Below are 60,764 nucleotides of genomic sequence, written 5' to 3'. Positions count from 1 at the left end.
AACTGGGGATACGATGAGTCAAAATTTCCCATCTCCAGGATCCCGAGGGGTTCCCATCCTAGAAGAAGGAAGCAACGCCCATGGTTTGAGGGATCCCTTGGACAGAAAAAGAAAGAAGGAGGAAGGCTAATATACTGTTTACGAAGATCTTGGAGAAACTTACAGACATGAAAAGGAAGACAAAAATCCTACCAAAGGAAAAACTAGAAGAGGTGAACTTGGGGGCTGATGCAAGGAACCCAGGGCCCATCCTAATCAGCAGTCAGTACAGAAAAAAGAGCAACTGGTGGAGCTATTGAAAAAATATGAAGATTTATTGGCATGAACTCCTTCAAATTAAATAAGGCACATCCAAAGGATAAATTTCCTTTGCCTAACATCGATCTCCTCATAGATCCAACTAAGGCAACAACAATATCAACCATGAAGAGGCATACCACGATCAGGGAACTCAAGAGCTTCTTAGAAAGAGTTTCTTACATTAGGAAGTTCACACCAAGACCAACCTTGGTCATTAGTGGACTATCCAAACTGTTGAAAAAGGAGAATGTTTTTATATGGGGAGTTGAGCAACCAAATGTCTTTCATAAAACTTCAACAGATCATGAGTCATTTTCCTACTATATGGGTACTAGTCCATGGCAAAATCACTATTGTTGTACCTGGGATCTTGATCCCAAGCATACAAAGCATTGAAGGACACTGAAATGAGGTATCCCAACATAGAAAGGGCGTGTATGGCAGTCATGCATCTCAACAACTGAATCATTACTTTTCATCCCACCAAATCCTATTGGTGACAAGCTCTCATCCAATAAAAGCCCTCCCCAATCAACTCCTGCAATCTTGAAGAGTAGCCCGGTGGTTAATATTAATTTCCCAATACAACATAGGTCTGAAGGATCCCCAGAGCTATCAAGAGCTAAGCTGCAACAAACTCACTAACCCAGTTCCCCGAAGATGAGAAATACCTATTAAATGAGAAGATCTCTGAAAAAGTAGTAGCGGCAGAAATCCTTGTAAAGAAACAGACTATGAGGTTTGTGAAGACAGCCTTCAACGAGCATGCCTAGAGGAAGCCATCCTCTTCCAGGATCCCCATAAGAAGATCCCCCACTTGAAGAAAACACCATGACAGAATCATCTTGGTGGAGCTCCTGGCCATCAGTCCACCAGTGAGAGCAATCTTAGATGACTCATAAAAGAAGATTATTTCCATAAAGGATTTGTTCACAGCTAAGAGAGGACATTTTAGAAGATCCTCGGAGAAGAAACAAATCCTCAACCCTTTAAAGAAAAGAAAAGAAATCAGTTCAGTGAGCCCAATTGAAAACGAGGGGCTATGAAGGAACTTTTTCTGAAGATCGAAAAATTCAATGGTCATGAACAAATTTTCCAAGTGGCATGGCCTAGGACTTGGGAAAAGGCAAATTTTCCATGTACCTAGCCCAGAACTTGAGCAGAACAGAATTTTTTCCAAGTAGCATGGCCTAGGACTTGGGAAAGGAAAAATTTTCCATGTACCTAGCCCAGGACTTGAGCAAAATAGAAATTTTCTAAGTGGCATGGCCTAGGACTTGGGAAAAGGCAAATTTTCCATGTACCTAACCCAGGACTTGAGCAAAACAGAAACTTTCCAAGTGGCATGGCCTAGGACTTGGGAAAAGGAAAAATTTCCATGTACCTAGCCCAGGACTTGAGCAAAACAGAATTTTTCCAAGTGGCATGGCCTAGGACTTGGGAAAGGAAAAATTTTCCATGTACCTAGCCCAGGACTTGACCAAAACAGATTTTTCCAAGCAACATGGCCTAGGACTTGGTAATAGCAAATTTTCCATGTACCTGGCCCAAGACTTGGCCTAGAACAATTTTTCTAAATACATGGCCCAGAAATTAGCCGAGAGCAAAAGTTTCCAAGTACGACCAAGAAAATGGTCAAAAGCAAAAGTTTATGGGTACAAGCTGTAGCACATACCAGTAATAGGTAAAAGTGCAGATTGTAAGCATATCCCAGTCATGGCTACAACTTGTAGCACGTACTAGCACTGAGTACAAATTGTAGTACATACCAGTAATAGGTACAAGCCGTAGCATGTCCTAGCAAAGGATGCAAATTGTAAGCAAAGCCCAACGAGGGGTACAAAGAGAAAGAGCCTTGATTGGGTATGAAAACCCAAAAGTGGGTGTGTAAAGTGCACAAGATTGACCTCCTTGAAAGGAATTGGTTCAAGGGAGCCTAGAGAAGCAAGGAAGGTGTAACTTCAAAAAAAAAAAAAAAAAAAAAAAAAATTTCTAAGAGTACATCACTCGAAGCCGCACAAGCATGGATACTTTTGCAAGTCTCTATACAAAGAGATTAGTCAATGACATTACAAACCAGCTAGCGACATTTCCCTCCTCCAACAAGGTGCAAACTCACCAAAGGCTTGGAGGTATTTCGACTCAACAAAAGAAAGTTCATCCCATGAAGGAAGTGTAGCAATTCCTTTGGAGTTTCCCTCAAGAATTATTTGATCTACACATTGGTTCTACAAACCAGAAAAGTGTCCAAAAACAATTTATTTTCTCGCGCGTGGGCTACAGGTAACCCACGAGCTCGGGGGGCTAATGTTGAAGGCTAAAATTTCACATTCCATGAAAAGTAAAGAAGGCCCAATTCAAGCAGCAAGAAGAATCAACATTAAGGCCCTATTTATGTTCAGATTTCCAGCAAAAAGATCATTAAAAAGTCCAGCAAAATTCAGTGAAAGAACTGGGCCGGGATACCCAGAGGCTGCCAGAGGGCCGGGATACCCAGAGGCTGCCATACGCCCGGGATCCTCAGGTAATGCAGGACAGCTACTGTAGGATTGAGACAACTCAAGAAAGGTACCACGAAATACAAGAAATGAAGAACAGAGATGTCCTTCTCAAGTACCCAATGGTGCAACAAAGAATCAGAAAGTATAAAGCAAACATTCATGAACAAAGGAGCTGTACCACAAGGAACCAAGAATGAGAAAATCATTCGTAGAAGCAATTGGAAGAGAACTTTCAACCCAGCAGTAAAAGATTCCAACTATTTGGGAATAATGACAGCAAGAAAATACAACCGCAGCTGAGTCTGAAAAGTGAGAAATCTTGAAGGAAGAGAGATTGAAGGCTAGGACGCCCCGGAATGGAAAGTCAGCAAGTGACTTTTAGAGAAACAGTATTAAAAGATGAAAACCATGAGAAAAAAGGGAAGAGACCAGCTCCTAAGAAAATGACACAGCACGAGCTCTGAAGGGCAAAAGAGAGAAATCACTAGTACCTCAGAACCCTAGAAAACACGCTATAAAAGGAAGAGAAAACCCATGTTGAAAGGGGAGAGGATTTTCAGTAGGAAGAATATCATAACAGAGTCATTAGAACTTTGTAAAATTTAAGAAAAACAGAGGAATGTCTCCCGGTATCCCAGAAACAGCCACTATAGCACATACTTGGATTCAAAAGGATTCAAACTTTGCAAGTCTTAGAGGCTTGGATAGCCATCGAAGTCTGTAATTTTTGAGCTTATTTGAACCTTGTATCATGTCTTAGTGAGCACATTTGTAATCCACAATCAAGAAAAATAATGAAATATCTCATATTGATTTGAGAATTTCTAACAATTACTTTGCATATTTATTTATCATATTATCTTCCTTTACTGCTTTTTGCTGCTCAATACATATATATTCTTGCTTGTAAAGCTGAGTCCCTGCCCAAGCAAAGCCACTCAGACTTGAGTTCCAAATCCCACAAGTCTTGTGCAAAAGCACTAAGTCTGTGAGAATTGGGGCCAGGATCCTCGTGGCTGAATCATTCTCATAAAATTCATTTACATATATGTATATGTATTGATATATATATATATATATATATATATATATATATCATAATCTAAGAAACTAACAATTATTTGAAGATATGTGCCTTGTATAGTTGTTCTTGTGTAGGACCTATAGAGGTAAAAGGAAAGGACAAAACTCCATTGCATAACAAGCGTGGAGAAAGATTGTATAGTGCAGAGAACTAGAGATTCTGGGTTCTTACAGGCCTAATACACCCCGGGATCCCACGACAGTACGTCCCGGGATCCCACGACAGACGCCCGGGGAGGAACTGCATTTTTACCTTGAGGAGATTTATGTGACTTGCGCACAACTTGGTTCGTAATCAGCCCCCATTTAGCTGCGGTGAACCAAGCCCAGTCCACCAAAACACAACTATTTGGCCCAGGATCCTTGGGCCTGTGTGCTAAAGAAAAAAGCACTCTCACACTAGGTAAAAAAAAAAAAAAGGTATATATATATATAATACCCTTTACACATGACCCAGGATCCACCTCACAGATGATTCCAAATACCCCACAGATAGTTTCAAGCGCATAGGTCTAGGATCACAGGCAAAAGTAAAATGCCCAAGATACCTAGCCTAGCACTTGGCAAAAGGGGGACCTGTCAAGTTCATGAACTGGGACCATATCTAAAATATATATATATAAAAGGAAAGGATACCCAGTGTACCCAGTTCAGTACCTGCACAACAAAGTAACCACCGGGTACCTGGTCTAGGACCTACAGTGAAGCTTATAGGAACCATGGTCCAGGACTCAGGAAAGAAAAGAGAAAAGCCGTATATCAAAGAAGAAAAGCAATGTATTAAAGAGAAAAGCAAATCCACATGCTATTGAAAGAAATTAGAAGCAGTCTTGAAACACAAATACAGAGCTATGCAAAAAAAAAAAAAAAAAAAGAGAGAGTAGTGTTAAAAAAAATATATATATATAGAAACTTATACAACCCCAAATTGTTTATACGGATCTAAAATGGGAGAAGAAAAAGCTAAGAAATGAGGCCGGCCAACAGGGAGCCATCTGGAGGAATAACAGGCACAGTTGAAGAAGAAAGAATTCTCTGCTTTTTGACCTTCAAATCTTGCAAAGCTTTGTGAGCACGAGCCAAAATTTCCTCAACAACAACAATCTCAGCATCTATGCTCCTGGAGGTTTGCCTCTAAAACAGTGTGAGAGTGCCCTTTTTTTTTTGACACTCAGGCCCAAGGATCCCGGGCCTAATAAGAGGTTTGGTGAACCGGGCCTTGACTCACCGCAGCTAACAAGCTGTTTAAGAATCAAGTGATGCACAGGGGATGCTTCCTACAATACAAGTAAAATGACAAGCAAGGATATTCGTATGGAGAGGCATGCCAAAACAACAAGATAAATTCAACAGGATCAATAAAGAGGTACAAAATAATGTTAAGGGGATCCTGGGATTAATGAGACATATTTCATTAATATGTTCTTTGTTAAGTTACAGAAAGCTCACTAGGACGTGATACAAGGTTCAATCAAGCTCAAAAATTACAGTCTTGAATGGCTATTTCAGCCTTCAAAACTTGCAAAGTTTGATTCTCTTTGAATCCGAGTATGTGCAATAGTGGCTTTTACAGGATACCGGGAAGCAATATTCATTTTTCCCTTAGTGTTTTCTTTCTTTTCACCACAACTTTACTAATAGTTCTTTTCTCTAAAAAATCTCTTCTTTTTCTCTCTTTTTTCGCTGCCCCTTTTCTTCGTAACCTACCCCTTCCTTTTATAATGAAGTTTTGGCCTTCCCAGGGAACCATTGGTTCCCCTGTTTTGCCTTCTTGTGAACAGAGCCTGTTCTGTGCCTATCACTCGATAAATCCCATTTCCCGTTTTTCTCATTCTTTCCTTCTTTCAGCTCTGATTCTTTTGAAAGTCCCTGGTTGGCTACCTTCTTCGGGATGTGCTGAGGTATGCCCTTCTCGGCCTCACCGTCTGGCAGTTCCACTTTTCCCTTTTTTTTCCCATCTGGGCGGAATCCTATTCTGCCAACTTGAAAGCCGCTTGTTACCATTCTCTTTTTTGTGTTTCTCTGTTCTGGTTCCCCGAGACTCTGTCTGCTTGTGCCATGAGAGGTCGCTGGGTTTTTTTGGCGCTTGTGTTCTTTTGCTTTGTTTCTTATTTTCTTTTTCTGTCCTTTTCTTTCGAGCTGTCCTAGTCTTTCTTTTGACTGTGTGCTTGGAAGGATCCGTGCCTCTTGATGGTTGCTGAGGATCCTGACTACTTAACCTCTTGCCGTGGGTTTCTTTTTCTTCTCGATGCTTCTTCGTCTGGGCTTCAAGCCTCCTGGACCTGCTTCTTTGGACTTAGCTTGTTCTTTTCCTTTTGGGCCTGGCTCACTCTTTTTGGGCCTCCCTTACTATGATCCCTTTTAGACCTCAACATTTAGCCCCCCGAGCTCGTGGGTTGCCTGAAGCCCACGCGTGAGTAATTCAGGTTTTCTAAGATTTTCGTAGGATCCCCTTTTTTTTTCTTAACTTCTCCTAGGTTCGCTTCTTTCTTACTTAGGATCCCGAAGCCTCTTTCTGTTGCTTTTGGTCACCTTAGTTCTTTTTTTGTGTTGTGTTCCCTTATTTTTTGCAGTTTCCTCTTTGCACAGGACGTGGTAGTTGAGTATTTGAAGTAAAATTCCTCTACCCACTTTTCTCGTTTCCCGTTACTTTTCATTAATAACCGCTGATTAATTCCTTCTTCAAAATTAAATTTTTGGCAACTGGCGCGTCTTTCCATACACTGTCTTCTCCAACTGCTCTTTGCACCTTTATTGTAGCCGTTTCACCTTATCATTTTGCTTCTCTGAGTCTTTCATTCTTGTGTCTCTCTTTTTTCTTTTCTTCTCTGTTATTCCCGTCTTCCCCTTTTGCGTTCTTTCAATTTCTTCTTTTCTCATTATTCGTGTTGTTCCAATGGCTTCTTCTTCTTCCCGAAAAAGGAGAGAGCGTACCCCCAGTCCTTCTGAGGGCGAAGGTTCTTCTAGTTCCGCTCTGAGTGATTCTCGCGAGGTTACTGAAGTCCGGCCTTCCCTTTACAGGATCCCTGGTATTCTCCCAGTCCGTTTTTTCCTCATGTATCTCATGGCGAGGCTCCTCCGTCTCCTCATGCCTGGATGTTTTCTGGCCAAGCGGGTTTTACCGGTTCCGCCCAGGTTCCAGACCCTAGAGAGATTTTTGACCTTCAGATTAGACAAGGAATTCGAGAGGCGGTGCCTATCTTCTTTGATTTTGTCCCAGGAAAAATCTAAGGCTGGCCCTTCTGGGTAGACAAGGAGCTGTCTGATGCGGAGTTTGTGGGTTGCCTGGAGCGCGTCGGTATCCTAAAGGCAATGGCTATTTCCAGAAATCTTGAGGGTTTCAGAGACGCCGAAGGGCTCAGGCATCTGGTACGTCGTTGGTGCCCTTCCCTTCATACTTTTTTCTTTTCTGTTGGTGAATTGACGATTACCATGGAGGACGTGGTTAACAACTTCCTTCTCCCGGTGTTTGGTGATGAGAGTCCCTTTGATATCAACCTTTCTGAAGAGGATCTTGTGGTGGAAGATAAACTGTTTGGCCATTTTGGTGGTCGTGCTGCCTCTCCTGGTGGTAAGCCGGCTAGGATAGGGAGATGGGTGATGACCCTTTCTCGTGAGAAGAATAAGGAAGTGAGGTGGGCTGGTTTTTTGGCATTTTGGCTTAGCAAGTTCTTGTTCAGCGAGTTTCCTGGGTACGGGGTTAAGTCTTCCTTTTTTCCACTAGCGATCAAGTTGGCTCGAGGTACCCAATATCCTTTAGCCCCTCTGTTTTTGGGTCATGTGTATTCTCAATTGGACCAGCTTCATGGAGATGAGACCGAGGGTGATTCTTGTTATGTGATTACCTCGTCTCTTCATTGTGCTATCCTTCAGATTTTTATGTGGGACCGTTCTGCAGCTACTTTAGCCAAGTGCAGGAATTTGAAATTCGTGAAGGATAAATTCCAAGGATCCCCTGACATAGTGAAGGGTCTTTGTGGCAATTTGACTGATGCTTTTCCCATTATTTTTCGTTAGATTAGCTTGAAAGGTGGTGGCCTCAATCTTGTGGAGTTATTTGATCAAGCAGGGAACTTACATTGGAGATCTCCTCGTGAGTTTGGCCCTGGCTTTGCGTGTGATTCTGTGTTGTCTTCTTTTTTATCTTCTACAAGTAATACTTTTGACTTGCGCCGTGGTGATGAGGGCAGTCTGGCTTATCTTGCCTGCACTAGCCCCTCTTGGCTTCCTGTGCCCTCTTTGAGTGGCCCAAAATATACCCATTATTCAGCACACCGGGTGCTCCGGCAGTTTGGTTTTGACCAAGACATTCCTCCAGTTTTTAAGGACGTAGTGCCGTCCCTTCCTTCTTTGGATCCTTTCTTGAGGCTGTAGGCCTTTTCTTATTGGTCACGGAGGAGCCCCCAATTTGCAGTACCTAACTCCTAGAGAGGAGTTTTTGCTTCTAGTGGTTATACTAGTTATTGGAGAAGAATACAGAAGTCTTTCATTGACTATGTTGGCTCTGGTTTAGTTCGGGAAACCCCGAATCTTGGTATTGCTTCTGCTCCGACATTCAATAGGCGTTTATCCCTTCCTACTGTTGGAATTGTTTCTACTGCCGTAAGCAGTAAGGTTGGGTTCGCAGAGTGGCATGCCTCCAGGGGAGGTTGGGTGACTTATGCGCAAGATTTTCCTGAGACTTGGTTGGGTTGCAGTCTCATTATTGGCACTTCCTCTGGAGTACCTATTAAGAAAGGTGCAATGGAGACAATAGGTGCTGCTACCGCTTCGGGTAAAGGCAAGGATGTCAAGCCAGGAAAAATGAAAACAGTTGATGTTGAGGAAAGTACAGAGGGCGTGAAGGTTGGTCCTAAGATGAAAAGAAGAAAAACTGGGAAATCTCAAACACCTTTGGTATCCCTAGAAGGCAAGGATGTCGGGCAACCTTTGGCTTCAAGGACCCAGAAGAAGACCAAGGTAGAGTCTTCTTTTTCCCAGGTTCCTGTGACTGCTTCAGTCCATGGTTCTTTAGGATCCTCTGATTTTGTATCCCAGCCCCCATTAGGACCCTCTGGGCGTACTCGTAGTAAGCAAAAGACTTCCAGAGAATCTGTAGAGAGAGAGAGAAGGGCAAGACTTCTTTCCTTCTTCACTCTTTTTCACTTGTTCATATTATTGCAATATTTTCCTCTTTGCTGACGAGTGGTGGTTTCCTTTGTAGTCTAAACGCAAGTCTGATTACAAGAAGGGCAAAAGCCAATCTTCTGGTGACGACGTGGTATGTGTTTTCTTTGTTCATGTTTTCTCCCTTTTGCTCTGGCACTGTGTTGTTAGCATTACCCCGTTGTTTTCACTTAGCATTGCTTCTCCCTCTTTTTTTTTTTTAGGTGGAGGTGTCTCCTCCTATGATCGGCAAAATTCCGGAAGAAGCTGTTACTGCCCTTTCTGTTGCATTTCCTATTGTGGGGGAGGAGCCCCCTAGTGGTGGCCTGGCTGAGGAGACCGGGCAACCGATGCAAGGTTTCTAGGATTCTCAGGATCCCGAAGCCTCTAGGATCCCTGCATCTCAAAGTCCCCGTCTTGAGCGCACTCCTAGTCCTACCAGAACTGTGTTTCCTCAAACATTGTCAAATAAAGGGACTTTGGGAAACACTCCTTTATCCAAACAAACAGGTGAGTCATGTTTCCCTTAAAATAGCGTTTCATCTCTATTTTTCTTTTCTCGTTTTTTTTTTTTTTTTGAGTTCCTTCTTTTCTTTCTCCTTTTAGGTCAAGCCAGTGTGAGGTCTGCTCCCAGTGTTGCCTCTTCCTTGGAATCAGAAAGCTCAGAAGGTGAGTGCGAGCTGCTTCCACTGTGTTTCCTTTTTCTTTCTTTCTTTCCCTACCCTCTTTTCTTTTCCTTCTTCCATGGCAAAGCCCCCTGCATCTCTTCCTTCCTTTAGCCGTTTTGCCACTGGTTCTTCACCCTTTCTTCAACTTGCTTTATGTTCTTTCCCAGAATCCTCGGGGAAATCAGGGAATCAGGAAGAAGAGGCTCTACCTCAAGAAGCCGGTACTAGTTTGTTCTTCCTTTTTTTTTCTTCTCTTTTTTTTTTAAGACTAAATCTGTTCTTCCTTTTTTTTTTTTTTTTTTTTTTTTTTATGAATATTGATACAGGCTTTAAAGATTCTGAGCCTGTTATCCCTGAAGGAATTGTGAGATCCGTTCGAATTGCTGATCTTCAGTCAAAGCAAAAGGCTGCAAGTCCTCCAGTCTCTGCAGGTGGTGACACAGCGATGGGGGACGCCTTGGGAGTGGCTGCCTCAGATCTTGATTCAAGGCTTTCCTCCTTCCTAGCTCGCTTTGACCTCTTGGAGTTTAACAGCCTTCCTGCGAGCCACTTCTATTCTTTTGGGCCTTCTTATGGCAGCTTCCTGCGTTTTTCTGTTCCTGCTGAAGGCCTGCCGCTGTTAGAGAGTCTGCTCAAGAGTCACGGGGATTTCACCAGTGGCTTCAGGGGAGGCATTTTTCTGGGTAATATTTTGATGGAGTTGTTATGCGCTGTGCTGGTTTCCCTGAGGAATTCTTCTGTGGACTCTTTGTCTGAAGAAAGGCTTCTGGAGTGGAGAGGGGTGGTCCAAGACCTTCTGGAGGCCAAGTTCAATTTATCTTTTTTGTTGGATCACTTGCGCCTGTTGGCTCATATGTTGTTTCAGAGGCAATCCTCCAAGAGCATAGACGTTGAGATAGCTGCTGCTGAGGAAACTTTGGCTCATGCTCACAAGGTTTTACAAGATTTGAAGGTCAAGCGGCAGAGAATTCTTTCTGCTTCAACTGTGCCTGTCATTCCTCCGGATGGCTCCTTGTTGGCCGGCCTCATTCCTTAGCTTACTTTAGATTTATATAAACAAATTTGGGGTTGTATAAGTTTTTTTTTTTGAACATTGCTCTCCTTTTTTTTTTTTTGCTTGTGTTTCAAAACTGCTTCTAATTTCTTAGTATGTGAATCTGCCTTTCTCTTTGATATATTGCCTTCTTTTTTTTTTTTTGATATACGACCTTTCTCTTTTCTTTCCTGAGTCCTGGACCATGGTTCCTACAGGCTTTACTATAAGTTCTGGTCCAGGTACCCGGTGGTCTATTGTGCAAGTACTGAACTGGGTACACTGGTATCTTTTCCCTTATATATATATACTTTTTTTTTTGAGATACGGTCCCAGTTCATGAACTTTGACAGGTTCCCCTCTTTTGCCAAGTGCTAGGCTAGGTATCTTGGGTATTTTACTTTTGCCTGTGATCCTAGACCTATGCACTTGGAACTGTCTGTGGGGTATCTGAAATCATTTGTGAGGTGAATCCTGGGCCATATGTAAAAGGCTATTACGTACCTTTTTTTTTTTTTTTTTGACTCAGGTATCCTTCCTTAAATCTATCCAAACTTGGACTTTGCAGTGTTAAAAGAAAGACTTAAATATTGAAGAAAAATGAACTTCATTAAAATATGGTCATCTTTTAAGGAACAAAGAAAATCATTTAGTATAGTATTGACCACAAAGTGTCAATCTATCATAGGTTCCTGAACAAAATCATTTAGACCAGAATTCATGATAAAAGCTGAAGGAAATAAAAAAAGATAAAAATAAAAACACTTAGCAGGTTGTGAAGTTGGTAAAAGGATCTTGATGTGTTGGGATCCCTTCGTCCTTATGCATAGTATTGTTTTAGCCATTTCCCGTTTATGGGTTCTGTCAGGACTGTCCCATCTTCCTTGGTAAGGTAATAATACCCGCTCTCATGGGCTGCACTAATGATGTAGGGTCCTTCCCACCTTGGGGTGAACTTGGAGGGCCCTGGTAGGTTCCTCCTTACGTGGTTCGCCATCCTTAGTACCAATTGCCCTTCAGTGAACATTCTTGGGCGTACTACTTGTGCATATGCTCTAGTCATTCTTTGCTGGTACCTCTAGCTTCTTTTCTTGGCCAGCTCTCTTTCTTCTTCTACCCCTTCCAGATCTGCCAGCCTCCTTTCATTGTTTGTGTTCTCACTCTCTTCTTGGCTTTCTTCCAGAACTACCCTTGGTGTAGGAATGACTAACTCCACGGGGCTGATAGCTTCTGTTCCATAGACTAGGGAAAATGGGGAGAATCCTGTGGCTGTCTTTACAGAGCTCCTACATGCCTAGAGTACATCTGCCAGATGATCACTCCATTTTCCTCCATACTCATGTTTCATCTTCTTAAGGATCTTCAACATTACCCTATTGGTAGCTTCAGCTTGGCCGTTTCCTTGTGGGTAGTATGGGGTAGACCTCCCATGCTTGATGTGATATGCTTCAGTTAACCCTTTCATGTCTTTATTTATGAATGGGGTTCCATTGTCACTGATCAATCTTCTGGGGATCCCGAACCTTGTAATGATGTGGTTTCGAATGAAATTTGCTACGGCTACTCCAGTGGCTTTTTTCAAAGGGATGGCCTCTACCCATTTTGTAAAGTACTCGGTGGCTGCCAGGATCCATATGTAACCGTTGGATGGAGGGTTTATAGGCCCTATGAGATCAAGCCCCCAAGTGTGAAAAGGCCATGGTGTCGTCATATCCTGTAGAACATTTGGGTGAGTGTGAATTGCATCTCCCAGGACTTGGCAGGCATGGCATGTTTTGACTAGCTCCTCAGAGTCCCTTTTCATCGTTGGCCAGTAATATCCCAACAACAGTAATTGCTTATACAACCTTCTTTTCCCCGAGTGACTTCCACAATCTCCAGAATGAACTTCCCTGACTACTTCTCTAGCTTCCTTTGGCCCCAGGCACCTTAGGGGATCCCCACTGTATCCATTTTTGAATAAGATGTCGTCTTGCAGGAAATATCTGTCCGCTAGTTTCTTGAGCTTGTGGGCTAGTGTTCTGTCAGTTGGCAGGATCCCCTGAGCCAGGTATCCTATGAAAGAAACCCGCCAATCTTCTGCAATAAACACAGCGTAGCTTTCTTCTTTATCTATTGCCAACCGACACTCCTGACATTTCTCCTGTATAATTGCTGCCTCCTTGTCCATATTTGGCTAGTAATACCCCATGCGTTGCATCCTCCTATATAGGCTGACCTTTTCTGCAACTCCACAAGCTTGGGTATGTAATTCTTCTAGCTTCAACTTTCCTTCCTTCTCGGTGATACATCTGGACAATATTCCACATGGCAGTCTTCTATACAATTCCCCTTCTATCTGAATGTAATCCATTAGTTTTTTGATGTTCCCTCTGGGCCCTGCCTCTTTCATCTTTTCTTTGACTTCGCTCCTCCAATCCCACTGTTTGGACTCTCCGGGGTACATCCCTTGGAGGATCCTTACAATAGAATGTTCCTGCCTTCCTATTTTTATTAGCGTGTCTCTCCCATTAAATGGTATTTGGGATCCCATAGTGGCGAAAGCATCCGCAAACCTGTTTTCACTTCTTTGAGTGTACTCTATGCTAAAGGTCTGAAATTCCAGCTCCAGCCTTTGTGCCCAAGTTCTGTAGGCTGCTAAGCTTTGTTCCCGTAACGCGAAGTCACCTTTCACTTAGGAGACTACAAGATTGGAATCTCCCAACACTCTCATATGTTTCACTCCTATGCTGAGTGCTATAGTTAGCCCGGTTAAGTATGCCTCATATTCAGCTGCATTATTAGAACACGAGAAACCAAGCTTGAAAGACAAGGGTATGATGTCCCCATTTTCACAACTTAATACAATTCCTACCCCATTTGAAGTTGCTGTAGCCGACCCGTCAAACCTCATGGTCCATTTCTTTCCTGGGATCTCTGTTACTGCTACCTCGCCAGGGATTTCTTCGCTCAGCGGGCCTTCCTTCTTTCTTGGGAACTGAGCTAGCAAATCTGCTATGGCCTGGCTTTTGACAGTCTTGGGAGTTCTGATGCCTATGTCATATTGAGAGAGCAAGACTAGCCATTGTGCTATTCTTCCCGTGAGAAGGGGCTGGTGCAGAAGTGCTTTTATGGGGTAGGACTTGGTCACCAAGAGGATTTGGTGAGCTGAGAAGTACCTCTTTAGCCTTTGGGACGCGTAGATGATTACTAGACAGGCTTTCTCTATTCTGGGGTACCTGGTCTCGGTATCCTTGAGTGTTCTGCTTACATAGTAAATAGGCTGCTCATTCCCCTGGTCGTCTTTTTGTACTAGCAAAGCTCCTATTGCCTGGGAATTTGATGCTAAGTATAACAGCAGAGGTCGCCCACGTACTGGTGCCCGGAGGGTGGGCAAATGATTCATGATGCCCTGAATTCTTTGGAAAGCCTCCTGCTGCTCTGCTCCCTAGGTAAATTCAGTCCCCTTTTTCAACAGTTTGGATAGACCTGCCGTAGCTAAGGCCAAACCAGGCACAAATCTCCTAATATAGGAGACCCTTCCCAGGAAGCTTTTGAGTTCCCTAACAGTAGTTGGTCTTCTCATTGTGGCGATAGCTGTGGCCTTCGCTGGATCCACAATTATGCCTTTGTGATGTACCAGAAACCCAAGGAACTTTCCAGCAGACACTCCGAAGGCGCATTTCATGGGGTTCATACGTAACTTGTACTTCTTGCATCTTTAAGACTTACTCAAGTACTTGGAAATGTCCTGTTCTGGTCTTTGATTTGACCACAATGTCATCTACATAATCTTCCATCTCCTCATGTATCATGTCATGGAAAATGGATGTCATGGTCCGCTGATACGTAGCCCCCGCATTTTTAAGGCCAAAGGGCATTACAGTGTAGTAAAAGTTCCCAATTGGAGTTCTGAATGCCGTCTTCTCTGCATCTTTGGCAGCCATGCAGATTTGGTTGTATCTACTATACCCATCCATAAATGAGAACATTGAGCTTCCTGCAGCTGAATCTACAAGGAGGTCGATATTGGGCAAGGGGAATTCATCTTTAGGGCATGCCTTATTCAAGTTGCGAAAGTCCACACAGCAATGGATCTGACCATTTTTCTTCTTCACAGGTACAATGTTGGAAAGCCATTTTGGGTGTTGGATGGGTTTGATAAAATCAGCTGTTAGCAACTTTTTGACCTCTTGAACTATTTGAGCTTCTACCTCGGTGTGGAAGACCCTAGCCGGTTGAACTACTGGCCTCATCCCTGGGTCCACATTAAGAGAATGGACTACCAATCCTGGGTCTAAACCAGGCATCTCATCATAGGTCCATGCGAACACATCTCTGTATTTTTGAAGCAAGGTTACCAGTTGTTCCCTTTCTTGTGCCACCAGTTGACTGCTAATGAAGACAGGCTTTCGGGATCCCGCTTCGGTTCCCAAATCTATTTCCTTTAATTCTTCCTCAGGCTAAATCTGGGCTTCCTTAACTGGTTCTTCTGGAATTTCTTCTTGGGCCATCATGTAGCTTGGTGGTCCGAGACCTTTCTGCATAATGCATTCAGGTCCCGCGCATCTTCACAAACGGTAGATTAGCCTCCCTCCGGGTTCCCGTACCACCACACATTCTCGAGATCCTGAAGAGCTGGGCTCCCTCTTTTATCTTTTTCTTTCCAAAAGGTTCCTCAGGTCACGGGTGCCCCTCCCTCCTTCTTCTTCTTCTAGGATGGGTGCCCCTGGGGTCCCGGGGGCGGGGCTCTCATCATCTGGCTCCAATTCATCATAGAACATTGTTTCTGCAAAGTTCACTTCTCCCTGACTGAAAGGATTACGGTTGGCAAGGATCCTTACGGGCCTTCCATTCAGTCTCCCCTTAATGCATTGATGGAACGTAGATGGAATAAGGCGATGTTTATGAAGCCATGGGCGTCCCAGCAACACATGGTAAGAAACTTCTGCATTAATCACATGAAACCTTGTCAGGGCTACTATTGGCCCTACCCTTAAGGCTAGCTGCACATATCCTTCTGTTGATTCCACCGATCCTCCAAATCCTGTTATTTCCATGGGAGCCCCCAGGATCCTTCTGTCAACTAAACCCACAGCTTCCAGGGTACTCAAGGCTATGAGATTGAGCGATGCCCCCGTGTCCACCAGTGCTCTTCTGATTTGGACGCCGTTAATGGTGGCCATTAGATAAAGGGGTCTACGGTGGTCTGGGTGCTCAATCTCCATGTCTTCATCGGTGAAGGTTATTGCATTGTTGTCTCCAGGAAAGCTTGACTAGCATGTGACTCTACTGTAAAGCATTCCATTCCTGAATCTGCTGCTATGCTCATGAGAGACTCTGTGGCCACCCTTCTTGCTTCTGGTCCAAATCCCAATTGGTTGAATAGTGACCTGAACTTGGGATTCTTCTGGAGGGTCCTGACTGTGCTCGGGTGGAAGGATCCTTCGGATTCTCCTGCTTTTGCCGGGTTCCCATGTATTACTACTGCTACCACCCCTTTCCCTTTGTGGTTAGGCAAGGGGTTTCTCTGCACTTCTGGCTCCTTCTGAGTGAGTTCCAGGGTTCCTTCCCTCAACTTTTTGTGGAAGAGTCTGCGAAGGGTCCAGCAATCCTTAGTGGAATGCTTGACATAATTATGGACTTTGCAAAATAAAGGGTTTTTCCTCTCTTCTTCAGTTGGTGGTCTGGACACAGTGAATGGCCTAACAACTCCATCTCTGATCCATTTGTCTAAGACATGGCTTAACTCTTCAGCTGTACATGGGATCACCGGTGGTTCCTCGAACACCTTCCCATCTGGCCTCTTCCTTTTTTCTCCTACTGATGCTGTCATAGCTTGGGACACGGGCATCCTTTTTGTCCTCATAGTTTGCGCCGTCCTTCTGGTTCTCTGTAACAGGTCAGCAAATTGCGTGATACACAGATTTTCAAGGTTGAGCCTGTTGTTGAGGTCTAAAAAGGATCATGGTGAAGGAAGCCCAAAAGAATAAGTCAAGCCTAAAAGGAAAAAATCAAGCTAAGCCCAAAGTAGCAGATGCAGGAGACCTATGAAGGAATAAAAAAGGCCCAGGGGATCCTGAAGCCCAGACAAAGAAGCATCCAAAAAAAAAAGAGAACCACGGCAAGGGATAAGAAGCAAGGATCCTCAGGAACCATCAAGAGGCGCGGATCCCTTCAGGCACAAAGACAAAGGAAGACTAGGACAGCTCGAAAGAAAAAGACAGAAGAAGAAAACAAGAAACAAAAGCAAAAAGAACGCAAGCGCCAGTAGAACCCAGCGACCTCTCATGGCACAGACAGAAAAAGCCTCGGGGAACCAGAACAGGGAAGCACAAAAAAAAGAATGATAACAAGCGGCTTTCAAGTTGGCAGAACAGGATTCCGCCCAGATGGGAAAGAAAAGGGAAAAGTGGAAAACGCCAGAAACGGGGATGCCGAGAAGGGCATACCTCAGCACATCCCAAAGAAGATGGCCAACCAGGAACTTTCAAAAGAATCAGAGATGAAAGAAGGAAAGAATGAGAAAAAAACGGAAATGGGACTTACCGAGATGATGGGAACAGGACAAGATCCGTTTGCAAAAGGATAAAACAGGGGAACCAACGGTTCCCCGGGAAGACCAAAAACTCCATTATAAAAGGAGGGGATGGGTCGTGAAGAAAGGGCAGCGAAAAAAGGAGAGAAACACAAGAAAGAAGAGATTTTCTAGAAAAACTATCAGAAAAATCTGTGGTGAAGAGAAAATACTAAGGGAAAAACAAACATTGCTTCCCGGTATCCTGTAAAAGCTATTATTGCACATACTCGGATTCAACGAAAATCAAACTTTGCAAGTTTTGAAGGCTGAAATAGCCATTCAAGACTGTAATTTTTGAGCTTGATTGAACCTTGTATCACGTCCTAGTGAGCTTTCTGTAATCAAACAGATAATGTATTAATGAAACATGCTTCATATTTCCCAGGATCCCCTCAGCATTAATTTTTATCGCTTTGCTAATCCTGTTTCTTTCCTTCTGAATTTACCTTGTTGATTTTTTTTGGCATTCCTCGATACGAATATCCTTGCTTGTCATTTTTTTTTATATTGTCAGGAGCATCCCCTGTGTCCCACTTGATTCTTAAACAGCTCGTTAGCTGCGGTGAGTCAAGGCCCGGTTCACCAAACCTTTTATTTAGGCCCGGGATCCTTGGGCCTGAGTGTCACGAAAAAGGCACACTCACACCTGTAATAAAAAAGCATGTTGGCTACACAGGTTTCCACAAGCTCCTTTTCTTCGTGGTCCCCATAGCAATCTAGGGACACATCTTCAAATCTTTTAATGAATTGGACGTGATCCTCTCCAGGTCTCTGCCTTACCATCTGAAGGTTCTGGAAAGTGATCTTGTCTTTACCAAGATAATATTTGGTGTAGAATTTTTCCATCATCTCATCCCAGGTTTTGATGGACCCGGGTCTCAGCGTGGTGTACCAAGTGTATGCCCTATCCACTAAGGATTTGGCAAATTCCCTTAGACACAATTCTCTGTCTCCTGCATAGGGGCCCATAGTGTGGATGAACCTACTTACATGTTCCACAGCACTTCCACTTCTTCCATCGAAAGGATGGAACTTTGGGGGTTCGTACCCCTTAGGGTATGGTTTGCCAAGAAGTTCTGGAGGGAACGGGGGATCCCGAGAAAATTGCTTGGGGATCCCTGAGAGTTTTTCCCTTTCTTGCTCCAGGAGGGCATTGACATCTGCCAGTGTTAAGTACTGAGGGTTGGCTCTTCCTCCCACTGCTGACCCTCCTTCTAGCTGCGTTCCATCTTGGTGACCAGTAGGGGGAACATTGTCTCTGATTTCCTGTGTCCTGCCTTCTTTGAGAAGACGAACTTCTTGCTCCAGATCCTTCAACATTGCTGTCATCCTGGCCATGAGGTCGGGTTCCTGCATTGTGTGTCTTTGTCCTGACACAACCTCCTGTTCTACCAGGGGTATCCCGCCTCCTTGCCTGGAAGCTACCTCGTTCTCTCCTACGGGCTCAAAGGCCGTAGGTGGCATATTAGTTCCTTTGCTGTTTCTTTGTCTTGGAGGCATACTCTGTGAAGGGATTGCTTCTTCCCTCTTCTTTGCCCAGTCCCCAGTGGAGTCGCCAAAATGTGAAAGTGCCCCTTTTTTTTTTGACACTCAGGCCCAAGGATGTCGGGCCTAATAAGAGGTTTGGTGAACCGGGCCTTGACTCACCGCAACTAACAAGCTGTTTAAGAATCAAGTGATGCACAGGGGATGCTTCCTACAATACAAGTAAAATGACAAGTAAGGATATTCGTATGGAGAGGCATGCCAAAACAACAAGATAAATTCAACAGGATCAACAAAGAGGTACAAAATAATGTTAAGGGGATCCTGGGATTAATGAGACATATTTCATTAATATGTTCTTTGTTAAGTTACAGAATGCTCACTAGGACGTGATACAAGGTTCAATCAAGCTCAAAAATTACAGTCTTGAATGGCTATTTCAGCCTTCAAAACTTGCAAAGTTTGATTCTTTTTGAATCCGAGTATGTGCAATAGTGGCTTTTATAGGATATCGGGAAGCAATATTCATTTTTCCCTTAGTGTTTTCTTTCTTTTCACCACAACTTTACTGATAGTTCTTTTCTCTAGAAAATCTCTTCTTTTTCTCTCTTTTTTCGCTGTCCCTTTTCTTCGCAACCTACCCCTTCCTTTTATAATGAAGTTTTGGCCTTCCCGGGGAACCATTGGTTCCCCTGTTTTGCCTTCTTGTGAACAGAGCCTGTTCCGTGCCTATCACTCGGTAAGTCCCATTTCCCGTTTTTCTCATTCTTTCCTTCTCTCAGCTCTGATTCTTTTGAAAGTCCCTGGTTGGCTACCTTCTTCGGGATGTGTTGAGGTATGCCCTTCTTGGCCTCACCGTCTGGCAGTTCCACTTTTCCCTTTTTTTTCCCATCTGGGCGGAATCCTATTCTACCAACTTGAAAGCCGCCTGTTACCATTCTCTTTTTTGTGTTTCTCTGTTTTGGTTCCCCGAGACTCTGTCTGCTTGTGCCATGAGAGGTCGCTGGGTTTTTTTGGCGCTTGTGTTTTTTTGCTTTGTTTCTTATTTTCTTTTTCTGTCCTTTTCTTTCGAGCTGTCCTAGTCTTTCTTTTGACTGTGTGCCTGGAAGGATCCACGCCTCTTGATGGTTGCTGTGGATCCTGACTACTTAACCTCTTGCCGTGGGTTTCTTTTTCTTCTCGATGCTTCTTCGTCTGGGCTTCAAGCCTCTTGGGCCTCTTTATTCCTTCGTGGTCCCCTTGCACCTGCTTCTTTGGACTTAGCTTGTTCTTTTCCTTTTGGGCCTGGCTCACTCTTTTTGGGCCTCCCTTACTATGATCCTTTTTAGACCTCAACAAACAGCACGCGGGCTAATATGCGCAAATGATCCAGCAAAAAGGACAGATTGAACTTGGCCTCTAGAAGGTCTTGGACCACCCCTCTCCACTCCAAAAGCTTTTCTTCAGATAAAGAGTCCACAGAAGAATCTCTCAAAGAAACCAGCACAGCACATAGCAATTCCATCAAGATATTACCCAGAAAAACACCTCCCCTAAAACTGCTGGTGAAATCTCCATGACTCTTGAGCAAACTTTCTAACAGTGGCTGACCTTCAACAGGCACGGAGAAGCGCATGAAGTTGCCATAAGAAGACCCAAAAGAGTAGAAGTGGCTAGCAGGAAGGCTGTTGAACTCCATAAGATCAAAACGAGCTAAGAATGAGGAAAGCCTTAAATCAAGATCTAAAGCAGCCACTCCTAGAACATCTCCCATCACTGTATCCCCACCTGCAAAAACTGGAAAACTTTCAGCCTTTTGTTTTGTTTGAAGATCAGCAATCTGAACAGATCTCACAACTCCCTCAGGAATAACAGGCTTAGAATCTCTAACGCCTGTATCAACGCTCGCAAAAAAAAAAAAAAAAAAAAAAAAAAGAAAAGAAAAAAAGGAAGAGCAAACCAATACCAGCTTCTTGAGGTGGAGCCTCTTCCTCCTGCTCCTCTGATTTCTTCGAAGATTCTGGGAAAAGACATAAAGAAAGTTAAAGAAAGGGTGAGGAAACTGTGGCGAAATGGCTAAAGAAAGGTAGAGATGCAGGGGGCTTCGCCATAGAAGAAGAAGGCAAAAAAAAAAAAAAAAAGGTGTAGGGAAAGAAAGGAAGAAAAAGGAAACATAGTGGGAACTATCTACACTCACCTTCTGAATTTTCTGATTCCAAAGAAGAGGCAACACTGGGAACAGACCTCACATTGGCTTGACCTAAAAGGAGAAAGGAAAGAAGAAACTCAAAAAAAAGGGGGAAGGGGAGAAAAAAGGGGGAAAAAAAAAAAAGAGAAGTAGAGATAAAACACTATTATAAAGGGAAATACGGCTCACCTGTTTGTTTGGATAAAGGTGTGCCTCCCAAAGTCTCTTTACTTGACAATGTCTGAGGAAACACGGTTCTGATGGAGTTCGCTCAAGCTGAGGACTTTAAGATGCAGGGAGCTTGGAAGCTTCGGGATCCTGAGTAGTTTGGACACCCTGCATCGGTTGTCCGGTTTCCTCGGCCATACCACCACTAGGGGGCTCCTCCTCTATAACGGGAAATGCAACAGAAAGGGCTGTAACCGTTTCTTCCTCCAGAACCCTACCAGCCATAGGAGTGGACACCTCCACCTAAAAAAAAGAAAGAGAGAAGGGGAAAGGCAAACAATAATAAGTGAAGACAACAGAGTGATACAAACAACACAGTATCAGAGCAAACGGAGGGGCATGAACAAGGGAAATCCATACCACATCATCACCGGACGACTGACTTCTGCCCTTCTTGAAGTCCGACTTGCGTTTGGACTGCAAAGGAAACAATCGCTCATTAGCTAAAAAGAGGAAGTAACTGCAAAAATATTAACAAATGAAAAAGAGAGAAGAAGGAAAGAGATCTTACCCTTCACTCTCTCTCTACAGATTCTTTGGAGGTCTTTTGCTTACTACGAGTATGCCTAGAGGGTCCTAAAGGGGGCTGGGATACAAAATCAGAGGATCCTAAAGGACCATGAACTGAAGAAGTCACAGGAACCTGGAAAAAAGAAGACTCTACCTTGACCTTCTTCCGGGTCCTTGAAGCCAAAGGTTGCCCGACTTCCTTGTCTTCCTGGGATACCAAATGTGTCTGGGATTTCCTAGTCTTTCTCCTTTTTGCCTCAAGACCAGCCTTCACGCCTTCTGTACTTTCCTCAACATCAACTGTTTTCATTTTTTCCGGCCTAATCTCCTTGCCCTTACCCAAAGGGGTAGTAGCAACTATTGTCTCCACTACACCCTTCTTAATAGGTACCCCAGAGGAAGTACCAATAATAAGACTGCAACCCAACCAAGTTCCGGGAAAATCTTGTGCATATGTTACCCAACCTCCCCTAGAGGCATGCCATTCTGCGAACCCCGTCTTACTACTTACGGTAGCGGAAACAATCCCAGCAGTGGGTAGGGATAAGCGTCTATTGGATGTTGGAGCAAAGGAAATACTAAGATTAGGGGTTTCCCTAACTGTACCAGAGCCAACATAATCAACAAAAGACTTTTGTATTCTTCTCCAGTAGCCAGTATAGTCGTTAGAAGCAAAAATTCCTCTCTAGGAGTTAGGCACTGCAAACTGGGGGCTCCTCCGTGACCAATAGGAGAAAGCCTGCGGCCTCAAGAAAGGATCCAAAGAGGGGAGAGATGACACTATATCCTTAAAAACTGGGGGAATATCCTGGTTGAAACCGAACTGCCGAAGCATCCGGTGTACTGAATAATGAGTATATCTTGGGCCACTCAAGAAGGCACAGGAAGCCAAGAGGGGCTAATGCAAGCAAGGTAAGCCAAACTGCCCTCATCACCACGACGCAGATCAAAAGTATTACCTATAGAAGTTAAAAAAGAAGACAACACAAAGTCGCAAGCAAAGTCAGGACGAAACTCACGAGGAGATCTCCAACATAAATTTCCTACTTGATCAAATAACTCAACAAGGTTGAGGCCACCACCTTTCAAACTAATCCAACGAAAGATAATGGGGAAAGTATCAGTCGAATTACCACAAAGACCCTTAACTATATCGGGGGATTCTTGGAATTTATCCTTCACAAACTTCAAATTCCTGCATTTAGCCAAAGTGGCTGAAGAACGGTCCCACATAAATATCTGGAGAATAGCACAGTGAAGAGACGAAGTAATCACATAACAAGAATCACCCTCGGCCTCATCTCCATGAAGCTGATCCAACTTAGGATAAACATGGCCCAAAAACAGAGGGGCTAAAGGGTATTGGGTGCCTCGAGCCAACTTAATCGCTAACGGAAAGAAGGTAGATTTAACCCCGTACCTCGGGAACTCACTGAACAGAAATTTGCTAAGCTAGAATGCTAGGAAACCAGCCCACCTGACTTCTTTATTCTTCTCACAGGAAAAGGTCATGACCCATCTCCCAATTCTGGCCAGCTTACCGCCGGGAGAGGCAGTGCGACCACCAAAATGGCTAAACAGCTTATCTTCCACCATAAGATCCTCTTTAGAAAGGCCAATGTCAAAAGGACTCTCATCACCAAATACCGGGAGAAGGAAGTTATTGACCACATCCTCTAGGGTGATTGTCAACTCACCAACAGAAAAGAAAAAAGTATGAAGAGAAGGGCACCAACGGCATACCAGATGCCTGAGCCCCTTGGCGTCTCTGACCCTCGAGATTTCTGGAAATCGCCACCGCTTTTAGGATACCAACGCGCTCCAGGCGACCCACGAACTCCCCATCGGATAGTTCCTTATCTACCCAGATGGGCCAACCTTGGATTTTCCCCGGAACAAAATCAAAAAAGATAGGCACCGCCTCTCGAAGTCCCTGCTTAATCTGAAGGTCAAAAATCTCTCTAGGGTCTGGAACCTGGGCAGAACCAGCAAAACCTGCCTGACCAGAAAACATCCAAGCATGAGGGGACGGAGTGGCCTCGCCATGAGACACTTGAGGAAAAAATAGACTGGGAGAGTACCAAGGGTCCCGTAAAGGAAAAGCCGGATGCTCAGTGACTTCATAAGATTCACTCAGAGCAGAACCAGAAGAACCTTCGCCCTCAGAAGGGCTTGGGGTGCGCTCTCTTCTTTTTTGGGAAGAAGAAGAATCCATTGAAATAATGGGAATGATGAGAAGAAAGGGGGATTGGAAGAATGGAAAAGGGAAGACGGGAATAGCAGACTATTTGATAAGAGAGAAAAGGGACCTAAGAATGAAAGACTCAGGGAAGCAAAGAGATAATGTAAAACGGCCGCAATAAAAGCGCAAAGAGTAGTTGGAGAAGACAGTGTATAGAAAGACGCGTCAGTTGCCAAAATATTTAATTTTGAAGAAGAGATTAATTAGCAGTTATTAATGGAAGTTACGAGGAACGAAAAAGGTGGGTAAAGGAAATTTTACTCCAAATGCTCAACTGCCACGTCCCGTGCAAAAGGGAAATTGTAAAATGAATGAACACGACACGCAGAAAAGACTAAGATAACCAAAAAGCAGCAGGAAAGGCCCGGATCCTGAATAAGAAAGAAGGGAACCCAGGGGTAATTAAAAGAAGATCCTACAGAATCTAAGAAACCCTGAATTACTCATGCATGGGCTTCAGGCAACCCACGAGCTGGGGGGGCTAAATGTTGAGGTCTAAAAATCACAGTACCCAAGCCCAAAGAAATAAGCGCAAGGGGGCCACGAAAAAGAGAAGAAATGGTAAGCCCAAGAGGCTTGAAGCCCAAAAAAGCATCAAGAAGGAAAAAGGGAAGCCCAGAAGCTTATGAGAAAAGAAGAAAGAAAAGGAAAAGAAGCCCATGTCAGAGGATTGAAGAAGAAAGCTGAGTCGGGATCCTCAGAGACCACCAAAAGGCTCGAATCCCCCTGGCGTGTAAGCACAGTCAACAAAAGATTAAGACAATTCGAAAGAAAAAGGCAAAAAGAAACACAAGAAATAGAGGAGAAGCCACGTCCTTCTCAAGTGCCAAACGACCCAGCAAGAAAAGAGGAAAGAATTAGCGACCTCTCATGGCGCAAGTGGGAAGCGCCTCGGGGAACCAGAATGAAGAAGTATAAAAAAAGGAATAGCAGCGGAAGACTTTCAAACCGGCAGAATGGGATTTTGCCCGTCTGAGAAAAAAGATAAAGAAGAAGAACTGCCAAAAGTTGGATCGAGAAAGGCGTGACCTCAACATGTTCCGAAATAGGTAGTCAGCCATAGACTTTCAAAGAAACAAAACTAAAAGGAAGGAAAGGATGAAGAACAGGGAAACGGAACTTGCTGAACGATGGGCACAATACATGCTCTGGTGACCAGAGGGCAAAACAGGGGAACCAATAGTTCCCTTGGGACTCCAGAATATCACTATAAAAAGGGGGGAGGGATTGCATAGAAGGGCACAGAATTTGAAAAGAGGAGAACCATTGATAAAATTCTGTCAAGAGGAGAAAATTCAAAGAAAACTAGTAAAATTACTTCCCGGTATCCTAGAAAGAGTCATTATAGCACATACTCGGATTCAAAAATAATCAAACTTTGCAAGTTTTGAAGGTTAGAATAACCATTTAAGACTGTAATTTTTGAGCTTGCTTGAACCTTGTATCACGTCTTAGTGAGCGTACTGTAATCATAATAAAGAAAATTCAATGAAATACTTTCCACTGATTTAAGGATCCCTAAACGTTACTTTGTGCTTTCATTATTTTGTTCTCTGCATTTACTTTGCTGTTTTGATTTGTTGTTCAACACAAATATCCTTGTTTGTTAGTTTATATGTATTGTAGGAAGCATGCCCTGTGCATCACTTGATTCTTAAACAGCCCGTTAGCTGCGGTGAATCAAAGTCCGATCCACTGAACTACAACTATTCGACCCAGGATCCTTGGGCTTGAGTGTTACGGAAGAAGCACTCTCACACCCACAAAACTCATGCCATACACCACCATTTGGGTGGTTGGGTCATGATCTATAGGGATGGTGGTTGGGTCATGATTTATAAGGATGGTGGACGATGGTTGCTAGGTTGAGATGAATGGTGCGTGGCAATTACACAGGTCACAATCTGGAGCTTGCCATCATGGGTATGGGTTTTTCTTTTTTTTTTTTTAAAGAAAAAAAAGATTTGATTTGGGTTTGTTTGGGTTTGAGCTGTGGATCATGTGATGTAGGATGGTTGGAATTGTTTGGGTTTGAGGAGAATGAGTGGGTAGTGATAGGTGGTGTTGTGGCGGATGGCGGTTGTGGGTCGAGCAATGCTTGCCATTGTGGGTTTGGGTTTTGTTTTGAAATTTTTTTTGTTTTGGTTTGTTTGAGGCGTGATGTTGTGATGCTAAATCTAATTGGGTTGATCTTAGTTTGATCATTGATGATTTGATGTGGTGAGATTTTTTTTTTTTTTTTTTAATGCTCTGTAAATTTTTTCCCCCAAATGAGACTATGTATGGTTTTGGAAAATGAACTCAAGTTTAGTGAGATTTGTTTTTTTGAATGTTTCTTAAATACATGGCCATTTATATCCTTTGAATACTGGTTTGAGCTTAAGAGTGAGTGAGAGGGGCGTTTACGTTCTAGTCCTTCTAGGCAAACAAAAGAGAAAATGAAGAAATGAGGAATATAAATGAACTATAAAATTGTTTGGGTGAGAGTGAATAAACGGCAGTACACTGTGTTAATGTTTTAAGACCAAATTTGTCATTTTTAAAAACCTATGGATTTGTTTGGTATATACCAAATCTCAGGGTGGGTCACTATAATTTACCCTTATTTATAATATAAGAATGACAATTTAAAAACTATTTTAATTTATAATAAAATGCACTATTTTTTTTTCAAAAGAACCAATAAAGGTCACTGTTAAGTGTATTTTATGAAATAGAGTGCACTATTGATATAAGATCAAAGTAATTTTTCCTTCTTCTATTAAAAAAAAAAAAAAAAAAAAAAGACTTTGCCTTAACAAAATTTTAGATTTTTAGTAGAGAAACTTTTGAAATTTTAGTGCAAGAGGTTAGGTGAATCAATGCTTGCATAAAGGATGTTATCCCCCCCCCCCCCCCCTGGCCCCCCCCAAAAAAAAGTTTGGATAAGGGAAGATTTATTTAGTTTGTTCTTAAATTTTTTTTGCTGAATGCATACTTTTTTTTTTTTTTTAAGAAAAAATAAAAATATATTTTACTTTTAAATACAAACAAAATGTGAAGTTAAGCGTGTAAGAACCACCGTGCATCCTGGGTGTGGTAGTCATTCCACAAATATAAATGCTTGAGGGGTGTGGAAGCAGTGGCGACTCTAGGAATTTTGTCCAGGGTGTTCCTATTCCACTTTGAAAAAATTTCGGGTCATTTCGGTCTATTTCGGGTGTTTCGGGACATTTCGGTAAATACCGGCCAAAATTCAAAATTTGGCCGGCATGAAGTTTGTGCTTAAAAAAAAAAAAAAAGGTTCTTAAAACCAAAACAAATTTGCATTTTGTACACCGAAAAACCTCAAAAGGAAAAAAAAAATGAAAAGAAAATAAATGAACAAAGGTACCTATACAATAAACTATAAGTTCATTTGACATATTAATAAAATTATTAATTATTGTTGTTTAGTTGTTTCATTAATTTGTTTGTCTTTTATAAACTATAATTTGTTGTATTGTTATTTCATTAATTATTAAATTATTAATTGTTGTTTAGCCTAATATAATTTAATTTGTTTGTCTGTCTTTTATAATGTATTGGTTAATTAAATTATTAATTATTGTTTATTAGTTGTTTTCCTCAATTAATTATTAATTAATTAAATTATTGTTCATTAGTTGCACTAGCACACATCTATGTGCACATTACACTAAAATAGCCAGCCATGTGCACATTACACATCCCATGGGCTGATGTGCACATCATACTGCTTTAATTATTGTTTATCCGGTCCCATGTGTTCATCTACCCCCACCCCCACCCCAACCCCCCCCCCCCTTCCACTCAACAGACAAGCCAGTCAAGCCTCAAGAAAATTTCCCCAAACACAAGAGCCAACTGCCAATCAAAATATTTTACAATCACAAATCACAATACGCATTATACTAAAAAGACAATTAATAATTTAAAATATCACCGACACAAACACACACACCAACACTAACAGCAACACCGTTACACCCACCAACACCAACGGATAAGATATTAAAATAAAGCTAAATTCAATAAGTCAAAAAATCAGCCAAATATTAATAAAGATAAAGTTAAAGCTTAGCAATTAGTGGCCCAATCACAGAATCAGATAAAGACAAAGCATTAAAATTAGTATTAAAGAATAAAGAGAGAGAGAGAGTCATTATTTTCATTTCAGACTTCAGTGATTCAGAGAGAGTCAGAGAGAAAAAGAGAGAGTCAGAGAGAAGTTAGTTTAGTAAAATGAAATACCTTGAGGGAGGGAGCACCGGAGCAGCCGAGCAGGGAGGCGTGAAGGCTGAGGCCGCTGAGGCAGTGACAAGGTGACGAGGCAGTGACAAGGTGACGAGGCGACGAGCGATCTCCGATGAGGGCAGTGGCGAGCGACGAGGACGAGGGGCGAGCGAGCCGAGCGACGATGACGATTTGGACTGGACCGATCTCCGACGATGAGCGAGCTGCGAGCTGCGAGCGACGTGACCGATCCGATCTCCGTGACTCCGGCTGTTGGCAGTTGGTTTGAGCCTGAGGCGTTGCTTACTCTGTCTTTACTCTTTAGGTTTGCTTTAAGCCTTTAGGATTTATGATTTAGAAAATTAGAAGTGATTTTTGTCTTCTGATTTGATTTGGTCTGCAGCTCTATATTGGGGTTTGGTTTTTTTTTTTTTTTTTTTTTTTGAGAATCAGTGGGTTTGCCTTTGTAATCTGTTGGACTTGCCGAGTTGCCTTGGGCTTGCCTCTGTTACCATTTTTTTTTTTTAATTTGAGGGTGTTCCTAAAACAGAGCAAGTATAAAAAGATTTGTAAAAGAAAAAAAAAAAAAAATTCAGGTTTTTTTTCAAGTCAGGGTGTTCCTGGGAACACCCTGACTTGCATGTGGCGTCGCCACTGTGTGGAAGGGCAAAGATTAGGGTTCAAGTCTCCAGGAGGGAACTTCACACACATATACACTTAGATTAGACTAAAGTAGAAATTATATCTTGTAAAAAAAAAGTTTGTACTTAAAAAACTGATGCTAACTTTAATACCCTTGGTTAAGCTTCTACTAACTACTATGGTTTTTGCGATGGTTTGCTGGTCTCTATGGAATCGCCGAAACAAAATGCGAGCTGGAGAGGTGGTTTGGCCGTTGAATAAGGTAGCTGGTGTAGCACGTCGTCATTTGCAGGAGTTTCAGTGGGTCATGTGCTGTCCTAGCAAGAAGGTTCATGCACAGCGACCTCGGTGGAAACCTCCAGATACGGGTTTTAAGAAGGCAAACTTTGATGGGGCAATTTTTGAGGATTTGAGAGCAGCAGGTATTGGAGTGGCTGTTCGGAACGAGCATGGAGAGGTGGTTGCAGCTTTGGCAGAGCAAATTCCTATTCCTGATTCTGTTTTTACTCTTGAAACCTTGGCAGCTAAGCATGCGGTTCTCTTTGTTCAGGAACTTGGTCTTCGTAATGTTGTTTTTGAGGGTGATTCGGAATCTTCCATTCAAGCTATTAGTAATAGACTCCTTTCTCATTCGTCTTGTGGTCATATTATTCATGACATTTTACTGTTCGCCCGCTCATTTCAGAGCTTTTCTTTCTCTCATGTGTGTAGGCAAGATAACACTCTAGCGGATGCCTTGGCTAAGAGAGCTATGTTGTCGTGTCCATTATTGGTTTGGATAGAGTCTGTTCCTCCAAATCTGTATAACTGTTATTTGTCGGATTTTTCTTTATTTAATTAAAGTAGCCTTCTTGGCTGGTTTCTCAAAAAAAAAAAAAAAAAAACTACCATGCTATCCCTCTCTTTAGCGAAACAACTGAAACAATTTCCGCTTGAATCTTACAAGAACCTGCTGAAAAATCTGCAAAAGCTTTTGAAAGTTTCTTCTTCCGCTATTAGCCTTTCCCATTCTAGTCTATGATATCCCGTGAAAAAATAAAAAAAGAACCCTTCAGATTTCCCTGAAGAAAGCTTTCTTCCTTGTTTGTCTGAAATTTTCAAGCATCGGTAGTGAGTCTGTAAAATCTAAGCCCACCTATTTGTTTCTCCATTATTCAACATTTCAACTCCGCTTTTTTCCACGATGGTGGCTGATATGTTTGACTCTCCGGTAGCAGTGGCAATTTGGGACTTGTTTTTCAATATTCGTTCCAATGAAATCGAAGACTACTTTTTGACAGCGTTCAGGTTTTTAACCATGAAAACTGAAGCTGCTGAGTGCAACGTGAGGCGACGAGATGTCAAAGAGTGGTTGAACAAGGTCCAAGATGCTGTTTATCGTACTGAGGATTTCGTGGATAAGATCCGCATTGAAGCTTTGAATGACAGGTTGGATGCTACATCTCAGACCAAGAAAATTACGCTGCACAAGATCCATTTTCGGCCTATGTGGGTGAGTAATCTTCCATTTTGGCCCAAGCAGAAACTGAGTCAAAAAGGGGATCCAAAGAGAGGCAAAGAAGATCGTTGACGAGTTCAAATCCCTTGAGATGCAAGGACGTGCACTCTATTTGCAGCCTAATGAGAGCTATTATCACAGTTTCCTTTATTACCCTGCAGACCAACGAAATTTGTGGAATGGCATGTATCAAGAGCATTTGCAGAATGACATAGATCGGTATAAAAGGTTATCCACGTTTTTTGTAGCTGACTCTGAAGTATTCCGTAGGGATCGTGATGAAGAAGCAATTATTGAACTATTGCTGTCAGATGATGGAAGCGGTGAACGGTTGTCTGTGATTCCTATAGTGGCCGAGGGTGGCATGGGAAAGATCACTCTTGCTCGCCGTGTTTATGACAATCACAGGGTGAGTGAACATTTTGACCTCAAGGCCTGGGGCTTGGTTTCCAGGAAAAGGTGATTTGTTACAGGCAACAAAAGCAATCGTTGAGTCGTTCACTTCACAGTCTTGTGATCTCGAGGAATTAAATTCGCTCCAACATAGACTGTGTGAGATTCTCAAGAACAAGAAATTTTTAATTGTTCTAGATGATGTGTTGGTTGAGAATTATGTCTCGTGGAGTCAGTTGCTAAATCCTTTTATAGATGCTGCTGCAAAGGGAAGTTTTATTGTAACTACACCCTATCAAGCGGTTGAGTCAACCATGCGCACCAAGGCTGACAATCCTCTTCGTATCACTGCTTATTATTTGAAGCCATTATCAGATGAAGAATGTTGGTCGATATTTGTAAAATATGCTTTTGGAGACAAACGCCGTAATTCAGATCCAGAACTAGAAGATATTGGCAGAAAATTTGTGCGCAAGTGTTACGGCGTGCCTTTAGCAGTAAGAACACTTGGTGCGTTATTGTTTAATAGAGTGGAAGCAAATATCGGTGGGCTAGTTCTGGGCTGGCGCACTAAACTAGACCGGTTAATGCGTTATCCTTCTCCAAGTGAAATGAGTGACTTTCGCCTTGTATTAAGATTAAGCTATGATCATCTTCCTCCACGCCTAAAGCGATGCTTTGCATATTGTTCAATTTTTCCTAGGGGTTATGAATTTGAGAAAGAAAAGTTAATCCTCTTATGGATGGCTGAGGGTCTTCTGCCACAGATCGAAGGAAGCCCCACAACAGAAGAGGTAGGTGATTACTACTTTCATGAATTATTACACAGATCTTTTTTTCTAAGATCAAGTGGCAATGAATCACATTTTGTGATCCATAATCTTATGAAAGATCTGGCTATTGCTGTTTTTGAGGAATTTCGCTTCAAACTGGGGAATAATTCCTTTTCCCATATCTCCGGAAGGACCCGCTACTTGTTACTTTTAGGTAAATACGATCCCTCAATGATATTTGAGGCCATTGATAAAGCCAAGTTTTTAAGGACCTTTTTGCCACTCGATCATGCATCATGCCATTTAACTAGTAACGAACTGCGGGATCTGTTGCCCAAGCTGCAATTCTTGCGAGTGCTTTCTTTATCTCATTATGATATCACTAAGCTACCTGATTCAATTGGCGATTTGAAACATCTTAGGTACATGGATCTCTCTCACACTGCAATTAGGAGATTACCTGAATCAGTTTGTGCTCTACGCAAATTACAAACATTGATATTATCGCATTGTCGAACTCTTACTGAATTGCCTGAAAACATGTGGAAACTTTCTGACTTATGCCATCTTGATATTAGTGGAACTGACTTATATGAGATGCCAGAAGAAATGGGCAGATTAAAAAATCTTCAGACACTTTCTTACTTTATTGTGGGCAAAGAAAGTGGCTCAACAATTAAAGAGTTGGGGGGCCTTCTTCTTATTGGATCACCAGTAATTGCTTAGGTTTCTACATGGGTTCTTCTGCAGTTATTCACATTGGGTCTACTACTTCATGTTTTTGTTGTGTATATTTCTGCCTTTGTTTCGTGATCAATCAAAAGTGTCATGTGAATCTTTTTGCGGGCTTCCAACTCCAGCTTTCTGCAAAAGTTTGAGGAATTTCCCATTGCTATTTGCTCTAAGCATTATGTGGCTCAAAGGCATCTTCTTATATGGGGGAGTTATAGCATTAGAAGAAGGCACCAAAATAAGTGGAGTGGATTTCTTCAACGAGCTAGTTTGGTATATTATGGGTTTTAAAGATGCATGTTTTTAAGTTGGATGTTGTTCAAGTGTTTGTTTATGTTTTTGAGTGAGGTGTGTCATTATATGTATTGAAGTCTTGGGATTGTAAGTTGACATTGATTTAGGAGACAGCTAATAAGAAGTCTGAGTTGGTTGTAATAAGATAAAACTTGATTTAAATTTGTGAGGGTTTGCTAGTTAATAGGAGTTGGTCGAATGTTTGTAATTCATACTGTTGGTAATAGATTTTGATTGGCAATATTCATGGATGTAGGCTTATAGTTAGTCGAACCATGTTAAAATTTGTTGTCTAATGATGCATGCAAGGAGGAATTGACAATTATTTTCTCATAAAAATGCATTTGATATTGTTGTGTTTGTATGAGTGGTCTAGATCTTGGTTACAATTGTATGGAAAAAAGTATTGTAGGTGATATATTCCTCTTGTTTTAGCTCTATAAAATCAAACACTTAGTTACTTATTTAGTTGCTCTTCTGCAAATAATTAGATAATCTGAATGAGGAACTTTTAAAGAGATGTGATGAAGATTTCGAAAGAGTGACTTACAAATGAGAAAGAAATGATTCAGGGAAATTTGAATTCCTTAACTTGATGTTTAAGACAAATTCTATAATTCATTATAGTCCCTATAATTTTTATGCATTGATCATTCAAATGCCAAACATTATAAGAGTAAGTATAATTGTTTATTGGGTTTTTGTATATCTATATGCATTACCACTTTCATATTTCCCATTAATTCCATTATTTCATTCATGATACCCATTTACCTAAGTAACAACAATGAAGTACCTTCTGCAAATTGTAACGCATACGCTCAAATCCCCTCTGGTCAATATATGGTGACCTGTTTAGAAATTTGATATTCGGTAAAAAAATAATTAAAAAAAAAAAAAAAATTGTTGCATAAGGGTTCGAAAGTATTTGAGTATTCTACACAAATGCCATAAATACTTGTACGCAGAGAAAGTTGGTCTCAAGGTAAATTTTTGAAAAGAAAACTAAAAACCAATTTATGAAAAGAAAATAATAAGATTGAACCGAAGGTGAATTTCCCAAATAATCCCAAAAACTCTTCTAATGATCACCCTTTCATGATTTAATGTCAATATCGATTACAAAAGTTTTATATACATTTTATATTTTGATATATTGACACTATCTATGAAATTTGAATGTAGTAGACTAGAAATATAGATCTGAACCATAACAAAAATTGTAAGGAAATTGAAAATGTGAAATACAAAGAGTAAGAAAACAAATTTAATATCCAAGGGAGATCCAAATTGTGCATTCAAATGAGAAATTAAAGTATATAATCTTATGTGGGTTCTAGTAAACTCAACTTGTAAAATATCTAATGATTGAATAAGAGATCCGAAGTTCAATTCTCGCCTACACAAAAAACTGATTGGTATCTTGGTCTGATAATAAAGAATAAAAATCAAGAAACGGACGTCATATATTGAAACTCTATAATAATAATAAAAAGTATATAATCTTATATACCTTAGTATGGTAGTGCCTTAAGAAGGCATTCATAGGGAACAATTCAAAAAACAACTTACTTTTGATAAATATTAAGAGTACATTTTTTCTGATAAATAAAGATTATATTAAGAGAAAAGAGAGGGTGAGGGCCTAAATTCTGGGTAAGGAACCCAATTAGAAAGAGAAGAGATGGCTACAGGCCTATCTCATTTACAAAAAGAAGTCCAACAAGCGAAATTAGGAGCAAAGTCATTAATGTTCCTAGATACAAAACAAAATTCCCAACTGCAAAGGGATTTCAATATTGACAATTTGTACCACCATGCACCCTTGATGCGATGATTACTTCACAAGTATAAGTGCTTGTGAGATGTGAGAAGTAAAGGCTATAGTTCAAGTCTCCAAAAAAGAGCTTCACACATGCACACTTTTTTCTTTTCTTTTCTCTTTTTTTTTAAATAAAAAAGAAAAAAGAAAAAAAGACACTCATACACACTTTAGATTAAGTTATAGTAGAATTTATATCTTGTAAAAAAAGAAAATGACAATTTATTCGGCCAAAATGGTTAATAGATTAACAAACATTAGCATAGCCTTATAATTCAACATCTAAATGCATCACTCAAGAACATATATTATATAAATATTGTCAGACTGTGTGCCTTACTGATCCATCCAACGACCACTGGTATTAGAGCGAATTGTGAAATCCCTCACAATCCCTCCCTCACAATGCGGCTCCAACGACTCAAACCTATGATCAGGCTTTGATACCACTTGTCGAACCGTGTGCCTTACCAATCCATCCAACGACCAATTGGTGAAGGATAAGGGGGCACAAATATTTTATAGCATTCGATTGCAAACCAAGTCCATTGGTATTGAAGCGAATTGTGAAATCCCTCACACACACATATATATAAATATATAAACTTTTAGTTTCTTCAATCTTTATTTCTTTTTTTGGGAAAGATATAAAAACTCAAACGAAGTATATTTGGGCACATGCTCTCTCCCTCTCAAACAATAAAAAATAAATCATATATTATGTTTTTTGTGAACCACTCAATGCATGTATTGTGAATCCTACTACCCGCCAACTAAATGTCTCTCTTAGGGCTGCCTGGTGTAGGCTCATCCTAAAAATGAGTTTGCCAATATATCATTGACTCATATTTAAGGTGAAAAAAAGTAGCCTGCATTTGGTTATAGGTCCAAGAACTAATTTTAATTCTTATATAGAGGTCCAATTTAACTATAAATGACTCCAAAGTTAGGTTACAGGCTTGAGAATGTGTTAGTCACTCAAACTCACCTGATCCAAGGATCAGCCTTCACTTATATCACTAAAGCCATGTTTAACTAAGGATCTAACTAAGTTGAATCCTTCTAAATGCATACAAGAAAGAAATTGAATTTAAATTATGCATATGAGCTACACAAGTTACAAAGCAGGAGATGGATGTAATTATAGGGTTTGCAATATTTATTTTGAGGAAAGTAATACAAGACTTTAAATGAAAAAGAAAGGAAACATATTTCTACTACAATCTTTTTTTTTTATTATTAACCTGGATTGCAACTATAAATATTAAAAAAAGCTTGGTTTTTTTTTTTTTTTAATTTTATAGAAAAAATCAAAATGAGAGGTAGTTATGCATTCACTCCTCAGCCTGCATACACACTAACTAAGGAAATCAAAGAAATTTAAAAAGGAACTAACATAGGCTTGAAGACTCAACTTGATTGGTTGATTCTGTTGTCATTTGGGCATAATTTCTCTACCAAACAGTTGAATAATATTGACCCTATATTATTTAAATATTATTTTTGAACTAATTTTGTATTGTATTGAATAATAGTAATATGATTATTATACTGAGATAGTGTAATCCGATTAATCAGATCCGTAAATTAATCAACCCCACCCTTTGTAACTCGTTTAAGATAATTTTTTTATGATCTAAACCCAATTAACCTGACCTTACCCAACTTAACTCGTTTGATAAATCTACTTAAGATAGGGAAATGAAGAGAAGGTTGTGAAAAAGTTTAGTTAAAATTGGGAATGGGGAAGAGAGAAACTTTTTATTTATTTATTTTTTGGGTAGAGAGAAATTTCTTTCAAATAAATGAACCTCTTCTTTCTTTTCTTTTTTAAAATCAATTAACCTCTCCTTTCAATGAGTCACACAAATGGTTAATTAGGACACCGATATTGAGCTATACCAAAAATGTATGGAAGGAATTCACATAATTCCATAGAAGCTTAATGGCTTGATCTAGCCAACCAAGGTTAAAGAAAATAATATAATACTATTGTTATCTTTTTCTTAGTCTGGTGACAAGAATCTTAAGTTAATCAAACTATAGACATTACAAACAAAGAAATCAAAATAAATTATTGTCTGTTTGAAGCAATTTACATTGTTACCTCTAGCAGCATGTATATTTACTCTTCATTGCTGTAATTTCTATAATAAAATAGTTTGATTCTTTTTATTTATTTATTTATTTATTTTTTAACAATAGTCTAATTCTTTTACTTCGGTTGCCGCCTACACAACATAATGAGAGGAAAAGATTGAATCAAAATATCATATATTACTTAAAAAATAAATTTCATCCAACATATAAAATAAAACAACAACCAATAATCAAAATCCCAAAAGAACATATATTAGAACACTCAGAATTATAAGGTGAAATCAAAAGTAACCCAAACATGCTTCTTAGCAATACAGTTGACATTTGAGACCCTAATTGATTTTTTTTTTTTTTTTTTTTTTTTTAGATAATAACCTTGTTGAACTTAGTGACAAATGTGGTTGAGATTTCAATAGTTCTATAGGGGATGAAAAAGAGAAACAATAGCACCCAGCTACCATTCACTATAAGACTTGCCTTATCAACGTTGCCTGGGCATGCTGCTCAACTGGGCTCGATACCATTCACAGCAACTGGGCAAAAATGGCCCATTACCATCAATTTTCAAAATAATTTGCCCAGAAACACTGTTTCCAAACTATATAGGTATATACCACTTTTTTAGGTACTCGAGCTTGGCAAGCTCGAGTACCATGTTTTTTTAATCCACTGTCGCCCCATATTCAAGGAGCCCTATAGTGGCGTTTTTAAGCCCTATAGTGACGTTTTCGGGCCCTATAGCGGCGTTTTTAAGCCCCCATACCAGGTTAAGGGGCCCTATAGTGACGTTTTCGGGCCCTATAGCGGCGTTTTCCTACAAAAATTTTTTTATAAGTCCCCATAACAGGTTAAGGGGCCCTATAGTGGCGTTTTTAAGCCCTATAGTGACGTTTTTGGGGCCTATAGCGGCGTTTTCCTGCAAAATTTTTTTGTAAGTCCCCATAACAGGTTCAAGGGGCCCTATAGTGGCGTTTTTTGGCCCGAAAACGTCACTATAGGGCTTAAAAACGCCACTATAGGGCTCCTTGAATATGGGGCGATAGTGGATTAAAAAAACATGGTACTCGAGCTTGGCAAGCTCGAGTACCTAAAAAAGTGGTATATTGCTATATAGTTTGGAAACAGTGTTTCTGGGCAAATTATTTTGAAAATTGATGGTAATGGGCCATTTTTGCCCAGCAACTGGGTTTAAGTAAGGGCTTTTAAGTGGGCCCTAATGATGCTGTTCAAGGGTGCTAAATGTATAATTGGGCCGTGAGCTCAAAAACAAGGATTTCTTAAAAATGAATGGATACAGGCCCAATTGGAAAAGAAAGCACAGGTACAGTTTATGTGCAAGTTTGAAACCCATTTGACCCAGTCGAAAGTTGGAACAAACAAAGTTATTGGAGAAAGACAGCCCAGAAGCACGATCCAAGTCAGGCCCAGGTCGGATCTAGCCCAGCTCAGGTTCTTCTATTTTGTTTCTATGTATCTGTCTATTCCCTATGCTAAAAAAGTGTGAATGCTCAAAAGTACATTTTTGTTTTTGTTGAGGATTTTTTTTTTTTTTTTTTTTTACGTACTTGATTAATTCTGATGTATTGTTTTGATGAGGGGGAAAAAATGGTTAGGGAAAAGGTTATTTTACACATTTTTCTTTATAAAAAACAAAAGGGGGTTATTTTACACAATATATGGCTTTGTTTGAGATGTAATAGATAGGGGGTGTAATAACGTTTTTTTTTTTTTTTTTTTTTTTTTTTTTAATCACTAAAGAGTTGAATGGCTGGAAATCTGTGTGTGAGTATTGATCATAAGATTTACAAAAATGCGTTTTAGTGCTTGCAAATTCTTAAGCTGAAATTCCATTTCATGAGTTTTCAAAAATTGTTCTAGGGAAAAAAGAAATAGGAGTGGAGAGAGATAGGGAGATAGAAATTAGTGGAGTGTGAGAGGAAGAAATAGATGGGGGAAAGTAGGAGTGTGCATGGGTAGGTTGGGTTAGGTTTGGGATGTTTTTCAACTCATTTCGACTTCCTCAAATTGATAAATCTTCAACCCATTGAACCCATGGTAATTTAAAAACCAACCTAACCTAATTTGTGGGAATTGGGTTGGGTTTGGTTAGATTCTCAAAATGAAGTTATCTTGCATAATTAGTATAGTACATGTATTATTCTATATACTAGCATGTAACTCCATGCAAACCTATGGATCCATTTAAAATTAAACAAAATTTTTATTATAAAAATATAAATAATTAATCAAATTATTTTTTTTTTTAAAAAAAAAACATGTAACACATGCATCACGCATATGTATAGATACATTTAAAATTAAACACAATTTTTATCATAAAATATAGATAATTAGTCACATATAAAAATTCTTATCTAAATTTAATACTACTTATTATCATTTTTTTTCTAATTTTTAATAAAATAGAACGTATGGTGATTTTTATTTTATTTATTTATTGAGAAACATGTGGTGATTTTTATTGAGTATATGTAATTTTTTTTTTTTAATTTTATCGTTCATTAATATTGGATTCTTAGTATTTTTCACTCAATAAGTCACTTGATACAAAGATTAAAAAATTTAAGTAGACACATGACACATGTTTAAGTGGATAATTATAGTATAGTTCCCACATAAATTTAAACACGTGCAAAATTGGATTATATTTTCAAATTCTAATTCAACTTTCTCTAAGTTTTACCTATTAATATATATATATATATATATATAGATGACTTATAAATTTGAATTTTTTTTTTAGTTATATGATTATGTTTTTTATGATTTATTATATTGGACTCCTCATTTTCTACACTAAATTAATTAATTTAGCACAAAAATTTTAAAATTTAGATTAGATGAGACACATGACACAAAATTAAACTCTAATTGAAATTCAATTTTTACATTAAATTAACTCACTTGATACAAAATTCTAAAATTTAGATTAGAAGAGACACGTGGCGCAAAATTTGACTCTAATTAAATTTCAATTTGAAATTTAATTAGATTTTCTCTCTACTTTACCTATTATTATATATATATATATATAGATTACATATATGTAAATATTTATTTAATAAAACTCTTGTTTATTAGACAAGAAAAAAAATAAAATGAAAAATATATATATTATCTATAAACGCATTTAAACATTTTGTACAAAAATATATCAACTTAATTGAATTTCAATACTTGTGTCGAGTATAATTGTTTATTTTTTTAATACATTTCATTACATTTAACAATTAAATTATCGAAATTAATATTTTTAGTTCTATTTTTATATTAAACATCAACATTTTCAATTTTTGTTATCATTTAAAATTTTTTTTTCATTTATTGATATTTTTTATAATTTAAATTATTAGGTTTTATTCTCTCTCTCTCTCTCTCTCTCTCTCTCTCTCTCTCTCTCTCTCTCTCTCTCTCTCTCTCTCTCTCTCTCTCTCTCATACACACACACACACATATATATATATATATATATAATCTAATTGCTAGATTTAAAATAAAAAGTAAAACTACTTGAAAATATAATAAAATAAGACGGTAAATACTTTTTTTCCCGCAAAGTAAGTACTTGAAAGAATATATTAAATATCATGTCATCATCTATTTCATTCACTTGTTATATAGCTTCCTTAAAAACATAACTAAAATTTGAAGACAAATATATACCAAATTTATTAAATTTTTAATTGGTTGAATTTTTATAACATCTTATAAAATTATAATAGATAATATAAATATTCTACTAAATTAAAATATAATTAAGGAAATAACTTAACATATATAACTCTTTTAGTCTTTAGTGTTTTTCACATAAACATTTAAAATTCAAATTCATTCTCCTCTTTTGGAAAGGAAATGAAATGGTTCCATAAATTTGATATATTCATTTACTTGACCAATTAAAGCTAACGTGGAAAAGAATTATATTTAAGTTAAAAAATTTATAACTCAATTTGTACCTCTTGGTATTTTCAATATATACATTTAGAGTTTAAATCCACCATATTTGTTGATGGGTAAGACTTATGTATAGCTCGTCCTTGAATAGTCGTCCAAGGAATGTGAACTTGTCCTGGAATAGTGGTTCATTAGAAGAGTATGATAATCATGTCATTCCCTTCAGATGTGGATCCTTGAGTCTCCTCCAAACTTGGTGAGCCTCGTTCAAACCTGGTAAGGTCGTCCAGAACTTATGAGGTTGTCCAGACATGGATGGCCCTTAATATAGGTTTTGTCTACATGACTAGATGAATCAAACCACGTGGTGAGATCTTGATGTATCATTGTAACTCCCTATTGAATGTTTAACTTCCTATGGCATTTATCCTCTGATCTCCACAAATGTAGGGGAAGTTACTAGACAAATAACTATCTCCATAGAACTATATATAAACCCATCCTCGACAAAATAAAGGCAAGTTTTTTCTTTACACAACTCTGAGAATTCTGGAATTCTATATCCTAAAAGAGAGAAACTAATTTTATCATCGGAGGGTTTGTGGCCGGTCAACCCTGGTCAGTGGTCCCCTTTGATTCCTTGTTTTTATCTTCCAGGTCTTCAAGATCATCAAGATTTGAAACATCCAGCCTACTGATTCTTAGAACATTATCAGTTGGCGCCGTCTGTGGGAAACATCCGATTGTCTTACAATTTGTCTTCCTACGACAAAAGGCTAAATGGTTTGGACCAAATCAAGGGCTACCAGCCCAGGCCATCAGGAGAGTAGGGATGCTTCAAGCAATCCCCATTGCGATCGACAATCAGCCCTAATCATGCAATAGTCCGCTGTTCAACACATGCAGTCTATGGCAGCCGCTTACAATTTGTCTTCCTACGACAAAAGGCTGAATGGTTCGAACCAGATCGAGGGCTACCAGCCCAGGCCATCAGGAGAGTAGGGATGCTTCAAGCAATCCCCATCGCGATCGACAATCAGCCCCAATCATGCAACAGTCCTCTGCTCAACACATGTAGTCTATGGCAGCCGCCATGGCAGAGTTAACCTGTCAAAATCAAGAATTAACAAGGGAGATTAATTTGAGGAGGCAACGCAACGAGGGGTACACTAAAGGTTAAGCCCCGAGCCAGGAAAATAGAGGAAATGTTGAACCTGAAAGCTAGTTAAGGGGTACCACATCAAGAAGGGTCCCACATTTAGAGAGGGAAGTGGACCAAATGAGGAAAATTATGGAGTAGATGAGGGAGAACATGAGAAGGGCAAATCCAGTAGAGGATTTAGTCCACTTAACAGACTCCCCTTTCACGATTTCCATCAACAGTCACCCCTTGCCTCCGAAATTCAAGATGCCTTCATTAGATTCGTACGATGGAACACGTGACCCATTTGATCACATTGCTACTTTCAAGACGACAATGCACCTTCAAGGGTTCCCATATGAAATTATGTATAGAGCCTTCCTTACTACTCTTAGGCTCCGCTTGGGAGGAGGAAATGGAATGGAATGGAAAGGAATAAAAAGAATAATTTTAGAATATTCTTCCCTTCTCTTGTTTGGGAGTTTTAATGGAGGGAATGGAAAGTCCATTCCCTTGTTTGGGAGTTTAAGTGAGAGGGAATGGAATGGGTATGAGGGAACACTCATTCCTCTCTATTCCCTTAAAACCTCAAATTTTCATTCCCCCCGAAATTGGGAGGAATGGGAGGGAATGGAATTAGATTTAATGATTTTTTTACTAAAACTCCCAAAATACCCCTATATATTCAACCCTTTATTTTAAAATAGAGGTCTAATAGTAATATTGTCATAAAATGATTCCATTCCATTCTCTCTATGTTGCTCCCAAACATGATTACTTACATTCCATTCATTTTCATTCCTTTCCATTCCTTTATTTTAAAACATCCAATCAAGGTTACTTAATTCCATTCCATTCCATTCTTTTCCATTCCTTTCCCTTACTTAAATACATTCCATTCCATTCCATTCCCTTATTACCATTTCATTCCATTCCATTCCATTCCATTCCATTCCTTTATGAACTCCCAAGCGGAGCCTTAAAGGACCGGCATGAGTGTGGTTCAGCAAAATACCCCTAAATACAGTGAGTTCTTTTGAAGACTTGAGTAAGTTATTTGTTAATAATTTCATTGGAGGTCAAAGGCATAAACATTCATCGTCCAGACTGTTAACCATAGAACAATGAGAAAATGAAATTTTGTGGTCCTTCATCACTCGTTTCAACAGGGAATCACTGACTGTGGACGAGGTTCCGGATCTTGATGATCTTGAAGACTTGGAAGATAAAAACAAGGAATCAAAAGGGACTGGGACATCCAGCCTACTGATTCTTAGAACATCATCATTTGTAATATTGAATTTATAAATAATTTTTTTCCCATTAAAAATTAAATCTATTTTTATTTTTATTGAAGTATCAAACCAATCATACTAAAGTCAACCAAATGGAGCCAAACGTGAGCCACTTTATTTTTTAAAGGGTTTGATTGTTCCACCCCCCCCCCCCCCCCCCCAAAAAAAAAAAAAAACACCATGAGTTGTCTCCTTAAATTTAAATAAACAAATAAATATGGGTAAGCAATCGGGATCAAATCTTGCTGAAGTCAAATGAAATGAAGCCACCCATGAGCCACTTTCTTATTGTTTTTTCCCTACACAATATGGCATGAGTTGTCTCCTTAAATTAATAATAATAAATTTAAAAAAAGATAAGAAAAAGAAAGTAAACAACCAATTCTGATTGACTCTGTGATTAAATTACATATGTCACAACAATTTTCTTTATTAAATTCAAAGTTAAAGCTAAAAGATAATTATTTCCAAATTCTTGCAGATAAATAAAATCTTGTAGAAAGCCCTTATGAACACTTTAAAATATTCACACAACCTTCATCCATCTTGCATAGATCAACCCCCATTTCTACTGATCGTTGTGGATTGGCGCGTGCGAGGGAAAGAACAAAATAATAAGAGCAAATTACAACTTACTCATTTGTAATTTGACCATTTATTTGCCTACCTGTAATTTGAAATTTGAGAACAGGTAGACAATTTAAATTTCAAATTACTTCGTTAAGTTAAGAAAGAGAGAACCCATATTTACCCACCTGACACTTTACCCAACTGATGATGGTAGGCAACTCTAATGATGGTAATCTATAATTCACTTTGTTTAGCAAATGCTCTCACATTATTTTTGTCCACGAAATGGAGCCAAACGTCAGCCACTTTATTAAAGGGCTAATTGTTCTTTTTTTTCCCTTCACACTATGGATTGTCTCATTAAATTTAAATAAATAAATAAATAAGGGTAAGCAATCAGGATCAATCATGCTAAAGTCAACGAAATGAAGCCATACATGAACATGAGCCACTTTCTTATTTTATTAATTTTTTAAGGGCTAGTTGTTTTTTCCCTCCACACTATGGCATGAGTTGTCACCTTAAATTAATAATAAAAAATAAAAGGTAAGCAATCAATCCTGATTGACACTGTAATTAAATTACACATGTTGCAACAATTTTCATTGTTAAATTCAAAGTTTAAAGAGCTAAAAGATAATTATTTCCAAATTCTTGCAGAGACATAAAATCATGTAAGATGCCCCTATGAACACATTAAACTAATCACACAAGTACCTTCATCCCTCTCGCATAGATCAATCCCCATTTCTGCTGATCTTTGCGGATTGGTGCGTGTGAGACTGAGAACAAAATAATAATAAGCTATAATAATATATAAGTTCTCTTATAACATTTTATTTCAACGTAAGTGAGTTTACACAAAATTCCCTCTGTGGACAGCAAAGTTCCTAATGACCAAATCACTAAACAACTGTGATGGAATTTATAAGTTAACTGTATTATTTGAAAATACTAAACAATTGTGTAAGGTTGAATTTATTCAACCATCTAATTGGCTTTATTCCGTGCCAAATTTGCTTGTAATTCAGCATTTAGTAACCCTGTATTTAGGTGGGATTGTTGTAAGGGTAGTGAGTGAGATAGTGTGAAGATTGCTCAAAAGTGTGCAAGAAAACAGAGTGTCGCGGCTGGGACTCGCGGGTGGACTCGCGGCTTCAACCCGCCAGAAGATGCACACGTGCCAAGCATGCTGGAAGATGAACAGTCATGCTAGCTGGAGCACTACAGGACAAAACAGGACAACTGGCCATACGGTTAACTCGCGACTGGAACTCGCGACTTAGTCAAGCCGCGAGGTCAAGCTGCGAGCCACCCCTGTTTTGGAAAAACCTGACGTTTCGCATTCCACTCCACTTCAGTATAAATACCCTTTTAACCCACGATTGAAAGAGAGCTTCCAGAGAGAATTTTGAGAGAGAAACCCTAAAGAAAAACCAGATTGTTTTACCCACAATCTCTACCTTAGAGTCTCATCAAAATCCCTCACTCTCTTCCTCTCCATTGTCAAATCCTTGAGAGGCCATTATACCAAACCTGGTTCTCACCATTATCATCTCTGTGAGACAGTCGTTTGGAGTTCTGGGAAGCAGTTAGGAAGGAGCCAATATTCATTGGTTGATGCTACGGTGTAGTAGCGGAATCCAGAAAGCTAGAAAAGAAAAAGGTTCGGCGCAACCTCGTTGGAGCAAGAAGCTTGGAGGGCTTAGGTGCATTGGGTAGATTAGGCTTGGAGGGTCTATTGCTGTCCTTGTATCCCAACTGTATTTTCTAGTGGATTGATTACCGCTTGGAGGGCGGCGGAGAGGTTTTTCGCCGAGGTCTTCGGTTTCCTCTTCGATAACATATCTGGTGTTATCGCTGTGTTTGCATCTTCCTTCCTCTCTATCTCTGCCTTTACATTATCTGCTGTGGTTTATTTTGTTGTGGCTTAGATAGTTGTTTAATCAATTCCATGTTATAGCATATGTTAAGTTTCCGCACACTAGTTGTTTAACATATTGCTTGTGTTGATTAAATTGGTTTTTGGGGGTCTAAACGTTCAAAAGTGTTTTTGTACACGTTTTTGAACTTTCAAATTGAACTACAACTCTCTTAGCAAGTCACTAAAAGAGTGGTTTTTTTTTTAAAGCAGTCACTGAAGAACCCTCAAAAAAGAAGAAGCAGTCACTAAAGGAATTAGTAAACAACAAAAGAATAAGGGGAAATTACTATAAACTTACTTGTGGTTATACCTACCCGTAGTTTAAAAAATATCACTTTACCTGTTTGAGGTAAGATTTGTTTGTCTTATGTAACCCACCACCATTAAAAATACGGATAAATATGTATTTCTGCTCTCCTTTTATCTCTCTCCTTCTTAAAAAAAAAATAAAAAATAAAAAATAAAAAAAAATCAAAAGATGACACTCACTCCTTTCGTGTTCTCTGTCTCTATCTGTTTCTCTTATCTCTCACTCTAGTTCAGACTTCAGATTGGCAGTAGCTTTGGGTCACAGTGGCAATGGAGGAGCACAAAGGTGGTTGTATTGGTTTGGGTTTTGATTTGTGGAGGATGAGCACAACTGCTTTAGGTTTGGGTTTTGATAAGGAGCGTGACGTATGGGTCATTGGGTTGAGATTTGGGTTTTGGTTGTGGTCGTTATGAGATTTTGGGTTGTTTTTGGTGGTCATAGTGGTGTCATGGTTGTGGTGGGTCATCGGTGGCTCTCTTAGTTTCTTCATTCAAAACCCAAACCTCAGACCCTCTGTTTGAGCCGCTTCTCTGTTTAGACTAGGAATTTTCACCTTCATTTGCATACAAATAAGTACTTACACATAAACAACATGGAGACAAACCCCACTACCTCTCTGCAAACTTTTCCATGATGTGATATATATTTTGAGTTTCTCCTGCAAGTTGGAACCCTTTAAAAAATTCACGGATTGCAATATCAAACTTCACAGAATATATATTGTCAAAAAAAAAAAAAAAACTTCATTGAATATACATAAGCATGCATCACAGCAAGGGGAAAATCTTCATACTGACCCAATAAGCGTCAATCTTAGCCTGAAAGACCAAAAGGGATACAAAATCCTACAAACAATGATGGTGGTCATATGAGATTCACTTTCATGCTCGTCTCACCATGGACCATGGTTCTTGGATTTTTTTTTTTTTTTTTTTTTTTGTGGTTTTCATTTTTTAGTTTAGCTTTGAAATTTGATCTTATCGCTAGGTCCATTTGGTAGGAGGGATAAAAAAGTGAGAGGATAGAAAATAGTGAGAATGACCATCAAGCTAAAGATGTGCGATAGTGTTCAAAATGTTCTCAATAAAATGCAAGACATGAACTTGATGTTAACTTTGATCAATCTCTATGCTCATTCAAATGGTCCAATTCGGTTATGAGCGAGAGATAGAGAGATTATTTATGATTTTGATTAATTTTACAAACTCAAGGAAAATGGTAAATCTTCTTATTTCAACATACTAACATGAGGTTGTTAGGGGTAAAGAGAGCTAGAGGAAAATCTTCTAAACACCTAAAGTTATTTAATTAAGGAATTGAGAAAGGTGGTGTGGTACTAGAGGAGGAGATTAGAATCATGAGACATTTCAATCCAGGTTTTGCTTTTATTGCTTGTTTGGATGGATGGGGAGTAAAAGGGAGTAGAGTAGAGGGAGGGAGAATAAGTTAAATTACCTTATTTGGATGTTTTTTAAGGGAGGAGGGGGAGAAATTTGGAGGGGTTCTAACTACTTCTAACCCCTCATTTTTTATTCCTCCAAATTGGAGAGATTTGAAGGGAGATTAGAGTATAAATGCTTGACCAAATGAATTACCAAATTTACCCTTATCATATTAATAAAATTACAAACTATAAAAATGTTAATTATTCCCCCTTCTTCTTACTTAATTTTAAAAACATCCAAATAAGGTGGAGGATAACCATTCCCCTTTACTCTCTTCTCCCTCCAAACTTCCAAACATAGCATTAAGGTATTGACTATGCTAGCTAGTATATATTTTGTATTTTTATTGGCCACCAAATCAGTACGAAAATCCCTATCTAGGATGTGTACATAAAAAAATAATTTTAAAAGAAAAGGAGCTTATTAAACTATCAATAGTAATTCCAACTAATAAGGTGAGGTAGATAGATGGGAAAATAAATCTAGAGATTGTTAGTGCATGCACGCATGTGTTGTTGTGAAGATGACACATGTCGAGGATGACGTGTTGCTTGTGTTTGTGTATATAGAATTGTCACTTATTTTATTAAGAAAAAAATAAGAAAAACTTTATGAAATACATTTTTATTGATGTATAATAACAAAGAAAAATCAATTGGCCTTAGTTTTAGATTCAATCTTGAAAAGAAAAAAAAAAATACAATGATTCAGTCATTGATACAATCTAGAAAAATATATACATAATTTTTTTTCCAAGTTACAGTCTAAAAATAAAAGAAAAAGAAAAAGAAGGCTCAATCTATGAACTCGAGACTTGAATTAGGAAGTTAAGTTATAAAATGAGAAGATGTTAGATATCCATTCTGCCGTGATATACAACTCAATCTTTGATAAATTGATGGTTATGTTATATTATGCACTTTTCATCCAAACAATAATAGAAAGGCAACAAATCATGGATGACTTTTTTTTCTTTTGTCCACGTACTGACTGATTCGCAAGTGTCAACTTGGATGGCTGCATTACATTCTATCCATCCATCCACTATCTATAGTTAAATCAATTCTAGAAAACAATAATTTACCACATCAAAGCTAATAATTCATCCACGACCACAAGATTCTAGGAAAATGGTTAAACTGGCCAGCACGACTAATTTTGTAATCTGAAAATCATGCACAGGTTTTCGCACATTTCACAATCCTACGTACTTCTTCTCTTCAATCCATCGCAAAGCAGAAAAAATGGTTGGTGGGATGGCGCTCGCACCATTGGCATCTGCACTATTGGGGGCAATGTTTACAATTCTGACAAGCAGCCAGGTGAAAAACTTGGTTGCAAGCGAAGAGAAACTCATCAACAAGCTGAAGACAGAGCTGCTGACTGTTGATGCAGTGCTCGTTGATACAGAGGAGAAGCAGATGACAAATCCAGCGGTGAAAGAGTGGCTCAACTAGCTCAAACATGCTGCCTACGATGCTGATCATCTGCTGGAGGAGGTTGCCACTGCCTCTTTGAAACGCAAGTCAGAAATTGCTTCTAATTATTTCAAGGGAAAATCTAAGGCCGGGGAAAATGAGGCAGCGGAGTGATCGTCTACTTTAAATCCATTTCACGATGGTGTAAAAGACAGGCTCAAAAACATGGTTGAAAGACTGGAGAGATCTCCTCAATCTCAAGGGAAGTGTAAGCGTGAAACCACCATTCAGATTGCAGACTACTTCTTTGCTAGATGACCCTGAAGTGTTTGGTAGAGATAAAGATAAAGACGAGCTCATGAAATTTTTGCTTGGTGATATTGCACAAGGAACTGGGGTTGGCAAGACAACGCTTGCTCAGCTTTTGTATAATGACCCCGGGGTGATGGAACGTTTTGGTGAATTCAGAGCATGGGCTCATGTTTCAGAAGACTCTGATGTTTTTAAAATAACAAGAACAATTTTCGAGTCGTTCAGTTTGACGGACTGCAATGTCAAAGATCTAAATGTTCTTCAAGTCAGACTAAAGATGAGATTGAGCGGGAGGAGATTTCTGTTTGTCTTAGATGACATTTGGAATGAGAATTTAATTGATTGGCAGTTATTGTTAACTCCCTTAAAAGTTGGAGCTTGCGGGAGTAGAATTATTGTCACGACTCACAATATAAGTGTTGCATCAATCATGCAGGCGGTTTTTACTCATCATCTATTGCATTTGTTAGATGAAGAATGTTGGTCATTATTTGCAAAACACGCATTCAGGACTAGCAACCCTGATGAACATCCAACTTTAAAAAGGATTGGTGGTAAAATTGTGAAAAAGTGCAGAGGGCTACCTTTAGCTGCAAAAACACTTGGGGGTCTTTTGCAATCAGAAGTAGAAGCTGACGAATGGTGTAATATACTGAATAGCGAGATATGGGATATCCCAATTGATAAGAGTAGCATACTTCCTGCTTTAAGATTAAGCTATTATGATCTTCCTCCACATCTCAAACGATGTTTTGCTTATTGTTCTATATTTCCCAAGTGTTATTAATTCAAAAAAGAGAAATTCGTTCTCTTGTGGATGGCAGAAGGTTTCTTGCAACAGCCAAGTGGTAATGACACAATAGAAGAGGCTGGAGACAAGTACTTTCATGAACTGTTGTCAAGGTCATTTTTTCAACCATCGACTCAAAAGAAACGGTACTTTATGATGCATGACCTTATCAACGATTTAGCTCAATTTGCAGCCGGAGAATTTTGTTGCAAGTTTGAACATGGCAAGCCACATAAAATTTTGGGAAAGGTTTGGCATTTTGCATACTTGATGGGAAAGCTTGATGGTGCTGAGAAATTTGAAGACCTTATGCAAGTAAGGACTCTGCGGACCTTCCTTCCACTAACCTTTTCAAACGGGAATTGCCCTGCTTTAAGTGAAATACAGTAGTTAGTACTACATGGTTGCCAGAAAATAAACACTTACGTGTGCTTTCTTGTCAAAAAATCACTAAGCTGCCAACAACTTGGTGCAATTTGCTATGTCTACGATACTTGGATCTTTCTTACTCTAAAATTATATAGTTACCTTAGTGGATATGTTCTTTGTATAATTTGCAAACATTATTGTTGTCAAATTGTTATGATCTCAGTGAGTTACCAGAAAACATTGGAGGCCTCATTAATTTAAGTCATCTAGATGTGAGTAACACCAATTTAAGAATGATGCCACCCAGATTTGGAAGATCAAAGAATCTTCAAGTGGTGACTGATTTTGTTGTAAGCAAAGATCTTCATTCTTCAAAGATAAGTGAATTGGGCCAGCTTTCACATCTTCGTACACTTTCCATCACAAAGCTGGAGAATGTAGCCTATTTTAAACATGCTTTAGAGGCCAACTTGAAAAGCAAGAAGTATCTCAATGAGTTATTTTTCAAATGGACTACTCATCATCAGGTAAAAAATAAAAATGTACACGCCCATCTGCAGACTCATCAAAAACAGTATGAAAATGTACTCATTAATCTGCAGCCTCATGAAAATTTGAAGAAGCTTATGATTGAAAACTATGATGGCACAACATTTCCCAATTGGTTAGGTGATGCCATTTTCTCTAACATGGTCAACTTACGACTGAGCGAGTGTAAATATTGCGAGTCCTTGCCATCATTGGGGCAGTTATCTTCTCTTCAAGAGCTCTACATTGTAGAGATGGAAAGATTACAATTGCTGCATTCTGGATTTTATGGGGACGGTCAGTTTGGAATCAAGCCATTCAGATCTCTGAAAATTTTGTCATTCATAAAATTGCCATGTTGGAGTGTGTGGACACATGATGGTCAAGATATCCCTTTCCCTTCCCTCCAAGAGCTTCAAATACAAGATTGTCCTCGATTGAAAGTTTACCGAAGAAACTCTTCCTTAACAAAATTGGAATTATCTGATTGTCCGAAGCTCCTTCCATTTTCAGAAGACAGTTTCCCCTTGAAGCTACAATCTGTGGTCATTACCAATTACAACAATCTCACGCCTCAGAAGCAATGGGGTTTACATGGAATGAAGTCTTTAATTTGTTTTAAGATTGAAGGTGGATGCAGTGAGGCAGAGTTGTTTCCAGAAGAGCAATTGCTACCCAACACTCTCACTTCCATTCGCATCAGCGATTTTCCAAATCTCATAAACCTAGGCGAAGGGCTTCACAGCCTCACCTCATTGAAAAAGCTAGAGATCAGCTGTTGTGTTGAGTTCGAGTTGATGCCAAAAGAGGGATTGTCTCCCAATCTACATTCTCGGGTTATAACCAATTGCACAAATCTCATGCCTCTAAGGAAGTGGAGTATACATGGAATGAAGTTTCTAACTTGCATTAAGATTGATGGTGGATGTAGTAACCTAGAGGTATTTCCACAGGGGGTGCTACCGAACTTACCTTTGTATTAGGAACCTTCCAAATCTCATAAATCTAGGGGAAGGGCTTCACAGTCTCACCTCACTGAAAAAGCTGAAGATTAAACACTGTACGAAGCTTAATAAGTTGATGCCAAAGGAGGGATTTCCCCTCAAACTACAATCTCTGTTTATTACCGATTGTGAGAGCATCTTGCCTAGCACAGAATGGGGTTTGCATGGAATGAAGTCACTGGCTCATTTTATGATTACAGGTGGATGTAGTTCGATGGAGTTGTTTCCTGAAAGGGGACTGCTGCCAGACAGTCTCATTTCTCTTTGCATCAGCAGACTTCCAGATCTCAAATACTTGGTCAATGGGCTTCAGCACCTCACATCGTATCAAGATTGTAGCTCACATCAGAAAGAAAGAGAAGAGATGAAGCAAAAGAAGAAAGAAACGAAGAAATGAACTATCTGACTAAACGACATTAGTGAAGTATAGTTATTGTAGTTCTGTGTTTGCTGTATGTAAAGCTACGTGTAGTTTGTAATGTATTTAAAGTAGGAGATGTTCACACGTGGAATAACTGACTGTTACATGTGCTATAACTGATTTGGGATATTTTCCAAATCTCTGTTTTTGGTATTTAGACATAGAGTTTGTACAGATTCATTCACTTAATTGAAATCAGTATTTTCTTCAACTTTCATTCTCTCTCTCGCACATTGTTTCCCTTCAAGGTTTCTGTGCTTTCTTATATGGTATCAAAGCTTGAGCCTTTATCAATGGCGTCAAACACTGAAACTACCTCATCTACTTCTTCACATCGCAAGCTTTCTCCAATGGAAGATCCTCGCAGTCCATTTTTTCTGCATCATGGTGAATCTCCTGGTGTGATCCTCGTTGCTCCACACCTAACTGAGGATAATTATCCAACCTGGGCTAGAGCAATGATAATGGCTTTGGATGCTAAGAGCAAACTTGGTTTTGTTGATGGCTCCATCACTGTTGCAATGGCAATTACACCGCTCGAGAAGCACGCTTGGTCAAAATGCAACTCGATGATCTCATCTTGGATCTTGAATTCTGTTTCACCTCACATCAAAGCTAGTGTTATTTACAGAGACACAGCTCGTGCAGTGTGGAATGCACTCAAAATTCGCTTCCAGCAAGCAAATGGACCAAGAATCTCTCAGCTCCAGAAGTAGATTTCCACTATAATGCAAGGAGATTCTACAGTAACAACCTTTTTCACTGATCTTCAAGCTGCTTGGGATCAACTGTTGAATCTCAAGCCTTTGCCAAACTGTTCATGTGGCAAATGCACTTGTGGAGTAAATGATAAGATTACACAGCTTTATCATCAAGATTCAATAATGCAGTTTCTCAACGGATTGAGTGATTGTTATTCACAAGTCAAGACTCAAATCCTTATGATGGAGCCTATTCCATCGATAGATAAGGCTTTCTCATTGGTAATCCAGGAAGAAAGGCAAAGGTGTTCAACCTTTAATGGTGCTCCTTCTGTTGAATCAGCTGCACTTGCTGTTAAGAACCAAGTTTTCAATCAAGGTTCTCTTTCAAACAACAGTAATGGTAGAAATTTCAAGGGCAATGCTAGCAAACGAAGACCTGTGTGCAGCCACTGTGGAAAGCTTGGTCACATCATGGAAAAATGTTACAAGCTTGTTGATTTCCTCCAGGTTACAAGCAAAATGGAAGGATGGCCAAGGTTAATCAGGTAATGGTTGATGATAATCAAGGTTAATCTGAGTTTGTGCAGCAAAATAATCCCTTTCCTTTCACTTCAGAATAGTATCAACAGTTGCTCTCTCTACTGAACTCTCATGCATCCACTTCTGGTAATTCCAATGATGCTATAGCCACAGCCAATTCTGCCATTTCAGGTAATTTTTGTGACCCTTTTCATGATTCTGTTTGCCTAAGTATGCAACATTCCATTTTTGCCAACAACCCAGCCAGTAAAACAATTTTTGATAAACAAACTTGGGTCCTTGACACTGGGGCAACAGATCACATTGTCCATTCTGTCAAATTATTTACTAAAATCACTAGTTCTGTCTCATCTTTTGTCCAACTACCTAATGGTGAAAGAGTTGTTGTCACACACATTGGCACCATTCAAGTCACAGCCAACCTTATACTTGAGAATGTGTTATGTGTTCCTGCTTTCACTTTCAATCTGATCTCTGTAAGTCAATTGACAAAAAGATTGTCCTGCTGTTTCATTTTCTTGTCCAATCTGTGTTTTATACAGGACCTTTTTTGTTGGAAAACGATTGGAGTGGGTAAACTACATAACAACCTCTACTTGCTATCTACAACTCCTTGCAAATCTGATTCTGCAGCATCTTCCATTTTAGATTCTGTTTTTGGTACTTTTATCAATAATTTCTAATGTTCCTGTCATAACCAAGCCATTTCTTTGGCATCTTAGACTAGGACATGCTTCAGATTCTAAACTTCATGTTTTACATGATTGTATACCTGATGTAAGCAGTGTTCATAGCAATAAAACTTGTACTCTTTGCCCTATTGCTAAACAGAAACGTTTTCCATTTCCTTTCTTTAATCATTTGTCTGCAACTCCTTTTGATCTTATTCATTGTGATGTATGGGGCCCTTTTGCTAAGTCCACTCATGATGGTTTTAGATATTTCCTCACCATTGTTGATGATGCCACTAGATCCACATGGGTGTACCTTATGAAAACCAAAACTGAAACCAGACCTTTGTTAATTTAATTTTTCAACATGATATCCACACAGTTTAACACTAAAATTAAGGCTATTAGGACTGATAATGCTCAGGAGTTTACTCTAACAGAATTTTATGCTAAACATGGAATTCTGCATCAGCACTCTTGTGTAGCCACTCCACAACAAAATTCAGTTGTGGAGAGGAAACACCAACACATATTGAGCATTGCAAGAGCCTTAAAGTTTCAGTCCAATATGCCTCTTACCTTTCAGTCCACTCCCTTTGAGAAACTTTACAACACAATCCCTTCCTATGATCATCTAAAGGTGTTTGGATGCCTTTTTTTGCCTCTACTTTGTCTCACAATAGATCAAAATTTGATCCTAGATCCTTACCATGTGTTTTTCTAGGCTATCCTTATGGGGTTAAAGGTTTCAAGGTGCTTGATTTAGCTACCAAGAAAATATTTGTCTCTAGGGATGTTCTTTTTCATGAGACTGTCTTCCCTTTTATATCCTCCACATATTCTTCTTCCCCTCATTCCACAATCACCTTACCTCACCTTTTTCCTTCCCCAGACCCTTATCTTGACCCCTTACCTTTTGTTGCCACTCCTATTATTGATCCCCATACACCAATACTTCCCACTACAGATTCTACATCTGTTTTGTCCAATCCTGCCTCACCTCCCAATACTTCAGATTTATCCACTTCAACAACTACATATGCACCTTCCCTTGATCCTATTCCTCCTAATTCTGCAGACCCCATACTTGCTCCTATTTCTGATTCCATTCCTAATCCCATACCTGCTTCCCTTCCTGCTGCCCTTCCTGCTTCTGTACCTATTTCTATTCCTGCTTTCATTCCATCCTTAAGGAAATCTACACAAATCAGTAAGGCTCTTGCTTATTTGCAAGATTATAAATGCAGTAATGTTGTTCATGCTCAGTTTGATCATTCCAATCTAGCCATCAAGTCTGGTTCCAGCTCCTCCATGTCAGGTACTAAGTATCCTATATCTGATTATATTGGTTCTTCTGGTCTATCACCCTTTTATGCCCATTTTTGTTCCCTAATCACTACTATTTCTGAGCCTAAATCCTATTTTGAGACTGTCAAAGACCCTAAGTGGCAGAATGCTATGGCTGATGAGATTGCAGCTTTGGAATCTAATCAGACTTGGTCTTTTACTTCCCTACCTTCTCACAAAAAGGCCATTGGGTGCAAATGGGTATATAGGATCAAGTATAAGGCTGATGGAATAGTAGAGAGGTACAAGGCCAGACTTGTGGCCAAAGGATTCACTCAACAAGAGGGTTTAGACTTCACAGACACTTTCTCTCCAGTGGCAAAGATGACTTCAGTGAAGACAGTCCTTGCTATTGCTGCTGTGAAGGGTTGGCACCTTGTTCAACTTGATGTGAACAATGCTTTCCTCCATGGTGATCTCCATGAGGAAGTTTACATGCACCTACCTCAGGGTTTTCATAGCAAGGGGGAGCATTTGGTGTGTAAACTCAATAAATCATTGTATGGTCTTAAGCAAGCCTCAAGACAATGGTACTCTAAGTTTTCATCTACCATTTTGAAGTGTGGGTTCAAACAATCTAAGTCAGATTACTCTCTGTTTACCAAGAAGTTTAATCAGTCATTTATAGCTCTTTTGGTGTATGTTGATGACATCCTTATTGCCAGCAATGTCGATGTTCATGCTGTTGAAGAACTTAAGGTGTTTTTGGATCAAGAATTCAAGCTGAAAGATCTTGGAAACCTGAAATTTTTCCTTGGTCTTGAAGTGGCTAGATCAAAACAAGGCATTTCTTTATGCCAAAGAAAATACACCTTGGAGATACTTAAAGATGTTGGGATGTCAGGTTGCAAACCAAGTAAAGTTCCTATGGAACAAAATTTGAAGTTGAGCAAGTTTTGTGGGGAGTTACTACCTAATCCTGGTGTTTACAGGAGACTAGTAGGGAGATTGTTGTATCTCACCATAACCAGACCAGGCATTGCTTACTTAGTACAAAAATTGAGTCAATTTATGTCCAAGCCATGCAAACCTCATCTGGATGCAGCTTATAAAGTGCTGCAATATCTTAAAGGAACTCCTGGTCAGGGCATTCTTTTATCATACAAGTCAGATTTGCATTTAAAAGCATACACAGATGCAGACTGGGCATCCTGCATTGACACTAGAAGATCCACCACCGGATTTTGTATTTTCTTAGGTGATTCACTCATTTCATGGAAGACCAAAAAGCAATCTATAGTCTCTAGATCCTCTGCTGAGGCAAAGTATAGAGCCATGGCAGTAACTACATGTGAAATAACTTGGATTCTGGCCTTGTTAAAGGACTTAGAGGTTTTTCATCCAAAACCTGCTATGCTTTTCTGTGATAATCAAGCAGCCATATACATAGGTGAGAATCCTGTGTTTCATGAGAGAACCAAGCACATAGAAATAGATTGCCACTTGGTTAGGGACAAAGTTCAAGATAAGGTCATTCAATTATTTTTCACTCCTACTCATTCACAGCTAGCTGATCTTCTCACAAAGGCTTTTAGTGGTCAACAGTTGAAAGCATTACTCTCCAAGATGTGTATTGTGAACATTCATAATCCCAATTCTCATCTTGAGGGGGAGTATCAAGATTGTAGCTCACATTAGAAAGAAAGAGAAAAGATGAAGCAAAAGAAGAAAGAAACGAAGAAATGAACTATCTAACTAAACGACATTAGTGAAGTATAGTTATTGTAGTTCTGTGTTTGCTGTATGTAAAGTTACGTGTAGTTTGTAATGTATTTAAAGTAGGAGATGTTCACACGTGGAATAACTGACTGTTACACGTGCTATAACTGATTTGGGATATTTTCCAAATCTCTGTTTTTGGTATTTTGACACAGAGTTTGTACAGATTCATTCACTTAATTGAAATCAGTATTTTCTTCAACTTTCATTCTCTCTCTCGCACATTGTTTCCCTTCCAGGTTTCTGTGCTTTCTTATACATCACTCAAAAAGCTGGAGATCGACTGTTGTAAGAAGCTTGAGTTGATTCAAGCAAAGGGATTACCAGCCTCCCTTTCTTCTCTTTATATACGAAAGTGCTCTTTGCTAGCCTTGCGTTGCAAAAAGGATGGAGGGGAAGATTGGCCTAAGATTTCCCACATTTCCGATTTACAAATTGACTAAATTTCTTGTCAATTATCATGGCTAGATTAGTTTTTTTGTCTATTTTGGGAAGGATGCATGTGTTATTTGAGTTCTTGTATATTTTTTAAAGGGTGAGGGTGTCTTCGACTTGTGACTTGAGATTAATTTGTTGAAGTACAAGAAACCAAAAAAAAAAAAAGTGGTAGCGTGATGAGATGTAGGTTGATTTGAGTCTACAAAGTTATTATTGGATATTTCAGGAGTATACTTCCTCTCTCATATAGGACCCATCTCTATGTGAGAGGAAGAAAGTATACTCCCAGAGTATTTAATAAATTTTAGTCTATGAAAATATGTGACTATGCTGAAAAAGAGTTGGAAAGTGTGTAATTCTTTTTCTTTTTTTTTGGAGAAGGCTGTAATTCGTATTATTTTGACAGTGAATGATTGGCATTATTTGTGAACATATAGGCTTTTTACTTGGCCGAATTACATTACATCTGGTTGTTTATTTATTTATTTTGGTAAATAATAAGGATCTATTTATATGGTGTCTTTTCACGAAACACTAATCCCTAACTGTAACCTGTTAGTGTCATTAACATGTCACAAAATTTTTTTTTTTTGAGTAAACACAATGAATTGGGATTAAATATTAGTGTTTATTACATAAAACTCAAAATCATTTTCACTGGTTCAACATTGTTGTGCCCTCTGTGCCAAATTATTGGTTGAATTAAGTACTTATGTTCAGAAATCAAATCCTTCCCACTTTTGAAATATGTTTGGAAATATTAGGGTATGTTGATAACTGTTTTTTTTTTTTCCCTTATTTTCTATTTTTAAAAACAATTTTCTATTTTTGAGACTAAAAAACCTGTTTGACAACCCAAAATAGACAGAAAACAAAAACTATTTTCAAAACTTAATTTATGAAGGAAACTGAAAATATGCAAAATGCTGTTTTCAATTTCTCATTTTTAAAAGTTAATGAAAACACGCATTTAATTTAATGAATTTGTCTCATTTAATGAGTTAGTATTAGAGTTCAAATCCTAGTAACAACATATTATAGTATTTTCTATTTTTTTCTTCATAAAACTATTTTTATAATTTTGACTAACCAAACATGTTTTTTATTTCAAAAATAGAAGAAAATTGTTTTTTCTTTATATTCCCAAAAACAAGTTTTTCAAAATAAAAAACAAAAACTGTTACCAAACACAACCTTAGTTTTGACATAAAAGTGTGAAATTTTGCAATTGGATGAATTTTTTTTTTTTTTACTTTGTTTAACTGCTAGTCAACTTGATAAGAAATGGTTAGGCATTTCGATCATTTTGACCTCAAACGTGTAAAATTGGGTGATATGATATCCAATCAAGATAAACTTTTCCATTTTTAGTATTTCTTTATCCTAGAATCAAAATAGTAGTTTTTGCAATTTTTGTGTAAAAATTGGGGTTTTAGAGCGTAAAATGAGACAAACACAATGCGGTATAAACGAAGTGTTTTAACAGTTTAGATGGGCATCTACCAAATTGAGTGAGGTTCCGTTCAGGTTTTTTACATTTCTTTTAACCATGCTATTGTTGGTTTCATATAAGATGATGTAATGAGTTGTCATTAAAATATTGTTTGGTGGGTATTTTCGTGGTTCCTGTAATGTGTAATCGTTTTCTTTCAGATGTCTTCTACAAGTGTAGCATCAGGTCAGCGAGGCGTATCTACTAGTGTTGCATTAGCATCAATAGAAGAAAGGAGATCAAGTGTTACAACTCCAATCACAAAATTGATAGTGCAAAAGGTCTCTCAACTCAAAGAAGTGTTGAAATTGGAGGGAACGTGATTACTCACACAGTCTAGCCTTTTTTTTTCCTTTATTATTATTATTATTATTATTATTATTTGAGAATCAAGACTTTGCGTATTATTAATCAAGCCTGGACTACATCAAAAACGTTTGGTGGAACATCTTCCATCCAAACTAACAAATGAGGATGTTTAAATGCTCTTCTAGCTAGAGAGTGAGCGACTTTGTTACAATACCTACGCACATGAGAAAACATACATTTTTGGAAGCATGAGGCAAGGTATTTTACATCCTCTGCTAGGTGACCAAAGTGAGCCAAGGAGTGGTTAGTGCTTTGAAGCGCATTGATGAGAATTGTAGAATCCCCTTCAAGAATAATTATGTGTACTTCCTATCTCAATTGCAAACTCGAGAGCACGTCTTGCAACAAGGGTCTCCACTTCTAGTACTATTACAGGTAGCAGAATTTGTTGAGGAAGCGAAGCTAAGACTAAGCCTACTTCGTTGCATACCACAACTCCAATCCCAGCCCGATTCTCCTTACTAAAAAGCGCGCCATCAAAATTTATTTTGAAACAACCTTGGTCTGGAGGTCTCCAACAAGAAGCAGGTGTGGCTATAGATGGCGATACAGGATTATGAAGATTGGAGAACTCGTGTAATCTGTCCTGCGCCTATTCCAGCAATTGTGAAATCAATGTCATCAATTTACATAGGCGAGAATTATTCTATTGATTCCAAATGGTCCATACAACCATTGAGAAAAGAGCTGGATTTTTGTCCTCGGCCAAGATAGAACTCATGATGTCAATGAAGCTCAGGCTTTGCTGGAATTTTTCGTTTTTCCATTGTGGGTATTTACTCCATAATTCCTAAAGTTTCGGGCAAGAATACAAAGCATGAACCACATCCTCCCTAAGGATTTTGCAGCAATCACAGATGTCTTTAGTGAGAACTTTCCTCCTTACCAAATTTGATTTTGTTGGCAGTGAGTCTCTACATGCTCTCCACATCAGGTTCTTCACTTTTAAGGGAACATTTAATTTCCACACTGCCTACCAAAGTGACTTCAAAGCTTATGGATTTGAGGAACCCGATTATTGGCTTTGGAACTCCTTCTGTAGAAATTTATACCCAGGACTTCACTGTATATTCCCCATATGGGTTATGAGGCCATATCAAGGTGTCATGCAGCTGTGTTTTTTATAAGGGAATGGCTTTGATTTTTTTTTTTTTGCCTCAAATTCTAGCAAATAGTAGTCCAGCAAGTCCTCTTTCCACCTACAATTTATCTAGTCTATGAATAGGCTTACTGTGAAATCTTCTACTACCCTCCAACACAGAGATACAACCCGATACATATTAGTTCTTGGCAGCATTGTCACCTCACACATGGACAGATTCATCCCCTCCAATTCGCCAGAATGCACCTTTCTTGATAACCTCTATGCCTTTGATGATACTTTTCCAAGCATAGGATGTAGAGCTTGGAGTTGTAGCTTCCATGATCGAGCTGTTTGGAGTTGTAGCTTCCATGATCTAGCCATTTTTTTAGTTTTAGAACAATGTTTTGTAAATTTTGGCACATGTTATTAGAGCACTAGCATCAGCTTTGCAATGTTAAATGCCATTTTAATGCACCAAAACTCACTTAATCTATTGGTTTGGGTGGATTTAGAGGGGAAATTATTGTGTACTCTCGAAATACCAAAAATG

The 60,764-nt window shown here is 39.2% G+C and overlaps 3 protein-coding genes and 1 pseudogene across 3 annotated transcripts; all 4 read left to right on the top strand.

Moving 5' to 3' along the window:
* Positions 1–29,022: 29,022 nt before the first annotated feature.
* LOC126722633 (uncharacterized) lies at positions 29,023–29,637 on the top strand. Its single transcript, XM_050425774.1, has one exon. It carries the CDS (start codon positions 29,023–29,025, stop codon positions 29,635–29,637), a length of 615 nt encoding a protein of 204 aa, XP_050281731.1.
* A 342-nt stretch (positions 29,638–29,979) lies between these two features.
* LOC126722632 (putative disease resistance RPP13-like protein 1) lies at positions 29,980–32,186 on the top strand. The gene is made up of 3 exons (XM_050425773.1): positions 29,980–30,349; positions 30,456–30,703; positions 30,768–32,186. Exons 1-3 carry the CDS (start codon positions 29,980–29,982, stop codon positions 32,184–32,186), a joined length of 2,037 nt encoding a protein of 678 aa, XP_050281730.1.
* A 16,066-nt stretch (positions 32,187–48,252) lies between these two features.
* LOC126722631 (putative disease resistance RPP13-like protein 1) lies at positions 48,253–51,797 on the top strand (annotated as a pseudogene).
* A 346-nt stretch (positions 51,798–52,143) lies between these two features.
* LOC126722630 (uncharacterized) lies at positions 52,144–52,566 on the top strand. Its single transcript, XM_050425771.1, has one exon. It carries the CDS (start codon positions 52,144–52,146, stop codon positions 52,564–52,566), a length of 423 nt encoding a protein of 140 aa, XP_050281728.1.
* Positions 52,567–60,764: the final 8,198 nt, after the last annotated feature.

The sequence above is a fragment of the Quercus robur genome, chromosome 4, assembly GCF_932294415.1.
Source record: "Quercus robur chromosome 4, dhQueRobu3.1, whole genome shotgun sequence".
NCBI classification, from domain to species: Eukaryota; Viridiplantae; Streptophyta; class Magnoliopsida; order Fagales; family Fagaceae; genus Quercus; species Quercus robur.
The sequence above is the reverse complement of the archived record's forward strand: the minus strand, read 5'-3'. Positions and strand labels throughout refer to the sequence as shown.

Excerpts from the sequence above, each read along its gene's own strand:
- LOC126722633 (XM_050425774.1), top strand. The coding sequence starts at position 29,023 with ATGCGAGCTGGAGAGGTGGTTTGGCCGTTGAATAAGGTAGCTGGTGTA.
- LOC126722632 (XM_050425773.1), top strand. The coding sequence starts at position 29,980 with ATGGTGGCTGATATGTTTGACTCTCCGGTAGCAGTGGCAATTTGGGAC. Across the intron at positions 30,350-30,455 it reads AAAAGGGGATCCAAAGAGAG|ACCAACGAAATTTGTGGAAT; the intron begins GCAAAGAAGATC and ends ATTACCCTGCAG. Across the intron at positions 30,704-30,767 it reads GTGTTTATGACAATCACAGG|GCAACAAAAGCAATCGTTGA; the intron begins GTGAGTGAACAT and ends GATTTGTTACAG.
- LOC126722630 (XM_050425771.1), top strand. The coding sequence starts at position 52,144 with ATGGCGTCAAACACTGAAACTACCTCATCTACTTCTTCACATCGCAAG.